We start from the raw sequence: 71,183 nt of genomic DNA, 5'->3' as shown, positions 1-71,183 counted from the left end.
CTGAGCTGGTGAGGGAGGGGGAGCCTCATGAATGTTCCCCAAGGGCCTTGACGGATGACAAGGTGAGGGAGGGTTTGAGGGACATCCCTTTAGACAACCCTGAATTGACACTTTTTTGTGATGGATGTTGTTTCAGGACAGAACGTGCTGTCTGCAGGATTTGCAGTGGTTAGCCAAACAGAAAGAACATTTACAACAGTGATTACAGAAAAATTACATGACAGGCCTTCAGCACAAAGGGCTGAATTGTTGGCTCTTATAGCAGCATTGAGAATAGCCACAGATAAAACAGTTAACATCTACTCAGACTCAGCTTATGCAGTAACAGCTGCAACTATAGAACTAACCGGGTGGGCAAACCCATAAAACACTCACAAGAAGCCTCTGAGTTATTAGAGGCTATCATGCTACCCACAGAATTAGCTATCATAAAATGTACAGCACACACAAAAGGGCAGGACAGTGTCTCAAAAGGGAATGATGCAGCAGACCAGGCAGCAAAACAGGCAGCTGGATACCTTACATTGCAGATGGTAGTCACAGCAACAGATGAGCTAATGGAGTTAGAACCAGCAATAACCACTGAGTACATCAGAGAGGAACAAACGTCAGCCTCTCCTGAGGAACGTAGCAGTTGGGTAAGCAAGGGAGCGACAATGGCTGACACAGGGCTTTGGGTAGGGCCTGATGGACGACAGGTACTACCTGCAGTTCACATATTGACAGAAGCACACTCATTGGCACACAGTAGTGAAAAAGACATGACAAAACGCATGAAGGCATGGTGGCACCCTTTTATGCCTCATTTGAGCAGTAATACAATTGCTAACTGTGAGACATGTGTAAAATTCAATGTGAGACCTACTGCTAGGCCTGAGGCTGGACACTTCCCCACAGACAGGGGTCCAGGGCACACAGTGGTGATTATGTTACTGATATGTTGATACCAGTGAACAAGAAAAGGTACCTGTTGGTGATGGTGGACCAGTTCAGTGGGTGGCCTGAAGCATTTCCATGCAGAAAGGAGGATGCCATGTCTGTGGTGAAGTGCCTGGTCAATCAGTACATTCCAAAACATGGTTTCCCAAAATTAATAAGGTCTGATAATGGCTCACACTTTAAAAACGAACACCTAAAGATGGTAGAAAAACAATTGGGTTTGAAACATGTGTATGGGGCAGTATACCACCCCCAAAGCCAGGGGAAGGTGGAAAGGCTAAACCTAACACTGAAAAACAAATTGGCAAAAATATGTGCATGTACTAACATGAATTGGGTTGAAGCTCCGCCTGTGGCATTAATGTCTGTCAGATGCTCAATCAATAGAACCACAGGGTTTACACCATTTGAACTAACCACTGGCAGACAATTTCCTGGCTTATGGGCTCCCCTCTATACGGAGGGGCAAACTGACACGCCAATTGCTTTTGCTACTAAAGTGAATGCGGTTATTAACATGTTTTGCCCACAGAAAAATTGGCCTGACCCCTCTGGCACAGATCCAGCCCCGAAGGAAATATCTGACCACCAGTGGGTAAGATTGAAACAGCTCAAACGAAAATGGTCATCTCCCAGGTGGTCAGAACCACTGAAAGTGACAGCACGCACCTCCCACGGTGTACAGGTAGCTGGAAAAGGTAAAACATGGTTTCATTTGTCTGCATGCATGTTCTGTGACCCTCCTTCTAGGACCCTAGCAGACACCAGAATTGACCTTTTGGAAGGTCAAAGAGAGGGAGACGTGGAGGAGCAGGAACAGGAGCAGCGTGAAACAGAGGAAGCAGAGGAAGGACAGAGTCAGACCAATGCAACTAACACTGCTCCAAACCAGCTAACCCTGACAGAAACAAAACAAGCCCAAGACTTTTACTCAGGAAAGGGGACTTGTTGGAAATTCCAGAAGACATACCCATTGCCCACTGCATAAGCGCAGATTATGCATTAGGAGCAGAAGTAGCCAGACAGATTAGGGAAAAATACGGAGTCCAGCAGCTAAATGCAACAGTAAGCAGACCAGGTCAGTGCATAAGAACTGAGCATGGTAGGAAACACACCTACCATTTAGTGACCAAATTGTGGTGTAGGGACCTACCCACTTATGAAACATTAGAAAGCTGCCTGAGAAATTTAAAGGAACAGTGTAGCAAAGACAAAATTGAAGTACTAGCCATTCCAAAATTAGGCTGTGGGCTAGACAAACTGGACTTTACAAAGGTTAGAAGCATCCTAGAGAGGGTGTTTGACAAAGAGACCATACAAATAGTGGTAATTGTGCAAGAATGAGAAAAATAAATGTGGCAGTATGTGTATGGGGAGTGGCGGTTATAGCTTGCATAGTAATTGTGGGGTATCACATGGTGGGTATGAAAAGACAAAAAAGGAACAAAATATGGGAGGGAGGGTCTTCTGGGGGTAAGAATGACCCTAGAAAAATTGAAAGGGAAAGATGGGTACTGGGAAGTGGACCAGTGTAAAATTATAGACTGTAGGGGAGGGGATGGAGAAAAGGGGTGGCTGGGATATATAGTTTATGGATGTTACTGGGCAAAAGAGAAACCGCCAACCGAAGCATGGTGTCCCAGTTGGAATGATGTAACTTGGACCTCAAAGAATGTAGGGCAAAGTAAAATGGGAGATGGGGTAGTATTAGGACAATTAAAAAACATGTTAAAAGTACCACTAAAAATAACTAGAGTAGGCCAGACAAAAAGCACAATGAATAGACTGATAATAACCCTAAAAAATTACAGAGGAGGGAATTACGAAGAATACTTCACTCTGGGAGTAGACATCAGAACGACTGACCCCCTGCATTTGATAAGAATAGTGACAAATGATGGAGTCACGCACACTAAGGGCAGCAACATAATTGATTTGACTAAAAGAGAAAGGGTAATAAAAGCATTAGATTATAGTACAATCACTCCTTTAGATCTAATGACCATGCAAACAGGATACCATGAGTCCAACCTCTGGTTAGATTGGGTATATAGTGCAGCTGCCGATTTAGGGTTTGAAAGATGTATAGCCTGTGCTAACTAGGTGGATGGAAGACATGTAAAAAAGATCCTCCACCATACCAGATGCCCTTACTAGCTGCAAAAAGGAGTGAGGAGTGCGAAGAAGACGAAGAGGTGGTAGAAATGTTAGGTGATCTCTAGTAGGAGATCAAGAGAGGGAATTGTGGAAAATATTATTGTGTCTATGTTTTAAATTGTAACAAATCAAATGAACAAACTGTCTTTTAGAAGAATGTGTGTAGGTGTTGTTCTCTCTCTCTCTCTCTCTCTGTCTAACTTCAGCAGAAACTGCAAGGCTAGAAAATATCAGAAAGACACCTGTGAATGTCAGCGCCCTGCACAGTGGAAAAGTACCCAAGGAGGAGCCACTGTGAAGCAAGAATATATAATGAACTGCTTATGCTTTGTAAAAACATTCTGGACTGCCCAGATGTTATATCTTTGGTAGACTGTAATCCTGAGCTCAGAAAAGACAATTCTGATTCTTTATTAAAAGATTTTCTTAACCATATACAAGTCTCCAGTTTATCATTTGACGAACCAACGAACTGGGAGGAAAACTCTGCAGGGGCAGACTTTCCAACACGTGACAGCATTAATGAAAGTTTCTTAAGGGTCAATATCATGTTATCTGCATCTCCTGCGCTCCATCAAGCCACTCTTATAATAGCAGTCATCACTCAAAATAATGCACGACTCTATTATCTGTATAGCATGTGTGTAAGACTCTAATACAATTATGAAGTAATACTTTTATGACAAATAAATATTTTAGTGAGTAAAACTGGCTGTCTATAGTAGGCTGTTACGGACTACACAGCATTTTTATATTATTTTTAAATAATTTTTTTAATGATTATTATTTTAAATTATTGTCCCTGGATCAGTACGATACACTTATAATAAAGTAGCGGTGGTAGCAGACATATTTTGAGTATCAGTTCTGGTTGAAAAGAAGCGATCTAATCCCGTTTACATTAAATAAGCCTGCTCCCGAGCAGGTTTAAGTTTACGGACCTGTTGCTATGACAGCAGCTCCGGGATGAGCTTCGAAGAACCAAACGATCAAAGATCATGCCAAATCGTCAACAATCAAATCCAGCTAACTGAGTTAGCGATGTACGAAGAACGGGCCCCTGATCCACAATTGCATGGTTGCACTCTGTGAGTTTTCAACTTACACCAGTCATTAGTAAAGAGGTTGATTAGATTCTATTAAAAGGAATTTACCTGCTTTTATCATCTGATCGTGGTTGTATCTCTCTATTAGTGCTATCGTATTGCTTGGCAGGAAAGTAACCTATCCTACAGAAAAGCATTACTGCTAGATCCAATTACTTTTCTTCTCTTTTAGAAGAAAACAAACATAACCCCAATTCCTGGATGGCCACAGCTCTTCAGAGTTTCACTCCAACCAGCTCAAAAATCACACCTGCATGGAAGTTTCTAGTAATCCTGAAGACCTTGATTAACTGGATCAGGTGTGTTTGATTAGGGTTTGTTTGATTAGGGTTGGAGCTAAACTGTGCAGAGCTGTGGCTCCTGAGGAATTGAGTTTGAGACCAATATATATGCCCTATACCATCTAAGCTCCTTAAAGAGGTGCTTCCAGAAGTTATAGATCCTCTTCTGACTATTATTAATTCCTCATTGTCATTACGATAAGTCCCCAAAACCTTCAAACTGGCTGTTATTAAGCCTCTCACCAATAAACCACAACTTGACCACAAAGAACTAGTTAATTATAGACCGATCTCGAATCTCCCTTTTCTGTCCAAGATACTATAAAATGTTGTATGCTCACAATTATATTCCGTCTTAGAAAAAAATGGTATCTGTGAGGATTTACAGTCAGGATTTAAGACCGTATCATAGTGCTGAGACTGCTCTCCTTAGAGTTACAAATCACCTGCTCTTATCATCTGATCGTCAATGTCAATGTCAATGTCACCTTTATTTATATAGCGCTTTAAACAAAATACATTGCGTCAAAGCAACTGAACAACATTCATTAGGAAAACAGTGTCAATAATGCAAAAATGAGAGTTAAAGTCAGTTCATCATTGGATTCAGTTATGTCATCTCTGTTCAGTTAAATAGTGTCTGTGCATTTATTTGCAATCAAGTCAACGATATCGCTGTAGATGAAGTGTCCCCAACTAAGCAAGCCAGAGGCGACAGCGGCAAGGAACCGAAACTCCATCGGTGACAGAATGGAGAAAAAAAACCTTGGGAGAAACCAGGCTCAGTTGGGGTCCAGTTCTCCTCTGACCAGACGAAACCAGTAGTTCAATTCCAGGCTGCAGCAAAGTCAGATTGTGCAGAAGAATCATCTGTTTCCTGTGGTCTTGTCCTGGTGCTCCTCTGAGACAAGGTCTTTACAGGGGATCTGTATCTGGGGCTCTAGTTGTCCTGGTCTCCGCTGTCTTTCAGGGATGTAGAGGTCCTTTCTAGGTGCTGATCCACCATCTGGTCTGGATACGTACTGGATCCGGGTGACTGCAGTGACCCTCTGATCTGGACACAGACTGGATCTGGTGGCCACGGTGACCTCGGAACAAGAGAGAAACAGACTAATATTAGCGTAGATGCCATTCTTCTAATGATGTAGCAAGTACATAGGTTGTTATGGGAAGTGTTTCCGGTTCCGGTTTACCTAATTAATGCAGCCTAAAAATCCTTTAACGGATTTGGATAATAAAAGCATATTAGTATGTTATGTGTATGCCAGGTTAAAGAGATGGGTCTTTAATCTAAATCGTGGTTCTATTGGATCTTAGTGCTGAGTTTGACACTATTGACACAACATTCTTTTGCGTAGACTTGAACACTTTGTTGGCATTAATGGAAGTGCATTAGCATGGTTTAAATCGTACTTATATGACCGCCATCAATTCATAGCAGTGAATGAAGAGGTATCATATCGATAACAAGTGTAGTATGGAGTACCTCAAGGCTTAGTATTAGGGCTTTATATGTTACCCTTGGGAGATATCATCAGGAAACATGGTTTTAGCTTTCACTGTTATGCTGATGATACTCAGCTCTATATTTCTTCGCAGCCCGGTGAAACACACTAATTTGAAAAACTAATGGAATGCATAGGCAATATAAAAAACTGGATGACGAGTAATTTCTTACTGCTAAATTCTGAAAAAACAGAGGTGTTAATTATAGGACCTAAAAACTCGTGCTTGTAATAATCTAGAACACTGTCTAAGACTTGATGGCTGCTCTGTCAATTCTTCGTCATCAGTTAGGAACCTAGGTGTGCTATTTGATGGGAATCTTTCCTTAGAAAAGATTCAGAGATTCCGAGACAATCCCGCCCACAATCCAAGATGGCAGCATGTCCTTTGTTTGTTTGTTAGGTCCTTTGATTGTTCGGTATTTTTCTCTGTTTTGATGTTTTTAAAGGATTTTATTAAATTTTATTATCTCTTTGAACACGGCAGTCAGTATTTTATGGATTATTTGAGAAGCATATGTGGATTGTGGATGTTCCTGAAATTGGAAGATTACATCCCCTAGGGCTAACAGGCCTGAGCCTGAGCCTTAGCCTGCTGCAGCCTCTTGCAACTAACCAGCATGGAGTATCTGAGTATCCCAAACTGAGGTCTGTGCTATTCACTTTTCTTAGTGCTAAAAGTTTAGGATAATGGCCCTATTTACTATTCTTATATGCCTATTGGGCATTTGGGATCTTGGAGTGAGCAACTGTTCCTGAACACATTGGGGGAGAGCTTCGGACAGTCACCTTAATTTGAAAAATGTTTGTTACAGAGGCACTTGCTCTATACCATTTATAAAACCAGAGCAACTACCGATTCAATTGGATCGTGACATAAACTTTTTGCCAGCTATGCCCAGAGACCTACCTAAACTTCAATGCATTTTTGCTTTGTATAACTATCTCACTTGTTCACTAAATGAAGGAATTTGCCTGGCTTCTAAGTATCAAAGAATTGAGTCAAAATCAAATGTGAAACAAAGATTGTTGATCGTCTTACTTCTACTTTTTGTCTGGAAATGTGCAACAAAACCCTGGCCCTGAGCTGCAGTGCCCCCAGACTCCCTCTGATTTTAAATCTTTGTCTGGTCTCAAATATGTTCATCTTAATGTGCGTAGTTTACTACCAAAGATGGACATGGTTAGAATTTGGATCAAATCAACAGGTGCAGATGTTGTTATAATTTCTGAAACTTGGTTAAACAAATCTATTAATAATGAAGACATTAACATATTTGGGTACAATGTTTATCATACTGATAGACCAAAAAAGGGTGGTGGTGTAGCTATTTACGTTAAATCAAGATTTAATACCTCTATTGTTTTGTCCCAATCAATTTGCAAACAAATGGAATTTTTGGCCTTGAATGTAGAAATAGCAAAGTCCCTCTCTATTGCTGTTGTTGGGTGTTACAGGCCTCCTTCAGCTTCAAAAGCGGCACTATATTCAATAAAGGATCTTTTGGCTAAATTGATTTACACCGAACTACTTATGTCAGGTGATTTGAACTGGGACTGGCTAAATTCAAGTTTTGATGAATTTAAAAGGTTTTGTGACTCTATCTAATCTTACCCAGTTAGTCCATCTACCCACCAGACCTAATCTTAAGAATCCAGAAAAGTCTACTTTGATTGATTTGATTTTAACAAATGTGCCTCATAAGTTCTCTTCTCTGGGTGTCTTCTGTAATGATTTGAGTAATCACTGTGTAGTTGCTGCCTGTCGAAATACTAAAATTCCAAAATGTAAACCACGCGTTGTTTGTAAGAGGAATCTTAAACATTTTAATGAACAAGCTTTTCATCATGATTTGTCAATGGTGAAATGGGAAAACACAGGGTTACTACCAGATGTAGAGATAGCTCTGACATTTTTTTAAGGAAAGTTTTATGCAAATTGTAAACAAACATGCACCTTTAAGGAAATGCAGAGTGAAGGGGCGAGAAAATCCCTGGTTTTCACAAGAACTGGCAAATACCATACATGAGCGTAACAGAGCATGGGTTAAGGCACGAAAAACAGATTCTTCCATTGATTGGTTTGTTTTCAAACGGCTTAGAAATAAATGCACTTCTCTTATAAAAAAGGCCAAATCTGAATACATTTTGTCTGTTACCACTGATAACCTCAATGATCCACATAAATTCTGGAAAGTAATTAAGTCTCTTTCAGTGAATAAAATATCTCAGGTTCTTTCTACATTTGCTTTTAAAGATTCAGTCCCAGTTTATGATAGAAGTGAAGTCTTGAATTGTTTTAATGAACACTTTATATCATCTGATTCCTTGTTTGATACTGTCTTTCTGATGGAAATTCCTTGATGAATCCTTGCATAGAATCCCCAATGTTTTTAAACCCTTTTAAATTTGCACCTTTTACTGTCCTTGAAGTGCATAAGGCTCTAAAAACATTGGATCACAGAAAACCCCCTGGACCAGACATGATGGAGCCTTTCTTTTTGAAGTTGGCAGCAAATTTTATAGCAGAGCCACTTTCAATTCTTTTTAATCTTTCAATCAAAACCAAAGAAATTCCATCAGTTTGGAAATCAGCTTTTGTCTTACCTTTATTAAAAGGAGGTGATCCAGCAGTTATGTCTAATTATAGGCCAATATCAAATTTATGTGTTTTATCGAAAATTCTGGAATCTCTTGTTTGTGATCAGCTGAAAGCGTTCCTGTATTCAAATGACATCCTCTCTAAATTTCAATCAGGCTTCAGAAAAAAGCACAGTACTATCACCGCTACTATGAAGGAGATAAAAGATATTATTGTGGCACTTGATAAGATACAGTTCTGTGCTTCACTTTTTTTAGATCTGTCAAAAGCTTTTGACACTGTCGACCATGCTGTTTTAAAGAACAGATTAATTTGCTCAGGATTGTCAGAGCATGCAGTTGCATGGTTCTCAAATTATTTGTATAACAGGACTCAATGCATTAAATATGAGGGACTCTGTTCTGATTTTATTGTTGTCCATAAGGGGGTGCCACAGGGCTCAGTTTTGGGGCCCCTCTTATTTATCTTGTATATCAATGATTTGGGTCAAAATGTTTCTGATGCTAATATGCATTTTTATGCTGATGATACATTCATTTACTGCTATGGATCATCCCTTGCTCAGGCAATTGAAACCCTGCAGAAAGCCTTTGTTGCTGTCCAGCATTCATTTCTTCAGTTAAAATTAGTCCTTAATGCTGACAAAACTAAGCTAATGTTGTTTTAAATTTTTACAATGGTGCCTCAGACTGTTCCAGTACTGTCTACTCTTGAAGGGAATATTATAGAGGTGGTTCATGAATATAAATACAACCCGAATTCCGGAAAAGTTGGGACATTTTTTAAATTTTAATAAAATGAAAACTAAAAGACTTTCAAATCACATGAGCCAATATTTTATTCACAATAGAACATAGATAACATAGCAAATGTTTAAACTGAGAAAGTTTACAATTTTATGCACAAAATGAGCTCATTTCAATTTTGATTTCTGCTACAGGTCTCAAAATAGTTGGGACGGGGCATGTTTACCATGGTGTAGCATCTCCTTTTCTTTTCAAAACAGTTTGAAGACGTCTAGGCATTGAGGCTATGAGTTGCTGGAGTTTTGCTGTTGGAATTTGGTCCCATTCTTGCCGTATATAGATTTCCAGCTGCTGAAGAGTTCGTGGTCGTCTTTGACGTATTTTTCGTTTAATGATGCGCCAAATGTTCTCTATAGGTGAAAGATCTGGACTGCAGGCAGGCCAGGTTAGCACCCGGACTCTTCTAAGACGAAGCCATGCTGTTGTTATAGCTGCAGTATATGGTTTTGCATTGTCCTGCTGAAATAAACAAGGCCTTCCCTGAAATAGACGTTGTTTGGAGGGAAGCATATGTTGCTCTAAAACCTTTATATACCTTTCAGCATTCACAGAGCCTTCCAAAACATGCAAGCTGCCCATACCGTATGCACTTATGCACCCCCATACCATCAGAGATGCTGGCTTTTGAACTGAACGCTGATAACATGCTGGAAGGTCTCCCTCCTCTTTAGCCCGGAGGACACGGCGTCCGTGATTTCCAACAAGAATGTCAAATTTGGACTCGCCTGACCATAAAACACTATTCCACTTTGAAATAGTCCATTTTAAATGAGCCTTGGCCCACAGGACACGATGGCGCTTCTGGACCATGTTCACATATGGCTTCCTTTTTGCATGATAGAGCTTTAGTTTGCATCTGCTGATGGCACGGCGGATTGTGTTTACCGACAGTGGTTTCTGAAAGTATTCCTGGGCCCATTTAGTAATGTCATTGACACAATCATGCCGATGAGTGATGCAGTGTCGTCTGAGAGCCCGAAGACCACGGGCATCCAATAAAGGTCTCCGGCCTTGTCCCTTACGCACAGAGATTTCTCCAGTTTCTCTGAATCTTTTGATGATGTTATGCACTGTAGATGATGAGATTTGCAAAGCCTTTGCAATTTGACGTTGAGGAACATTGTTTTTAAAGTTTTCCACAATTTTTTTACGCAGTCTTTCACAGATTGGAGAGCCTCTGCCCATCTTTACTTCTGAGAGACTCTGCTTCTCTAAGACAAAGCTTTTATAGCTAATCATGTTACAGACCTGATATCAATTAACTTAATTAATCACTAGATGTTCTCCCAGCTGAATCTTTTCAAAACTGCTTGCTTTTTTAGCCATTTGTTGCCCCCGTGCCAACTTTTTTGAGACCTGTAGCAGGCATTAAATTTTAAATGAGCTAATTAAGTGGATAAAAGTGTAAAATTTCTCCGTTTAAACATTTGCTACGTTATCGATGTTCTATTGTGAATAAAATATTGGCTCATGTGATTTGAAATTCCTTTAGTTTTCATTTTATTAAAATTAAAAAAAACGTCCCAACTTTTCCGGAATTCGGGTTGTACCTTGGGAGTCTTGATTGATAACTCCCTCACTTTTAAACCACACATAGAACAACTTGTGAAGAAATTAAAACTTAAACTGGGGTTTTTCTTCCGTAATAAAATGTGTTTTTCTTTTGAAGTAAAAAAGCGCCTTGTCACTGCAACTTTTTTATCTGTGCTAGATTATGGCGCTCTTTTTTTATATGAATGCTTCTTCTTCATGTCTTCAAATGGTGAACACGGTTTATCATGCTTCTTTGAGGTTCATTACTAACTGTAAAGCCATGACGCATTACTGTGAATTGTATTCACGAGTGGGATGGCCCTCTATGGCAGGAGAAGGAGGCAGGGACATTGGTACACTTTTATTTTCAAAGCTATGCTTGGATTACTGCCTCCATACATTTGTACTTTAATCACACAGAGAAGTGTTGACTCTTACTTCCTGCGATCAAATGATCAGCTGTTGCTCTCTGTTCCTTTTGCCCGCACTGAGTTGGGAAAGAAAGCCTTTGTCCACTCGGCTCCTTTTGCTTGGAATATGCTGCACATTCACAACACATTCACAAAAGCTTGCTTAACAGGCTATTGCAAAAAAAATAATAATAATAATACAGTATATATAATGTGTGTGTGTCTGTGTGTGTCGAAATTCTTGGATAATTGTTTTAAATAATGCATGCTGATAAATAGCCTGTCAAGCACACACAAGATAAAATGCACTTAAAAAACGCTTGGATTATGGACTGGGTTGAGCGAGCGGTTGGCGCTCAGATCCGCTCACATGCTCTGGTGGGAATGCTCAAAATAAAACGCATTTTTTTCAGTGACAAATGAGAATTGTTTCCAGATGTCTGACTTGCCTTGCTTTGTTTTTGTAAAGTAAACAGCAGCTTTAATTTTCTTATGTTGACTGCATTTCTACACCACCGTTCCCCATGTTCTGTTCTATAAAAATACATTCAAATAAAAAAGCAACATTCTAACAAACACCACTTATTATTTTATTACCTTCTTACAGGAGCACCAAAATAGCACAAAAGTCTAACCCATTCCCCTAACCTTTTTCTAATAGCAAACTAATTTACTCATTGTTTTAAGGCACATTGGAATATTGGAATGTTCGTCAGAAGTGGGGTCACTTCATCTACAGCGATATCGTTGACTTGATTGCAAATAAATGCACAGACACTATTTAACTGAACAGAGATGACATAACTGAATCCAATGATGAACTGCCTTTAACTATCATTTTTGCATTATTGACACTGTTTTCCTAATGAATGTTGTTCAGTTGCTTTGACGCAATGTATTTTGTTTAAAGCGCTATATAAATAAAGGTGACTTGACTTGACTTGAATAATGCAATAGCATTAAATTATATAAAGCCCAATAGTCTTTATATGTTATTGTTTATATGAAGCATGTTATTTAGAATAAATGGGATATAAATTTTACAAATAACTTTGGTAAACTATGTTGCAATGATAAGGCTGTTTAAATCAAGCTATCAAAACAAAGGTTTTGTTATAATATTAGGTAGCCTATTCAGAATCCATTTCAAATGGATTCATTTCAAATGGATTCTGGTTCAGTCTTAACAGTATCAGTATTCTTTAGTCTTATTGTTCTAGTTTGTGACTAATAATTTAAAAACATAAAATAAACAAAAGGTAATTCTAAAAAAAAAAAGGTACCAAACGTAGAAAGCTTGCACAAGCTGAAGTCCAAACTACAAGACCCATAGTGCATTGCGCGGCTGTCGCCGGCCTGTGACGTCACACCAGGAACCTTCAAGAAGGTGTTTAACGCACGTTGCGTCAGTGGTAAAGAAGCATCGCAAAGGTGAAATTAGATAATTAACCAGCGGGTGAGTTTTACTTCTAAGTAAAATGTTTTACAATGCGTAAAGTGTAAATGGCGATTTACGGGATTATTCTGCGTCGCTGGACTCGTATTTAGGCAAAAGAAACTTTCATAGAACTGAACATCCTCTGCTGTATTCACTCTGCTTCACGCGAATGTGAAACATCTTTGCTGTACTGTTTTCCCAGCAGTGTTGAGTGATGTGGGTCTCACGGCTGTGGTGTCAGCGGAGTGTCCCCGCGCTGGGGCTCCGCTCGGCCCTGAGTCCGGCTCCTGGGGGCCTGAAGAACACCAGTCCAGTCCTGATCAGACCGCAGCAGGTACCTTCATAAGAGCCGCTCTGCACCTGCTGGATTGCTTAGAAATAGCACTAGAGCGCCAGTACTGTGTGTTTTGTGTTGTATTTTATGTTTGTTTTCAACCAGGGTTACTCCACCAGGACTAGACTGGGATTCCGCCGGAGCAAGACTTCCAAAGAACAAGTTCAAGAAGCAGCCTTTGAACCTGCTACAAACACAGCCATTAAAAGTGAATCTTGTTAACATGTGCTTTTATAAATACTGTTTTCTCTGTGTGATGCGATCACACCGCTGTGACACGCTGCTGTTCTCTGTACCACGTGTCTGATCGACAGTCATTCAGCAGTGACCATAGCTCCTCTTTTTTTACAGACATGTCCTATTTTTGGAAAACTTAAATATGGTCACCTATATTAGGCTTGTTTGAGATGAGCGAATTCTGCGTGCAGGTTAGAAATACTGTGCTAAAATGCTCAGGCTACAGCATTACCAACAAAATAAAAGCATGAAGGAAATGACTGCCAGACACTTTGTTCTTGATAAAAATGTTGGTCCATCCTTTTTCCAAACCTCTTGTCCAGGATACTCGCTGGACGGATCGGGACAAACGCACATGTTCTGTTTGTCTTTGGATTATGGAGGGAAAATGTTAGTCTTAACTTCTAACTTCTTTGAAAGTGATCAGTCCAAAATGTTTTAGTCCCTGTTCACAGCTGTATCAGCTGCTTGTGATCGGATCACCTGAGATGGATGAGAATGTCTGAACGATATATAACAAATGCATTTTTTTAATCTCTAATGTTTCAAACTCAAAATAAGTGAAAAATATTGATGTTTATGGCCTCTTTTAAACACAGCCTGAGAGCGATGATGTTTGTGATGTTCTTCTCTGCAGTCGACAGCATGGGCCGGATCGTCCTCGCTGGAGGCGCAGCCATCGGACTCGGAGCTCTGTGTTATTACGGTTTAGGGATGTCCAATGAGATGGGAGCCATCGAGAAAGCAGTGTAAGAATCACTTTTACATGCAAACACTTTAAATTAAATAAAGGTTTATTATTATGATCTCATTATGCCAACAGCACAAAATAGTCTCCTGTGATCGATTGTTAAGAATGAACTAGTTGGTTCAGCGGCTGTCCTCTTGATTTCCAGACGGCATACAACTTTTGTTTTGTAATCTCAGTGATAACCGGTTTAATCCGATTGACTACAAAGCAGTCAGTTTCTATTTCTTCAGCAGTTTCTGTTGAGTTAGAATACCAGAGTTCAGGTCAGGGAACTAGAGGAAGGCTGACACGTTTTACTTCTCGTTTTATGATGTAGAGATGAAAAAGAACTGTTTCATGGTACGGTAATGTCATTCATGAGATCCGTTACGATCAGCTCAGCTGTGAGCTGGACTGAATGAACTGAAAGCTTTCATAGCAGATATTCTGTCATCTGAAGTCATTTCAGGAACACATTGTGCTTGATGCAGACTGAAGCTGTGTGTTTGCAGGATCTGGCCGCAGTATGTGAAGGACAGGATTCACTCCACATACCTGTATTTTGCGGGCAGCGTGGGTCTGACGGGGCTCTCGGCCGTCGCGGTCAGCAGGACACCGGCGCTCATGGGACTCATGATGAGGGGATCCTGGCTGGTACACAAATGATCATAGAGCTTTTTATTCATCACCCTTTAAATACACTCTTCATAACAAATCTTAGTGGTAGAACATATTGTGAGGCATCTACATAGTGATTATAGTTATGATTGAGCTTACAGTTTAATATTCACATTGATATTTAATGCTGTGATAACCCTATCAACCACAGGCTATCGGTGCTACGTTTGCTGCTATGATCGGCGCTGGGATGCTGGTGAGATCGATCTCGTATGAACACAGTCCGATGCCGAAACACCTGGCCTGGGCTCTACACGCAGGTAAAGTGCTGCTTTAACTGACCTCTAGAGGGCACTGCAGGCTGTTTCTGGTTCTGCTGGGTATGTTTTCCTTTGGTTGAGCACTGCAGAACATTCCCAAAGACAGATACAGCTCTAACATGAAGTTATGACTCCTGTGTGGACAAACAAGCAGAGCTCTCGTGTTCCCTGTGTGCAGGTGTGATGGGTGCCGTCATTGCTCCGTTAACTCTGCTGGGTGGCCCACTGATGGTTCAAGCAGCTTGGTACACAGCCGGCATTGTGGGTGGTCTGTCGACGGTGGCCATGTGTGCCCCGAGTGAGAAGTTCCTGAGCATGGGCGGCCCGCTGGCCGTGGGCTTCGGCGTGGTGTTCGCCTCGTCTCTGGGTGAGATGCATTTACAGTCCGCCGCAGATTGTGTGGCTGTTTAATCTCACAGACTTTACAGGAGTGTGTTCTGTTCTCTCCGCTCTAAAGGCTCCATGTTTCTGCCCCCCACCTCGGCTTTCGGGGCCGGCCTGTACTCGGTGGCGGTTTATGGAGGTCTGGTCCTGTTCAGCATGTTTCTGCTGTATGACACACAGAAAGTCATCAAGCGTGCCGAGACGCACCCTCTTTACGGAGTTCAGAAATATGACCCCATTAATGCGTAAGTGTTCTCAGTGAGTAAGAGGCAGCAAACATTTGTATTACTTCACATTAATACTTTATTTTAGATTTAAGAGTCAGCTTTGTGTATTTGTAATGTTTGTTTCATTTAATTCAATCGTTCTATCATTAAAAAGTGCACCAGCCGACAAACAATGGGCCTCATTTATGAAACAAACGAAAATAGCACATTAGGTCATTTCAGCACAAAACTTGGAATTTATCAGTACGTGTGTGAGCAGTGGCTAGGATCAAACCTCACGTCCGCTCTCAGCTCCTGTACGCAAGTTTTTGAGTTCCCTGAACTTGTACGCAGCATAGTAAATACTGTGGAGAAATGTAAAATTACAGCATTTTCAGCTTTTTAGTCAATCGTTACCCAGTAAGAGAAGAATGTCTTTTTTGGGGGGGGGGGGGGGGTGTATAGGGCTTTAGCTTCAAATGCGTGAACAGCAGTTTAAATAAGACCATGAGGATTCAATCATCACGTCACATACCTGCAGCACTTCTGTGAAAGAAGAAAAACTAATTCCCTGAAAGGAATAAAATAAATAAGACTACTCAAAATATATAATAGGCCATAATTAACAGATTAACAAAAGGAAGAACAAACATTGTGCAACAAGTATAGGCTACACTCGTTTTTGTGACACTCTTTGTGATATTTAAATGACGATTGTTTTCTGGTGCCAAATTTATCAGCGTGCGATCGTTCATACGATGAGACTGGCAGCATATGAATGTTTCATAAATCACACTTGAACTCTGTCGTAAGTTGATTTGTGTTCACGGATCTTCACTCGTTTCTATGTTAGATTGATAATTGAGGCCCAGTAAGACTGTTAACATCGCTGTGCTCCTGCTCTTCCAGGTGTATGGGCATTTACATGGACACGCTCAACATCTTCATGCGACTGGTGATGATTCTAGCCAACGGCGGCGGAAACAGAAGGAAGTAGCCAGAAGGAGATCAGAAGACATGACACTGACTGGAGAATAAAAAAATAGCTAAATAAAGTTTCACTCGATTATTTTGAACTTATTTGTTTAAAATCAGAAAAACTTTGGATTGCTTTCAGATGAATTTCATCTTAAACAGAAATGTTAATGTGACACATTACGGAGTTCCACAGTTGGTGTAACAAACATTTTTGAATATTTATTTTAGAAATGAGTTATTGCCCAGAAAACGCTTGTGACTCTCGTGCTCTTGCTGTTTGGGGCTCATGGTTCAATAAACTTTTTAATAATATTAGATCTTAATTGTACAGTTTATTGCTGTAGAACAGACATTAAGCACAATTTCTATGACATTTTAACAACATTACACATGAATGTTTTTAGCTTTGGCACTGTAAAAGCTGAAGACACTGAACTTTAGAGCAGAAATGTGTTGAATCCTCCTCGAGAAAGATTTAAATTCAGATGTGCTTTCAAAAATTCCTCACGTTGTTATTCTGTTATCTTGCTGTTTCTCTGTTATCTTTGAGTGTTTAGTTGAACTCGGTGTTGTCTGAAGATTTCACACATTGATTATAGGGTTTTTGATTAGAGTTGATTTTCATGCACGTCCATGATGTTAGCGTTCTGCTGTTCTGATAGTATCGGTCCATCGACAGACATTCCTGTTTTAATTGTGCTCTGAACAGCCGCAGATGACCGTGAGATTAGTGAATAATCCTTGTGTCACCATCTGTATTCTGATGCTGTTTAAATCCTGAGAGCAGGCCGCTGGCAGCGGATGGGAACATCAGCACTGCTGCAGGTGCAACTTTAAAAAGTAATATTGTGTAGTGATTGTAGGTCTCTGACTGTCAAAGCACTTGTACTATATTGATAAGTGATTGTCAGTAGCCTCGGGAGCAGATGACTGTCATCATGTGTGTGGTCATGTGATGATGTAGTGGCTCTGACGGCTGTAAACCAGCAGGAGAATCACACACACACACACGCGCGCGCTTGCCTGCAGATCCTGCTTCCCACTGCTGAGGTCTCAATCACGTTAAAGTCGATGTGAATAGAATTGTTTTTTTCCCCCCAGTTAAAATAAACACTATGTAGAACATATGTTACACTTAATTTTAACAATTATGCCAGAACAGAAAATTAATACAAATATGTATTTACCCATTTAAACTTTTTAATTAATCGTTTTGGGTGAAAGTATGTTGTATTATTATAAAAACAAATGTTGAAAGAATTATACCCATTGTTTGAAATGGTTTGAACACGCTTTGCAGCCGCTGCTGTGATACTGTAATAATACGCGCCCAGTGTGAATTCTCGCGAGAGTCTGCTGCTGCAGTGACGGTGAAGTTGCGCTCACGCTTGCGGTGTGAAAGAGGGGTTACCGTAAGATGGGTAACTTTAGTTTTTCGATTACAGAACAGCTGAAATGACTTGGTTTAGTCAACTCTAAATTTAATGACTCTGAGTTAAGCGCGTGCACAACAACCATAAAAAGCCATTATCAATGGAGCGCCGATGTGACGATTCACCATGGCAACAGCTCCCGCCCAAAAGACGTAAGTAAGTAAGTAAGTAAGCTTTATTTCTATAGCACTTTTCACAGACACTGGAGTCACAAAGTGCTTCACAGAGTTAAAAATATACACATAACATAAATGCACATACAATACAAAATTACACATATACAGTATATGTGCCACAATAACAAAGAAAACATAAAACTAGTTAAAAGCTTGTCTAAAAAGATGTGTCTTTAGGTGCTTTTTAAAAATTTCTACAGAGTCCAAAGCTCTCAAGTCTAATGGAAGAGCGTTCCAGAGCCTTGGAGCCACCACGCAAAAAGCGCGGTCACCTCTCGTTTTTAAACGTGTTCTAGGAACAGTTAAAAGATCTTGACCCGAAGACCTCAAAGAACGGCCTGAAGTGTAGGCATGAAGTATATCCTGGATATACGCCGGAGCTTGATTATGCAAGGCTCTAAAAGTAATGGTTAAAATTTTAAATTGCACTCTAAAACTAACTGGAAGCCAGTGAAGAGCCTTGAGTATAGGTTTAATGTGAGATCTTCTTTTGGTCTTTGTTAAAAGTCTAGCAGCAGCATTCTGAACTACTTGCAATTTGTCCATGGAGGAATTGTTTAAACAAGTGTACAATACATTGCAGTAGTCAAGACGAGATGAAATAAAAGCATGAACAAGCATCTCCATCTCATTATTAGAAACTACAGATCTGATTTTAGCGATATTCCTGAGATGGAAAAAACAGGAACGAACCACAGATTTAACATGACTGTTAAAACACATAGATCTATCAAAAATGACACCTAGGTTTCGCACAGCATTACATTCTGAGGGTGATAGAGCCCCAATGGCCAGTTTAATCTTGGGAAAAATGTTGTCAGGAGCAAAAATCAGCACCTCAGTTTTATCTTGGTTTAGCTGCAAAAAATTGTCTGCCATCCAATTGTTGATGGAGGCTAGGCAGTTATGCAACAAGGACAGTTTGTCTAGTCTATCAGAGTTAAAAGAAAAATATAATTGAATATCATCTGCATAGCAGTGATATGATATTTCTCCAAAGCTACTAATAATCTTCCCAAGAAGTTAGCTCTCTTTCAGAAACGGGCTTGACTTACCCTGCTTTCTTGGGTTTGACAAATCTCCCATTACATTCTGAAACAGAAAACCTAGAGTTTCCCTCATTTCAGGGTTAACATACTCAGAGTTTTCACTTAACCTCCTTTGTGAAACAGGCACCTGAAACCATCTGTGAAAGTTTAGAGATCCTGAAGTTACTCAGTCATTACAATTTCAGAGGTTCTTCATTTGCAACATCCAAGTCTTTAACCCATAATTATGATCACTCTGACAGCAAGTAAAATCATATTACATTTTAATACAGATAAACACATACAACTCTTAATTCTGATTGGATAGATCATATGAGCCTGACACATAAACATTAACCAGGCTAAGATTTCATTTTGCTTGAGAACTGTGAACAGCCACAGCTGATTATGATACATGATGGAACAGTAATTTATGTATTCCTAATATTAATGTTATATTAAGAAGGATGTCTGTGTACTTTTTCTGCCATTTAATATAGCATTTATCTGTTTGAGACCAAGAGTACAGCGATTTCACTCTAAACCTTTACAGGCATATAAACACTGATGTGAAGTGGCTTCATAGTTTAACGCTGTACAGTAAAAGCTGTTCTGCAGTAAAAGTAGAAACAGACTGACATGGATGGAAGAGACAGTTTGCCATGTTTTCAGTGATGGCATATAAACTAAACAGAGAAAACACACACACACACACACACACACACACACAATTCCTCAGTGAACTGTTTGCTCTCTGATTCGTCCTGAACTGCTTCTGTGAGTTGTTTGGCTGAGGAGACTTAAAAAATCTGATCTGTGTATTTTAACATAGCCTTATATTTTTCAAGTTGCATACCACATTTTACAGCATCAAAAAGAAGCTCCATCATTCCAACACTTACTCAAGGACTCACTGTCATTCAAATCAAGTTTTATGCAGAGAAGTCATCCATGCAGAAATCCAGACATACAGGGCATCTCTTTTAATGTTAAATTACTCGAGAAGGAACTCGATTTCTGTTGTGTGTCCACTCCATAATGTGAGAAATGTGTGACGCAAAAACCAGATGTACGTCACATTCACCTCTTAAAATAAGTCAGTGACAGATGTGTTTCATCAGGAGCTGATGCAAATATAGACTTTATAGGAAAATAATGGATGTATTGAAGGTTCTGTCATTCCATTTCATTTAGCTCTGAATATTCATGAGCCTTGATTCTATGTCCAGGTGAAAGCAGGAGTAATGCAGCTTGCTGTGGAATGATAAACTTGCATGAAAATAAAACATGGCACTGTGTTCAAAACTCCTAAATGAACATACTAACATCTCAGACTGACCTGATTCCCTTCATTCCTGTCTGTGGTTGTATGTTTGTGTTTGAGTCATGAGCTGCAGTGAGTCACAGGATTACTGAAGCTGCGCTCAGACGTGTTTAAAGACGTCTTCAGACGAGCAGCAGCTGCAGTGCTCTCCATATGATCCTTCAGTCTCTACACTTTTCTGAAGGATGAAGAGTATGAGGAAAAAACAGTCTTTAATTCTTCTCATCTCCCTGTGCATGTCAATGGGTGAGTGTTTTACTGTTCTGCAGTCTGTGTGTAATCAGCTTCGAACTGTTATTGTCTCAATAATCCTTCAAGTATAATGCGTGTTCGTAGGAGAGCAGAGCTGTGCTTCGGAAATTAGCCTCTTTATGCTTTAAAATACACTTTTAACTTAAATCACTAGAATTTGCAGTAGAACTATTGTTTTATTTTTGGAGCTGTTATCTGTTTTTCTGAGGCTGAATTTCAGCTGATGATTTCTCTGTCATTAATGTCACTGATGCTTTGTGTTTCAAACTCAAACTCACATCACAGCCTACACTTTACTTTCCCCATTGTCTCAGTTTCTGTGTGTGTGAACATCATCATGTTTAATACTCTAAATGTTTGATGTGTATTTCCATCTAATTTTATGCTAAGTTAGAAATATTTGTTTTTTTTTCAGCTCAATCTGACTTTGCACCATATTTCTATGATAATGGAGCTGGAAGCAGCAACGGAAACCTGGCGTTATTCAGCATCTCTGAGGACACATCTGTTGGTTAGCATCCACTTCTATAATTACATGCTGTCAGATAACAGAACATTGCACACTGTATATAAGCGTATAATGTGTCATATTAAACTGATCACAGAACACACATATAATGAATACATATGTGTTGTTTTTATGTGTTGTTTAAGCTAATTATTGTAATATGAGTGACAGGGAATTGTTTGCGGTGGCTTCATTGTTTGATCCTCTCAGCAGTGACGAGCACAGTTTAATGCTGGGATGTGTTTACCTGTTTGTGGTGGAGATAACACTGCTTTTACAACATTTAAAAAATATGACAATATTTGCTACTAAGATACTTAATAGTAGTAAATAATGTCTTTAAGATCATAAACACACACAGCTCACCTAAGATCAGGTGTAATTCTGACTCATTCTTCCTCAGGAACTCATGTTTATACACTGAACGGCTCTGACCCTGAAGGCGAGCCGGTGACCTACGGCATGACCTTTGATAAGGGCTCCAGAGATTATTTCAGTGTCGAGCCCAAATCAGGAAATGTGACTCTCATCGAAACACTAGACAGAGAGGTGAGAGTATATATCACTAGGGTTAAATCCTGACACAATATAAGGACATAATTCTGGAAAATACCAGTTGAAGTCAAAAGTTTTATTAATAATCACATCTGTCTGGATTGTTAAGGTTCAGGATGAGATCGTTGCATTCATGTCCATCACAGATGGGAGAAATAAGGTGACAAAACATGATTACATTAAGCTCTGATTACAGGATTATTTCTTAAAGCTGAAGTGTGTCATTGTTTGTGGTGTGTTTACAGTCACTGTAAGTCAGTCATTAGTATTTTGACTTCCTGAAGAGTGAAACGCTGTGTGTTCGACCTCAGATGTGTACTGAGATGACATCACTGTGACGTTTGCCATCAGAGCACCGCGAGAGCGATTTAAGAGACAGCTGTTTGACGATCCTTCAGACTCCCAGACAATAAACACTCTCAGTTTAGCTAATACTCATACACCCAAGACTTTATAACAGTAAATCATCTTAATGTTATGTCATGTTTATTCAAATAAAACTGACAAAAATATAGACCCCACTGCAATGGTTATTAAATGTTGATTTGTTTTTAGGATGATTACTGTAGGATAGATATATTGATATTTTAGGATTTTGATTAATACTTACTGGTGCCAAAACAATACACTTTGCCTTTAAGAAATGGTAATACTAGCCTTTGACAGCTGATTTCATAAATGATGATTGTTGCTTAATATTTGAGTAGTCTTCTGTTTAGGATGTGTGTTGTGTTGAATGTGTTTTAATGTCCATTTATGGTGTATGTGCAGTTTGTTAGGTCAGCTTTACTTTATCTCTTGCTTCTTCAGGTGGTAGAAAATGTTCGAGTGTTCATCACAGATGCTAATGATGAAAAGCCTGAGTTTTTGAATCTGCCATTCGTAGTGGACGTCCCCGAGGTAAGAATGAGAAGCAGCTTGGAAATGAGCAGATAAGTGTCATCATGAATTGTTGTTGAAGTGTGTGTGGTGTGTGCTGAAGGACGCAGCTTCAGGCAGCAGCATCTACAGAGTCCAGGCCATCGACAGAGACCTCGGGTCCGGAGGAAGTGTCACATACTACCTGCAGGTCAGACAAAACCACTTCCTGTGGAGTCACACTTTTAATCATTTAGTCTCTTTCTCAAGGAAACAAGTTTAAGATATTTGAATCTCATGCCAGCATTAAATCTGTGCTTGAGGACAGTCAATGCTGCACACATATCACTGTAGCTGGTGAACAGATCGTGACACCAAAGTACCATCAGAAAATGTGCTGGTGCTGGATTAAATTTCAATTACATTTGGGCAGGTTGAGGGCTTAGCCTGGCTTACCTCTGCTCTCGGCCACATGTCGTGTTCGTTAGCGCTCAGTTTCCCACATCAAAGTGAGCGGAGCATCGGCCCTCGAATGCAGCTTTCTCTAAAGGAAAAACAGAATTCTAGAATTATACTTTTTTAATAACATTTCTAATCATTTCTGATATAATTACTATGCATACCATTTTCAGAGCTCACACTGATTGAAAATGAATATTTGTGACCGGGGAAGTCATGGCCTAATGTCAATGTCAATGTCACCTTTATTTATATAGCGCTTTAAACAAAATACATTGCGTCAAAGCAACTGAACAACATTCATTAGGAAAACAGTGTCAATAATGCAAAAATGATAGTTAAAGGCAGTTCATCATTGAATTCAGTAATGTCATCTCTGTTCAGTTAAATAGTGTCTGTGCATTTATTTGCAATCAAGTCAACGATATCGCTGTAGATGAAGTGTCCCCAACTAAGCAAGCCAGAGGCGACAGCGGCAAGGAACCGAAACTCCATCGGTAAAAAAAACCTTGGGAGAAACCAGGCTCAGTTGGGGGGCCAGTTCTCCTCTGACCAGACGAAACCAGTAGTTCAATTCCAGGCTGCAGCAAAGTCAGATTGTGCAGAAGAATCATCTGTTTCCTGTGGTCTTGTCCTGGTGCTCCTCTGAGACAAGGTCTTTACAGGGGATCTGTATCTGGGGCTCTAGTTGTCCTGGTCTCCGCTGTCTTTCAGGGATGTAGAGGTCCTTTCTAGGTGCTGATCCACCATCTGGTCTGGATACGTACTGGATCCGGGTGACTGCAGTGACCCTCTGATCTGGACACAGACTGGATCTGGTGGCTACGGTGACCTCGGAACAAGAGAGAAACAGACTAATATTAGCGTAGATGCCATTCTTCTAATGATGTAGCAAGTACATAGGTTGTTATGGGAAGTGTTTCCGGTTCCGGTTTACCTAATTAATGCAGCCTAAAAATCCTTTAACGGATTTGGATAATAAAAAGCATATTAGTATGTTATGTGTAAGCCAGGTTAAAGAGATGGGTCTTTAATCTAGATTTAAACTGCAAGAGTGTGTCTGCCTCCCGAACAATGTTAGGTAGGTTATTCCAGAGTTTGGGCGCCAAATAGGAAAAGGATCTGCCGCCTGCAGTTGATTTTGATATTCTAGGTATTATCAAATTGCCTGAGTTTTGAGAACGTAGCGGACGTAGAGGATTATAATGTAAAAGGAGCTCATTCAAATACTGAGGTGCTAAACCATTCAGGGCTTTATAAGTAATAAGCAATATTTTAAAATCTATGCGATGCTTGATAGGGAGCCAGTGCAGTGTTGACAGGACCGGGCTAATATGGTCATACTTCCTGGGTCTAGTAAGAACTCTTGCTGCTGCATTTTGGACTAGCTGTAGTTTGTTTACTAAGCGTGCAGAACAACCACCCAATAAAGCATTACAATAATCTAACCTTGAGGTCATAAATGCATGGATTAACATTTCTGCATTTGACATTGAGAGCATAGGCCGTAATTTAGATAAATTTTTGAGATGGAAAAATGCAGTTTTACAAATGCTAGAAACGTGGCTTTCTAAGGAAAGATTGCGATCAAGTAGCACACCTAGGTTCCTAACTGATGACGAAGAATTGACAGAGCAACCATCAAGTCTTAGACAGTGTTCTAGGTTATTACAAGCAGAGTTTTTAGGTCCTATAATTAACACCTCTGTTTTTTCAGAATTTAGCAGTAAGAAATTACTCGTCATCCAGTTTTTTATATCGACTATGCAATCCATTAGTTTTTCAAATTGGTGTGTTTCACCGGGCTGCGAAGAAATATAGAGCTGAGTATCATCAGCATAACAGTGAAAGCTAACACCATGTTTCCTGATGATATCTCCCAAGGGTAACATATAAAGCGTGAAGAGTAGCGGCCCTAGTACTGAGCCTTGAGGTACTCCATACTGCACTTGTGATCGATAGGATACATCTTCATTCACTGCTACGAACTGATGGCGGTCATATAAGTACGATTTAAACCATGCTAATGCACTTCCACTGATGCCAACAAAGTATTCAAGTCTATGCAAAAGAATGTTGTGGTCAATTGTGTCAAACGCAGCACTAAGATCCAATAAAACTAATAGAGAGATACACCCACGATCAGATGATAAGAGCAGATCATTTGTAACTCTAAGAAGAGCAGTCTCAGTACTATGATACGGTCTAAATCCTGACTGGAAATCCTCACATATACCATTTTTCTCTAAGAAGGAATATAATTGTGTGGATACCACCTTTTCTAGTATCTTGGACAGAAAAGGGAGATTCGAGATTGGTCTATAATTAACTAGTTCTTTGGGGTCAAGTTGTGGTTTTTTGATGAGAGGCTTAATAACAGCCAGTTTGAAGGTTTTGGGGACATGTCCTAATGACAATGAGGAATTAATAATAGTCAGAAGAGGATCTATGACTTCTGGAAGCACCTCTTTCAGGAGCTTAGATGGTATAGGGTCTAACATACATGTTGTTGGTTTAGATGATTTAACAAGTTTATACAATTCTTCCTCTCCTATGGTAGAGAATGAGTGGAACTGTTCCTCAGGGGGTCTATAGTGCACTGTCTGATGTGATACTGTAGCTGACGGCTGAATGGTTGCAATTTTATCTCTAATAGTATCGATTTTAGAAGTAAAGTAGTTCATAAAGTCATTACTGCTGTGGTTTTGGGAAATGTCAACACTTGTTGAGGCTTTATTTTCGTTAATTTAGCCACTGTATTGAATAAATACCTGGGGTTATGTTTGTTTTCTTCTAAAAGAGAAGAAAAGTAATCGGATCTAGCAGTTTTTAATGCTTTTCTGTAGGATATGTTACTTTCCCGCCAAGCAATACGAAATACCTCTAGTTTTGAATATTTGAATAGTTTGAATAGTTTTGAATATAGAAATACCTCTAATAGCTAACGGAAGCCGCAGCATAAATTATGCCCACTCCATGTGTGTGTGTGTGCGTGTGTGTGTGTGTGTGTGTGTGTGTGTGTGCGCGCGCGTGTGTGTGTGTGTGTGTGTGTGTGCGCGTGTGTGTGTGCGCGTGTGTGTGTGTGCGTGTGTGTGTGCGCGTGTGTGTGTGTGTGTGCGTGTGCGCGTGTGTGTGCGTGTGTGTGTGTGTGTGTGTGTGTGTGCGTGTGTGTGTGTAAGTGTGTGTGTATGTGCGTGCGTGCATGTGTGTGTGTGTGTGTGAGTGGGTGCGTGTGCGCGCACATTGGAAGGGTTAAATGCAGAGGATGAATTCGTAGTATGGGTCACATACTTGGTTGTATGTCACTTCACTTTCACCCTGGAGCACAAAACCAGTCATAAGGGTAAATTTTTCCAAAATAGAGATTTCTACATCATCTGAAAGCTGAATAAATGAGCATTCCATTGATGTTAGAAGACCATATTTGTCCGAGATACAACAGCAAAAAAAAAAATTAAGTTCTTAGCAATTACAAAATATATTTTTTGTATTGGCCAAATATTGTCTTCTAACATCAATGGAATGCTCATTTATTCACTCTGGAACATTTCCCTCAGCATTCAAGCAGGCTCGGGTAAGCCCACTGCTCAAGAAACCATCTCTAAATCCAGCGCTTTCTTGAAAACTACAGACCGGTATCCCTTCTTCCATTCATTGCAAAGACACTTGAGCGAGCTGTGTTCAACCAGCTTTCTATGTTCCTTGTACAGAACAACCTCCTGGACAGCAACCAATCTGGCTTCAAAAGTGGCCACTCAACTGAGACTGCTCTGCTCTCAGTAACTGAAGCCCTTCGACTAGCAAGAGCAACTTCAAAATCCTCAGTTCTCATCTTACTGGACCTGTCTGCTGCTTTTGACACCGTTAATCACCAGATTCTCCTGTCCACCCTCAGAAAGATGGGCATCTCTGGAACTGCACTCCTGTGGGTTAAGTCCTACCTCTCTGACCGATCCTTCAGCGTGTCTTGAAGGGGTGATGTTTCAAAGTCACACCACCTTGCTACTGGGGTTCCCCAAGGCTCAGTACTTGGACCACTTCTCTTCTCCATCTACATGACATCATTAGGATCTGTCATTCAGAAGCATGGCTTTTCTTATCACTTTTACGCTGATGACACCCAACTCTACTTCTCATTCCAACCAGATGACCCGACGGTAGCTGCTCGCATTTCAGCCTGTCTGAGTGACATTTCTAGCTGGATGAATGACCATCACCTTCAGCTTAACCTTACGAAGACAGAACTCCTGGTGATTCCAGCTAACCCATTGCTTCATCACAACTTCTCTATACAGCTGAGTTCGTCAACCATAACTCCTTCGAGGACAGCCAGAAATCTAGGAGTTGTGATGGATCATCAGTTAAGCTTCACAGACCACATTGCTACAACGACCCGGTCCTGCAGGTTTGCCTTATACAACATTAGGAAGATTAGACCCTTCCTGTCAGAGCAAGCAACCCAACTTCTTGTCCAAGCTCCTGTTCTCTCCAGACTGGACTATTGTAATGCTCTCCTGGCTCTTCCTGCATGTACTGTCAAGCCTCTGCAATTGATCCAGAATGCAGCAGCGAGGGTTGTCTTCAATGAGCCAAAAAAAGCTCACGTTACTCCTCTCCTCATCAGGTTACACTGGCTACCAGTAGCTGCTCACATTAAATTCAAGGTACTGATGCTTGCCTACAAGACGACCACTGGCACGGCACCAACAGACCTAAACTCACTGGTTAAATCTTATGTGCCCTCCAGAAGTTTGCGCTCTGCAAGTGAACGACGCCTTGTGGTGCCATCCCAAAGAAGTTCAAAATCACTCTCACAGACCTTTTCCTGGACTGTGTCCAGCTGGTGGAATGACCTCCCAATCTCAATTCATACAGCTCAGTCTTTACTCATTTTCAAGAAACATCTAAAGACTCATCTTTTTCGTCTGCACTTAACCAACTAACACTAGCACTTTTCCTTTTCTTGTCTTTTAATTTAAAAAAAAAAAAAAAAAACCTGGCTATGTGTTCTACACTAGACTAACTGAGACTTGTCATGGCACTTGTATACTGTTGTTGTTCTCCTGTTGACCTGACTGCTTCTATTGTTCTCATTTGTAAGTCGCTTTGGATAAAAGCGTCTGCTAAATGATTAAATGTAAATGTAAATGTAAATCTTGAAAAAAATAATCAAGAATTTTGACCCATACAATGTATTTTTGACAATTGCTACAAATATACTCCACCGACTTAAGACTGCTTTTGTGCTCCAGGGTCACATTTGTACTATAATCAATTTACCAAACCACAGGACCATTTAAAATGTACTATTTAATGTACTATTTTGTGTTTACACATAAATGTGTTTTACACCATGTGTTCATGCACGAATGCAGTTCATCGAAATTGCACTGAGAAACCATGTATACTACACACTACATACTTCATCCAGTAAGCAGTCATGTTCATATTGTTTCAGATCTTCAGGGTTTGCCATTTGCCACCTGAAACATTTATGTGTCATCTTTTGGAACAGATTGCTTCCTGAAGTGTTTGTCATCATGGCTAAGAGTTTGATTCTAAGTTTGAGAGATGCATTATTTGTTTCAGGAGAAATATCTTCATCAGTTGTCATTTCGTTTGCAGTCGACACCCAGCACTAAGTTTACCATCGACGGTCACAGTGGAGTCCTGCGCATCAGAGCCGGAGAATCGCTGGACTACGAGCTCTCCAGGACTCATTTTGTCACTGTGGTAGCAAAGGTGAGCAACGGACTCAACCGTGTGAAATCCTTCTGTTCAGAGATAAACAGGGTCGTTTGCTTTGATCTTTTGTAAAAGCATTTATCTTGTAAAAATAAAGTTCAAAGATGAGAATAATTTTCTCCTGATTTCTCAGTAAGTACCAGATCCTCAGAGCTGTGTCTCTGTTTCAGGATGGTGGGGGTAAATATCATGGAAAATATCAGGTTATGACCTCCACAGCCATCATAACCATCAATGTCCTTGATACCCAGGATTCTCCTCCAGTGTTTGTTGGTACTCCATATTTTGGATTTGTCTATGAAGTCTCTGTACCAGTAAGTTTGACATTTTTTCATATCTAAAATCCTAAAAAAAAAAATGTAAAACTTTAATTGTGTTTGTGTTCAATTATTTTGTCAATAAATACACAGAGATTCTCATTTAGGGGGGTCACATTAAACAAAAAACAACTTATTCTATTAATTGTAACTTTTTATTTCTAGTTCCAAAATACAAATGCTCTGTCTTTTGTCTGTTTTGTGTGCAGGGTTCAGAGATATTCACTGTTTTTGCCAAAGATGGGGACCAGAACAACCCCAACGCCATTCATTACTCCATTCTGAGTGGTCAGCTGCGTCATTTTAACTTCTGATCTCTAGAGCTAAACATTCATAGTTTCATAATTCCATTAGTAATATCTCCTGTCTTCTCTTCTGTTCACAAAGGCAGTGACGGCTTCTTCAGCATTAACAGCACGAGCGGCTGTATCAGCTTGACATCATTTCCTGTACAGCTGAAGAACGAGTTATATGAGATAAAAGTCAAGGTTGTCAATATTTATGATATGACTATCACTAAAGCTTGAGTAAGTTCTTCTAATTAGCATCATGCATGACATAGTAAGACTTCTTTTATTGTAAATCAAGGCTGCAGAGGTTGGACCCGACAGGTTTTCTGACTACAGTGTGACCACAGTCACTATTCGTGTGGTGGACCTCAACAACCACCCGCCCACTTTCTACGGTGAGAACGGCCAGCAGAACCACTTCGAGCTGACCATGTACGAGCATCCACCAGAAGGAGAGATACTCCGTGGCCTGAAGATCACGGTCAACGACTCGGACCAGGTGCTCAGTGAACACTGTAACACACACCCGGGGTTAGCTACCAACACCAATAGTGAGAGAGCTGTTCTTCATTTAGATGAAATGAATGACATTAATCTACATCTTGCTGTAATGTTAAAAGCTATAAATACTAAAAGTGTGAGAATTAAACTGCAAGTCAACAGAAGAACAAGGCAGCAGTGCTGTATTTCATGTGAATCGCACACTTTTAGTCTGTTTCATTCAGTTGTAATGAGTTATTGACCAGCTCATAGACTGATGCTTTCGGTCCACATTTCACAAAAACCACAAAGATGGTGATGCACGAACTGTGGGATTGACACACATTATGGCACAGTGATTAAGATTAAGATTGTTGACATCTGCCATACAAATTATTTGCTGCTTTTGCCTGTTTTCTAGACTAATACAGTAACTAAATACTTTTATTAGAAATTGCACTTTGTTAATTTTTTAAGGAGATTCTTCTTTTTCTGTGAATGTTTTTACTGTTTTTTCCCCATTAATACTCCATACTCTATATACTCTCCTGCTCTCATTCAGGGAGCAAATGCTAAATTCAGACTGCTGTTGGTAGGACCCTCTCGAGTTCTCCGTGTGGTTCCTCAGACGGTTCTCAATGAAGCCCAAGTCACCATCATTGTGGAAAACTCGTCGGCCATCGACTACGAAAAACACCAGTTCTTAACATTCAAGGTCTGATCCTGATCGCACTGAGAGAAGGTTATCTTTTAGCTGAATATGTTATTCTGAGCAGTATGTGTGCTGTTTTTCAGCTGTTAGCGGTGGAGATCGACACTCCCGAGCGCTTCAGTGCCACTGCGGATATCGTTATCAATCTTTTGGACACAAATGACAACATTCCAAAGTTCTCCTCTGAGTTTTACATCGCCAGGATCCCTGAGAATTCCCCAGGAGGCTCCAACGTCATCTCAGTGACTGTGAGCAGCTTGAAATGATGTTTAACAGTAAAGAATGAGCACGTAATCTTACAGCACAGGAATATTTGCAGCTCCGGGTCTAATGTTAAACGTTTCGTGTATTTGGTTTGTTCTGTGTCCGTGTTTGAGCACTGATGTGTATCTGGTGTTTTTCCAGGCGACTGACTCGGATTCAGGGCTTTGGGGAGAAGTGAAATATTCCATCTACGGCTCTGGTGCTGATCTGTGAGTTCAGACCTCAGTATTGAACATTACTGGCTTTTAATGATTCTTCCACAGCTCTTACGCAATGCCAAATTCAGAGAGATGTTTTGCCTTTACATAAAATATAGTTCAGTCATCTGTTTGTATTAAGTTTCAATTATTAATAGACAACACTCTTCAAAAAACAGCTCAATATTTTTGCAAGTAAATGGTTCAAACAGAATGGGACCCAAACTCAATGTCTGTGATTTTAACTGGATGCTGTGTGATATTCTCATATTAGTTCTGTCAGTCATCTGCTTGAGTAAAGGGTTATAGGTCAACCTCAGGAAAAGTGGCCCAGATGAGCTCACACTTGTCCATATCTGGATGCTTCGCTTGTTTTTATAAAACCGGTAAAGGACTAAAGGACAAGCACAAAACAGCTTACAGACTCCAGTGAGGGAGCTGGCTAATCTTGTAATTGGATTGAAGAAGTAAAAATAGCGTCTCCACACTCGCGAGTGACTCAGGGCCCAATTAGCGAGCGATTTGACAGCTGAAGGTAGAACATATTCGGGTAATGCAAAACCTGTAAATTTATGCCTTGATTCTTCCTCAATGCAGGAGGCAAATTATAATGGTGTGAAAAATAACAGCTTTCTGGCTGACTGTTAATTTTCACATGCAGAGAGTCACACTGACAAGAATAAAGCAGACTTGATGACAAGCTCTTATAATGGTTTTAATACCAGGCACACACCCACGTTTATTTTGTTCTTAAAATGACCAGTGAACAGAGCGACTGTAAACCATCATTAAGATACTGAAACCAGTGTAGGATTTGTTCATCTCAATTTTTGGACACTTCTCAAACTAGAAGCACAAGTTAAATAGCATCTGTGATGTTAACTACATCATTGTTCTGAATAAAATCTTTTGACTTTTGGCTGTTTCAGGTTTCTCATTCACCCCACGTCCGGCATCATTTACACACAGCCCTGGGCCTCTTTAGACGCTGAAGTGAAGTCCAAATATAATTTCTATGTAAAAGCTGAAGACACTGAGGGCAAATACAGCCTCACAGAGGTTTTTGTCACGGTGCTGGATCAAAATGACCACCCACCAGAGTTCAACCAGAACTTCCTGGAGAAGACCATGATCATTGGGGCGCCAGTGAAAATAGAGGTTTGTGTTCTCCAACAAAACTGTTATTTTGTGGACAGCCATCTGTCTTACGTCCCAGTAGATGAGACTAATATTTAAAGACCAATTCTGGCATTGAGCCTGATGGCATGAACTCCCATGATACTGCAACCAGCTTAAAGTTCTGCATCTGTGAGCAATCTGACTAAACAATAATCTCACTGATTGTGTGATTGTGAATATAATTATCTTATTTGAACCTGATTCTGGTTTGTTTTCAGGCTGTGGATGAGGACGCAGAGGAACCCAATAACCTGATTGAATATTCCATCATGAAAGCAGATCCAGACAACATCTTCGACATTAACACATCCACAGGAGAGATTAAGCTCAAACCGTTCATTAAGTCTATGGAGATTGTGCAGAACATCACCAAAAATAAAGACTGCCGGTGGTCAGTGGTGGTCCAGGCTCGTGATCGAGGCTCTCCATCCTTCAGTACAACAGCGGTCGTGAAAATCGACATCACGGAGGCGGTGAGACATTTATACGTCAGGGTCACTTTGTGCGCTGCACGATCAAAGCAGTTTTTAATGATAATTGTTTTGGTTGTGTAGAATACCATAGTACTAAAATGGTAAATGTCCAAAATAAATTGAATTAATTCCATGGTATAATAATATGGAGCTTTTCAAAGTAACATAGTACATCCACAGTACCTTTTCATCCATGTAGTCATAATTTAATAGTACACATCATTGTAATGTGTATATATAATAATATACACTCACTGGCCACTTTATTAGGTACACCCTGCTAATACAGGATTGAATATTTTGCCTTCAGAACTGCCTTAATTCTTCATGGCATTGATTCAACAAGGTGTTGGAAACATTCCTCAGAGATTTTGGTCCATATTGACATGATATCATCATGCAGATCCTGCAGATTTGTCAGCTGCACATCCATAATGTGAATCTCCTGTTCCACCACATCCCAAAGCTGTTATATTGGATTGAGATCGGGTAATTGTGGAGGCCATTTGAGTAAAGTGAACTCATTGTCATGTTCAAGAAACCAGTCTGAGGTGATCTGAGCTTTGTGACATGGTGCATTGTCCTGCTGGAAGCAGAAGATGGGCACACTGTAGTCATAAAGGGATGGGTCAGCAACAATACTCAGGTAGGCTGTGGTATTGTGGCATTTAAACAACACTCAATTGCTACTAAGTGGCCTAAAGTGTGCCAAGAAAATATCCCCCACACCATTACACCACCAGCAGCCTGAACCGCTGAGACAAGGCAGGATGGATCCATGCTTTCATGATCTTTATGTGCAATGCTGACCCAACAATCTGAATGTTGCAGCAGAAATCCAGACTCATCAGACCAGAGAACATTTTTCCAATCTTCTATTGTCCAATTTAGGTGATCCTTTGTATTGTAGCCTCTGTGTCCTGTTCTTATCTGACAGGAGCTTTATTCTGCATACCTTGGTTGTAAAGAGTGGTTATTTGAGTTACTGTTGCCTTTCTATCATCTCTAATCAGTCTGCACATTCTCTGTAAACCCTAGAAATTGTTGTGCGTGAAAATCCCAGTAGATAAGCAGTTTTTGAAATATTTAGACCAGCGCATCTGGCACCAACAACCATTCCACGTTCAAACTCACTTAAAACCATTAAAGTTCATTATGTGACAATTATTTACAACAATTTTTGTGTGTGTGTGTTTTCAGAATCGGCTCAAAGGGCCCATGACTGCCTTTCTAATGCAGAGCCGAGACAATCCCATGAAAGCTCTTGGCCTGGCCGTCAGCATCATTACCGTGATTGTTTTGGTGACAGTTATGATCTCCACCATCGTGTACTTTCGCAACACAAAGTCCAACAGGATCACGCCAGCGCGTCGCATCATCCGGAGGAGGCCCAAAGAGCAGCACAGCTGGACCTTTAGGCCACGGTTTGGACGAAGTGACCAGAGCTTTGGAAAATTCTTCATTGATGATGACGCGAGTGACATCCACAACACAAAGCACAGCAGCCCCAGAGCCAAGCCTCCGGCCCCCAGCGCTCCGGTGCTCCCACCTCCGCCTCCGGTTCACTCCCGGTCAAGCGAGCGGCTGCGGTCAGTACCCACGGTGTCCGGCTCCCTGGCCTCCAGAAACACCAGCCGCAGCTCCAGCTGGAGGGCCAGCAAAAGCACAGACGGCTCCCAAAAATCTGGCCAAAACAAAGATGGCAGTGGCATCAGCTCCGCTCTAGTGTCTGAGCTTAAAATGAGAATAGAACAGAAAATCAATGAGGCAAATCAAGGCTACTATTACTGACAATCTGACCAGTGTGAGTAACAGATACCGATGCATGTTTATGGACCGTTGGACGTTTGATGTTACAAACAGCTCGCTGAGAAGAATGTTTCTTTTTTTTGGTGAAAGTGTTTTTAAAGTGGCTGTCTGTTTCACCTGAAGTGTTTTTCTGTTTTTCAACATGCCGTACAGTCAAAAATACCATAAAAATGCTAAGTAACTTGCCACTACTGGTCTATGCACATACAGTATGTGTTTGTAAACAGAAGAAAGCTAATTGGTTGCTGTTTATATCAGTAATGTTCACCTCAAGCTCTTCAGTCTTACTGTGCTTCTTAGATTAGTTTACGCATGAGTTCTAGATCTGCAAAAGTGATGCAATCTCCACTGTAATCTCATAATTAGCACCATACTGCCATTTTTGGGTTTCATTCAATTTAGTCTGAACAATCTAGTCATTAATACGTCAAAATTAAGAAGAACTTAAAACAACCCTTTCTGTTTTCAGTAGATCATTTATGTGACTATTGCATGTACTTTATGTCCTTCTCAGATTCTGTTTCTTCTTTGAACAGATTTTGCCTTGAGGAGCTTCTGTAAAAATCTACAGACTTTATGGACTCTCATTTGTAGTTATTGCTGTCAAACCTTTTTTATTATTGATTTGTATTGTTTTGTATTACATTTTCCTGTACATTTTCTGAGAAGGAGGGCAGATGAACATCCATGTGCTATTTGCTGTAGGCATATCCAAATGTCAAATGTGTTTATCATGTATCATCATATCAAGTCTGTGCTATAAATGAAATTAGAAATACAACATTTTTAAAGTTTTATTTAAAAAAAATAAAAGAGACTGGTGTCATTGTCCTACTGTCCAATTTTTATTGTTACATGAACTCATTTTTATTGAAGGCAACTTGTGTAAAACAAGCAATTTATAACAAAAAAGTAAGAATATTTGATGTGCAGCAATACTGAAGTACAAGAGAAAATCAGAGATTCCTACTGAACATTTTTATTTTCATTTTTAAATAACAATATAACTTGTAATTGTGTTTGGAAAAAAACAACAACCAAAGAACGTTTCTAAAACTTTAGTATATCTTGAGAAGTGTTTTGTTTAGAATCTCGTTTAGAACTCAGAGATTGTAAGATTGTGTAGAGTATAAAAAAAGATCCTATTTACATAACCTTTAATGTCTGACATTTCGCAAGTACATAAAAGAAAACTTCCACTGAAAATGGAAGAAAACAAAAGTGCAATCATCATTTGCTTCTATTCAGTCCACAAAGTGTCACAATCTGTGCCTGTGTATTAATATGTGGTCTAGTATAATAACTGGGCAGAGACATTTTCTTTCTGTGCTTTATCCTCTGATCTCCTCATCATCAGGCCTTCAGCCCTTCATCACCAGCTGCCTACAGACTGTCACACGTCTCCTGTCTCTCACGTCGCTCTCTCTGTGTGATGTACAGCTGTGTGCAGTGTGTTCTGGTGTTGATCGAGCAAACACACATCACAGAAGGCACAGCCAGCACCATGGCACACACAATCACAATAATGTCTGGCTCTCCGCTCCAGCTGCTTCACATCGCTGCCCATCATAAACACAGCACATTGGCCATCCTGCAGGTTCTTCACGTCACACACACTTCATATTTTGTAAGCAGGAGCAGGTCACTGACAGAGAAGCGGCTGGTTCCTGGACTCACATAAATGTTTTTTTTGGATGCATCATAATGGCCAAAATAAACCGTGAACCAGGTTTCTGCAAGTTTCTCTGTAGGTACAAACCACTCGATTGTGATGCAATAGAGGGTCTGCTTGGCTATCTGTACATCAATAAACACGTTTTCATCTACTGATGCCAGCGGTCAGGTGGGTGAGAGTCGGAGAGTGGAGATTTGGGATAGAAGGACATCAAACTGAATGCTGACAGACGAGTTACCCATGAAATTGTTGGCAGAGCAGGTGTAAACGCCTTGATCGTTGTGATCGATGTGAAGAGCAGGAATAATCAGCACAGAGATGATGGTGTCGCCATTCACTTAAGTCTGGAAAACTGAAGGTGATTAGATTAAAGGGATCATATGATGCGATTTAAATTTTTCTTTTATCTTTGGAGTGTTACAAGCTCTTGGTGCATGAAGAAGATCTGTAAAGCTGCAGAGACTAAAGTCTCAAATCCAAAGATATATTCTTTATCAAAGTTAAGACTCATCCACACCGCCCACCGTCTCTATGTTGGAAGATTTGCATAATGCCGCCCAAATGTTCACGCAAAAAAAGAAGGCCTACCTTTTATTCTCATTGTAGAATGGTTTTTGCAGCCACGGCCATGTTGAATGCATGTAGGTGCAACTATCAAGTCCGGTCACCCCTAAGTTTTAATATAGATCTAAGAACAATTAGAAGCAGCTGATCAGAGGACCTAAGGGATCTAGTTGGTGTGTGTCATTGTAGAAGGTCTGTGAGGTAAGGCAGTGTCAAACCATTTAATGTTTTAAAACCAAACAATAAAAGCTTAGATTCTATTTGGAAACATACTGGCAACCACTGTAGAAAAAACTAAGATTGGAGTGATGTGTTCTCATTTTCGAGTGCCTGTTAACATCCTAGCTGCTGCATTTTGAACTGCTTGCAGACGCGACAACGCTTTCTGGCTGACTCCTATGTACAGAGAATTACAATATTCAAGCCTTGAAAAAATAAAGACATGGGTGACTTTCTCAAGATCTTTAAAAGAGAGAAATATCTTAACTTTAGCCAGAAGTCTCAAGTGAAAAAGCTGGATTTAACGACAGTTATTTATTTGCTTATCGAATTTAAAAGCTTTGTCAAATAAAACACACAGATTTTTCACCACCATCTTATTATACGAGACCAGAGGGCCAAGATTAACAGTCTCAATCGGCCCAAAATAGGACCCCAAAAATGGACCCCAAAGGGAGCATATATAAAGAGAAAAGTAGCGGGGCAAGAATAGACCCTTGTGGGACACCACAGGTGAGAGGAGCTGAGGTCGATAAAAACTCCCCAACATTAACTGCAAAACATCTATTTGATATATACAACTTAAACCACTGAAGAGCCATTTCTTGGATTCCTACATATTTCTCAAGATAAGAATCAAGATAGTGTGATCAACAGCATTTTGCAGAAGTTTTTTTGCAGAACAACAATTGCAGAAGCCCCAGTCAACAGTTAATAAAATATCATTATAGACTTTTAAGAGTGCCGATTCTGTACTGTGTTTTGCCCTGACTGGAAAACCCCAAGTAATTCATTTTTCTCTAAGAAGGTTTTCGAAATCAGTCTAAAATTTGAGCAAACTGGTCAAGACGGCCACAGTCTTCTAAAGACAACTTGAGGAGCAGTTTATCCATGGTCCTAGTTATGTTAAGCTCATTATATTTAATCTGTCCTGACGCAGGTGGTGACGGAGTAAATGATGCTTCAACAAACCGCTTTTGTGATCAAATTAAATGGCTTATTTGCCATTTAGTAATGAATAACTAAAAACAGTTAAAAACAGAAAAACAAGATAAAACAAGTGTGAAGAAATATGAATTATCTCTATTATGTAAATATCTTCAGTACAGAACTAAATTTGGGATCTCAGACATAAAATGCAAAATATGAAATAATTTGCTGTGTTGCTCCAGACCTCTTTTACAGGAGACACGATCCTCTCCGCATGACAGGTTCAGTGGGGTAAATCCTTTTATCCTTAAAGCTCAAACTTACACAGGAGTTTCTAAATGTTGCTTTGAACATTCAGAAAATTAGGAATAGCACAGCTAATGTGTTTTCAGATGCATCACTTTATAAACAAAGAGGAACCATTCAGAAAACAATCATTTTATTCAATCATATTTTTAAACATATATTTAATATATTTGAGTACAGACATTAACATATTCCTGATATTGCAAATTATAAGCAGTTTTAAGGTTAAAGTGGAAAACAGAACAGTTGCCCCAGTACACTGTGACAAGATAACAGTATAAAGAAAAACAAGTAAAAAGGAAAAATTAAATCTTATTGCAAAATCCTGACAGTCCAAACAGAAAATCTTAACGCTTCACCTTCTGTATAAGATATATGAGTATTATGTGTTGCTCACAGACATTTCATTGCAGAATATAAACGATGAATGAATCAATGATAAACATATCATTGGAAAAGTGCATGACAAAAAAATAAATAAAAATTTCACACTTGAGTGATAATTTTCCCTTTTTGAACACTGAACTTTCTCTAAGGTGGTTATACCCTGCCGTTGGTCCATCAGCAGAAGTACTCGTTGGGTTGGCCCTCGGTTCTGGCCGTAGCCTCGGAGTCCACACTAGAGCGGGCCGAAAGCAGCCGGTTGGACTCGTCTGGGTTGAGTCTGGTGAGATATTCCCCCTCCAGCCCTTTGGTTTTGGTGCCTGGAGACAGAGTCTCAAACGTCACGTATGAGTCTTGAATGTCTTTGGACTTCCTGCCCATCAGTTTCTGCAGCCTCCTCTTTAGTGCCCCGCAGCAGACGATGAGTGTCAGAGGAACCGCGATCACGCAGGCGACCGTGATCACCACCACGTTAATGAGCTTCTGTGTGCCGCTGGCACTGGCCGCCTCGTCTGTGGAGAAAATCACACACTGCTCTTTCTTGGGGACGAGGCCCTTCACGCACACACAGGCTATGTACTTGGTTTTGGGCACAAGGCCTTCGATCGTGACGCGATTCTTGCCCGGGCCAACATTAATGCGACGCATGTCCCGCTCCCCAAAAACGGCGTAGAGAACGCTGAAGGATGTGGTGTTGGAGGCGGTGGGTGCGCGCCAGTTCAGTGAGACCGTGTGGTCAGTGTCACCAATCACTTTGACCGACCGAACCACTCTGCGCTCCGGACCCTGCTGCAGAGATGAAGCATTAGCCTCCAGGTTACTCAGGACATCTTTCTGAAGCTCCACCGCCCCGCTGTCCGTTCCTGTGGATGCTGTAGGTGCCGCTGTGGCCTTCGCTTTGGAAACATCATCAGAAATGCTGTAGCTTTCGATCTGGATGGATGCTGTGGCTTTGGGTCCATTGAGCGGCTCAATGATGGGCACAGCGGCTGATGTGGCCGGCGGCACGTATCTGGCGATGAGTTTCTCTTGATACGCCGCTCGGCCAAACCCACCATTCTTTTTTCCATGACTTCTCTTGGCAACCGCTTCATCGATTTGCCACGTATCGGAAATGACAAGTGAGATAATGGCATCGGCACTCCCGACAAAGTTAGTGGCTCTGCAAACATATTTCCCTGAATCCCTGTATGAAACAGCAGGGACGCTGAGAATGGACCAGATGATGCCCTCTTTAGAGATTTCCTGTTGAACTACAAGATCAAACAAAAAACACTCACTTTAATATAAGTTCTGCAGTTGCATGTTGCATCTAAGTGTGCAGTACAGTAATACATAACAGTAATTACAGCTAATTGTGCCTGCATACTCTCTTAATACACAAGCTACAGATTCAATTTCTTCAGCAGATGTGTTAACTACACCTGAACGATGTGTTTATCTAACAAAAGCAGTAAACCAAGGGAGACATGAGATGAGATGCAAACATCACACGTACCGGTGCCGTTCATGGGCTTGCGGTCGGCACGGGTCCAGGACAGCTCCGGGATGGGAACACCGATGGTCCCGCAGCGCAGCAAGACATTGTTTCCGATGGAGCTTCGGACCCTCGCGACGGCCGTGTGCACGCGGGGAACCTGACACTTGCGGAGCTCAGCATCAGAGAAGAGGACCCCCGACAGGCTCTCAGGTTCGGCGCAGCGCAGACGTGTATCGATGAACGCCAAGGAGGAAGAAGGAAACTTCTGGAACTGCACCAAATCAAAGAGACGACAGTCGCACTGCCAGGGATTGTCGTGGAGACCTGTGCAAATAACTGACACTTTCATCAACGTTTCTTCATTTGTCAATGACTAAGATTTTACAATTGAACTGAATTGGCTTAAGAGCAGAAACTAACTCACCTAATATCATTTTGGAATTCTCTGCATCCTGAGGAGGTTTCGGAGAGAACCACGAAGTAAGAACCTCGGCTGGAACGGTGGTCAGACTGTTGCTGGACAGATCCAGGTAGGTCAAGTTTTTGATGTAAATGGTTGCTTCAGCTGGGATGCTGCTGATTTTGTTGTTGTGCAAATCAAGGAGCCGAAGGTTTGGCATGTCCATCAAACATTCCCAAGGAAAGGAAGTGAGAATATTCCCATCCAGCCGTAATTCATCCAAGGCGTTAAGTCCTCGGAAACTGTCCACGCTGAGGGAGGAGAGTGAGTTGAAGGATATCCAGAGGTACTCCAGGCTGCTGAGGTAATGAAAGGTTTCGCTGGAGACGAGGCTGATGGAGGTTTTCTCGATGCGGAGTTTGGAGGTGTCCGAGGGAAAGTTGTTTGGGATCACAGTGAGATCGGGGTCGTTACACAGCACACTCCTATAAAAACACATCACACAGGTCAAGCGCAGCCTCCTTTTGTTGAGATATTTGATTAATGCCAGTCAATTACAGTGATCTGCATTGCTATAAAATAGTGCTATAACATATTCCTCTTTGACTAGATTTTATTCCTGACTTTACTTTTTTTGTGTATTATTATCATTACCTTCACACTGTCCATTTGTGTGTGTGTGTGTGTGTTTGTGTGTGTGTGTGTGTGTGTGTGTGTGTGTGTGTGTGTGTGTGTGTGTGTGTGTGTGTGTGTGTCTGTGTGTGTGTGTGTGTGTGTGATGAATACTAGAGGCCTGAAGCACCTCAACTAACAAGCAGAGAAGATTAAAAATCACACACACACGTTAATCCAACAACTAAATAAAGAGCAGAGACAATCTGGCGTGTCAATATTCTGCAGACAGTGGTCCATATGAGACTTTTCTACAGTAAGGCTTCAGATAAGAGTTCATGTGAAATCTCACCTCGACTTGGATCCATCGCTCAGTTTGTGGTAGAAGCAGCTGCATTGAGCAGGACAGGAGCTGCAAAGCAACGGAAGGCAGCACAGCACCAGCGCAAAAGCCCAAAAACCCAAAACACACATCTTCTATGCTACTGTTTCTGTTCTAGCTACTGTTCGGATGGGTTTGAGTCTGTTAATCACGCAGCACACGCAGCATCTCTGTGTCTCTCTCAAACACTTTCTGCTCGCTCTGCTCCAAATCCCCAGATAAAAGGGATAGAGCAGATTAGAGGAAGGAGTTGGGGTATTTTCATTTACACGATTATTCCTTCCTGGAAGCCCATAGGCTGTGTTCTTGTCTTTTGTATATATACAGAACAGACATTTCTATTTTGATTGGAGGGTTTATTTTAGACCTGGGATTGGACAACAGTTTGTGAATTCACAGCATCTTATTGGTGAATGGCTTTGTTTTATTTTATTTTCACCAGACAGATAGAGTGGGGAGGAAACATTCTATTGTTTTGTGATGTTGATTTGTGGAGATTATTTAAATAGAAAACTTTATAATAGACATAGAAATGGAAACCAAAATACTGTATAGGTTATTTATACATGCAAAAGATTAGTATTGTTAGTTTGACCTTTGACTCCATACCAATACATCAAACTGCACTTGATTCAATAATAAGCACACACAGGAATTATCATGTTTAGCATAAAACTCAGTGTTTATTATGAGTTAAATTGATGATAATATGAAAGATGCATATTTCAGATTTTCTCAGACATAATACTTTTTTTCAATCAACTTTACTCACAGATCTGTTCATAGTGGTTACCTAATATTACAATCTTTAATGTCTTTTTGGTCTATAAAGCCTATATGATTAAAGTAAAAAACATATCAAAAGCGGGGTGTATATGCATTTAAAACACTTGGAGGCAGTATAGAGCTAAAGTTTTCAAGTTCCTGTTCCAGTGTATATTTGTTCGAAATATATCTTGTATAGTACATATACAAATATTTCTGTATTATAACACTTATATATTATATTTGTTCCACTATTCAATGTGAAATTTTTTCCAGTGTCAAGACAAAAGGAAATGTGGATCAGATTTCATAATGTATATTCATACCAATCATCATATTCAGTCTATGAATAAACTAAACGAGTTCTCTGGCGCATTTAGAACTGTATATTTTAATTTATTAATTTAATAGGCACTTTTATCAAAGCAACTGGGGAAGCAACAACACGCGATTCTTCCTGCGAGGAAAAGACCAATGCTGCTGTGAAATGTGTGTTTTTAGAGAGTGTGAGATTACAGTGAACACATTTCACTGAAGTGTGCAACAGCTATTTCCCAACAGTATTAACATCTGAAACCTGAGAAAGGAGTGTGATCGTGTCCTGATCTTAATCTGATTCTTAGTTTAGAATGAGAACACAGTTCACCAGGGGAGTAAAGTTCGTTGTACGGTGGGGAGCGGACAATAAACATACAATTCCTTAAGAGCAATTTTTGAAGGGGACACAAATAATACAGCTAAAATCGATAAGGATAAGTATACACGGTGGAAACCCTTACTACAACCAGTGTAACAGGGAGAACGAGCCACATTAGACAGCTCGTGTCCGTTGTAGACATTATCCGTCAGGAAGGTAACATTATTGCTAACATAGCGGACTCACCCACATGGAAAGAACCTATATGTGGATATATGCGCATATATGATAATATATATCCTGTATATATGCCACATATAGGCAAAATTGAGGTGCATATATGTGCATATACAGGAAATATAGGTGTCCTGTATTGCTTCTTCATATCCACATATAAGCCCTATACATACAAGATATGTCTTCTATATAGCTAATGGCAGGATCTGGTCATTTTGTAGCTCATATTCCATTTTTGACTCTCATACATGATGCCTAGCTCATATTTTCTATTATCAAGGCAAAAACTAAGAATTAACGAAAAAAGTATGCAAGAACTTATGTATGTGCGAACATGTGAAATTGGTATCACATGTAATTGGCATGTTATGGAATTTAACTATGGCAGTATATTAACATGATATACAGAGCCGGACAGTAACGGAGTACATTTACTTGAGTACAGTACTTAAGTACAATTTTGAGGAGCTGTACTTTACTCGAGTATCATTTTTGGGGAGTACTCATGACTTTACTCAACTACATTTGAGAGGCAAATATTGTACTCTTTACTCCGCTACATTTCCATCCATAACCGTAAGAACCCGTTACTTCTTCCACCGGCTAAATTTGCATTCCAGGAGCTAAATATCAGGTTAGCGGGAAGACCGCATACTTGGCAACACTGATGGATGTAAAAGAGGAAAGCGAGCTTTTCGACCAAAGCACTGTGAAGCAAGGGAGGGGGGACTCGAAATGTTTCTAAACTTAAAACGCATTTTTGCCACGTTAAAAAAAAAGTTATTTAAAGTATAAAACATTGTAATTTACAATACACAGTGTGGTTTTTAATCTAATTTTTAGGGGGGGCAACCCTCAGATGGTGGGAGGGTCCTGTCTCCTCCGACCCCCCGGGATTTCCGCCTATTGATTTCACAAAGTTTTGTGGTATTAAAACATTCTTGCGGAGATTTGAGAGGCTATAAACCTCACACGCGCTTTCACAGGGACATAAACACACATAAAGCCTCTGTAGCGCAGCGGACCTCAGTGAGAAACATCTGACAATGGCTTCGTACACGTTACCGGAGGGATTCAGTGACTTTGACATGTTCGCCTTCGGCTCCGCGCTGCTGGTGGGCGGTGAGTGATCCTGATCAATCAATCAATCAATCAATCAATCAGTCAGTCAATGCATTCATTCATCAGTGCTGTACTGTTCTTCATCTATAAATGAATGTATTGACAAACATAACTGCGTAATTCAGTCCAGGGTCGCCTACAGATCAATATGTCTGGCTATCGATAAATGAGCGCTGCTCTTATTGATCTGTAAACCCCTGATCTTCTGCTTGTTGGTTGCTGGTTCATCAAACCCGTGCATGAATTTAAACAAATTTCACATAACTTTTTTTGAAAAGGAAGCTTGGTAAATAAACAAACTTAGTTTCTGAATAAGTTAAACTAATAGTAATAATAATAATATAAAAGAAAAAAAAGATAAAAGAGATAGTACCGTAGTACAATGATGGTAAGTGATGGCATCATATCAGAATTGCACTGATTGGTGCTTCCTTGTTAGTGTGGATTGGTAATTCTTCTAACAGCATGCATGATATGTTATTTTGTTATGATTGCTCTTGTATGCCATGCACAGTGTTATGAATTCTGTTCAGTCTGAATATCTGAGTATTTTCTTCTAGGTCTTCTTGGTTTCTTTCTTAACTTCATCTCGATCATGGCGTTCCTCAGAATCCGGGAGATGCAGACGCCCAATAACTTCTTCATCTTTAACCTGGCTGTGGCCGATCTGAGCCTCAACATTAATGGTTTAGTGGCTGCTTACGCCAGTTACCTGAGGTGAGACTGCCCTCAACTACAGCATCAATCCACAACACAATCTTCACGAATTTAACACTTGCTTCTGAAATTTAGAAAATTAAAATTTCAGAAATTGTTGAAAGGTATGACACAAATAAATAAAAAATAATTATATGTATGGTGTCTGTTTGCTAATTGGTGTTATTGCAGACAAGGAATTTGACTTGAAACAAAACTATCCACAGAAATATATCCGCTAGACACAGAACAACACATGGTCTTAATATAAAAAAGAGAAATATCAAATGTATGTATGTGTAAATATTCAACCCCTGTGTGTCTGTGTTTCTCTGAACTCTGGAAGATACTGGCCGTTTGGGTCGGAGGGCTGTCAGATTCATGCTTTTCAGGGAATGGTGTCGATTCTCGCTGCCATCAGTTTTCTGGCTGCCATTGCTTGGGACAGATATCATCAGTACTGTACTAGTGAGTATAAACAGAGAATCCATCTGCCATCCAAAAAATTTTACTTTATTATCCTTCATAGTTGACACACAAGACCTGTATAGTACTCATGTTTCTGTAAGGCTTGCTTTGGGTTTCATTATCAATTTTAATACAGCCTTTGCTGGGTACATACCAAAGATTTTTTACATCTTATAAGATTTTCAAAATGTGTTAGACCACAAACATGAGGATAAAAAATCCTAGAATTAACCGTTTTGCTCCTATAGTGTGTATAACACGTGAACAGATTTTCAACTAGAGTCTCGACTGTGAACACAGGAAACCTCGCAAAATCTCGCGAGACTTCAGAATAAGCATGGCGGACGAAAGCAGGAAGAAATTGCAATGATAGTGTTTGGAATGATTTTCACAAAAAAATTAACTGAAAAAAAGGGTTTGGGTGAAGTCGTGGAGACGTTACAGAGTGAGCTAGAGGTGAGCAATGGTCACAAAATCACACAGCTATGTTTTTCATAATTGTTGTTCTCAGGTCTCTCTTGGGCCTCGTCCACACGGAGACGCGCTTTGCATAAATTTTGTATCGTATAGGCGTTATGTCCACATGGATCCGGCGTTTTGGAAGAGTGAAACCGATATTTTATGAAAATAAATCATTAAATTGCATAAATCACACACAATATTTATGTGCATAGTCCATGTCTTCTCTGTTTTTAGTGTATCTCTGTGGCAGAATTACAGCGCCACATGCTGGTCTTTCATGTATACTGCATAGTTTTGTGTGGATGCGGATATTTCTTGAGACGAGAAAAAAAATAGATCGGATAGGGAAAGCTCTGGCTTCATGTGGATGTAGCCTTGGAAAAGAGATCTTATTCTGCAATTAATTATTAGCTTATTGAAATCAACAAGCTGATCCTCCATCTCTGCTGTCCACATCAATTTCACTCTGTGCTGCATCATGACTGCTTCGTGAAGGCGTTTGTCCTCGGGGTTCCCCCACACATCAGGATTTCTGATCATAAATATTAAACATGTTGAATATTTAGGATTCGCGATCGGGGCGACTACGGCGTTCTTCCGATCAGGTTCGGACACTTAACACACCTCACACATAAAACATAATCTGTAGAACCATCAAGATAATCGGGACATAGCTTGGATTGTCGGAAGGGGGGAAATCAGCTCAAAATCAGCCCAATTATCTTTTGGTGTGTACCCAGCACCTCCTGCTCTGTCTCAGCTGACAGGCTACACACTGAGTTAGTTGCATTTGTTTCCAGAGCAGAAGATGTTCTGGAGCACATCTGTGACCATCAGCACCATCATCTGGATCCTGGCCGTGTTCTGGGCGGCTCTACCGCTGCCGGCCATTGGCTGGGGCGTCTTTGACTTTGAGCCGATGAAAACATGCTGTACGCTCGACTACACACAAGGAGACCGGTACATCCATCTCACAAATGAGAATCAAAGATACAAACAGACTTTGCTCTAGTTTCTTTGTTTTGTAACTCACACAACTCAAATCAAAACACGACAATGCTACTTTAAAAAACTGCTGCACATTACTAATCAGAAATAACAATAAGAAAGATATTGACAAACAATATTGTCTGTTTGCCCTGCTTGGAAATGACTACTGCTCATTTTGAATATTGGGGCTAATGTGAATTGCATACACGAGTAATGTGGTGTCTTCTTCTTTGCTGTCTTCTTCAGGAGTTACATCACCTACATGCTGTCCATCACTGTACTGTATTTAGCATTCCCGGTTATGGTTTTGCAGTCCTCCTACCATTCCATCTATGCATATTTCAAAAAGACGCACCACTTTAAGGTACTCACACACTTCTTATTCAGCATATGATCCAATTAGATACACAATGTAACAAATGTTCGTAGATCAGGAGGAAGGAGGTGAGAAGCAGTGAACAGTTAAACATAATTTAACAACAAAAACTTAAAATAGCGCGATAGCCCCTCACAGACGACTGTCTCGCACAAACAGAACCAAACAACATAAATAGTCCGGGCCTGGTCCTCTCTTGTCCTTCACTGTCGTCACTCCTCGTTTCATTCTTGCGGAGCTCCTCCATGGGACTCGAGATGCTCGCTCATCATCATTCGATCCACCAGCTCTCGGCTCCGCCCCCACTGCTCTTGGCTCCACCCACACTGCTCTCTGCTCCACCCACACTGATATCAGCTCCGCCCCGTTTCTCACGCACAACAATTCTTCATTTGTAGGAACTTTTGCTGCCTTGTGATTTCACTTTGCACTTTTCTTAAAGTAAACTTTCTTTGTAATAAACTTTAAAAATTCATCATTTTAAATTCATTTGGTATTTGTGTACAATTTATCATTTTAAGAAATTGCTCTTCCTTATGATGTTGTCATTTTCAGTTATCAGTTTTTATGACCAAAGTATAATCAGTAACCAAAGATGCATTTTGTGCAGTAAATTCAACTAAACCAAATTTAGTTTATGCTTCATGCTCTGTGGGCTGTAATGTTTTACTCTGTACGGATGGATGAGCCACAGGAAACCTTCTGATGCTCAGCACTCTGTGTGCTTTAAGATCCAGTTATAGCATTAAAAGTAATACAAGAGTCAGATTTCTGGTCTAGTGAAGATAAAAGCATGACTAGAGCAGACCGTGAATGGCATGTGTGTGTGTGTGTGTGTGTGTTTTGTGTCAGCGCTTCTCCTCTCTGTCCTACAGTTTAACACAGGTTTACCTCTGAAAGCACTGCTGTTCTGCTGGGGTCCGTATGTTCTGATGTGCACATACGCCTGCTTCGAGAACGTTAACCTCATTTCACCAAAGCTCAGAATGGTAAGGTAACAATCAAACACTGGTGATCTTCAAAATCTTTCATCAGCTTGATAAATCATTGTGTGTAATTCAGACATCTCAGTGTTGATGATGGTCGTCTGGTCCTCTAGGTCCTCCCAGTGCTGGCCAAGACGTCTCCGATCTTCCACGCAGTCCTGTACGCGTTCGGGAACGAGTTCTACCGTGCAGGAGTCTGGCAGTTCCTCACCGGAGAGAAATCTGGAAACAAAAAGAAATAGTGAATGAGCTTTAGCCATGTATTGTTGTATTCAGATGACTCTGCAAGAGTTTACATGTGATATGACTGTAATTTTCTGTATATGTCAAATCAGTGCCTAAAACATTTGTCAAGAGTTTCATTTAATAGTTCACTGAAGACTGACACATGAAGCCTTATTTCAGTTTTCTGGTGTGTGAGTTATGACATAAACAGTTAATTCAGGACACAATCATCTCACCATTTCATTGTTCTTGCCTTATAATCGCTGTTGACCAATGCATCAGAATCCAGAATTTCTTTTTTTTTTTTTTTGTATTCATGTGTAAATCAGTGAAGTGAGAGAATTTATATATATATATATATACTATTTTCCAACTTAAAACACATGAATATAGACCATAATCCTAATAAAAAATAAAAAATAATTGTAAATAAAATGAGGGAGTCTGCAAAATAAGAATAAGCAGACTTATCCTAGGCCACTAAAAGGGAAAAGGAAAATTAAATACTCAAAAATGAAATGGATCACCACACTAAACACATAGTGGTAATACAATACAAGTTCACAGTCGTATGCACTCACTTGGGGTACATGAATAGGAAAACTCTTCAACAGGATAATTGACAAATCAATTCCTTGATTACTGATATAAGGCTTCCAGACATTATAAAACTGACCTGGCTGACCATTAACTAAACATATTAAATATTCCAGTGAGATTAGTTCCATTAAAATCTTGTGCCATCCAGATATAGTTGGAGTCTTATCACTTATCCATCTCATTAATGTTTTTCCTGGCTGCAAATGTGAGAAGGTTGTGAAGTCTCTTTTCATTTGAAAAAATCAAAGCTGAAAAAAAGATAATTAATAATAAATAATAATAATAAATGGTATCAAAAAATGATAGAGGATCCATAACCAACTCCTTATCAAATATATTACTAATTTCAGATCCAATTTTGGCCCAGTATATTTATAGCTGATTAAAAGACCGAAGACAATGAGTGAGAGTGCCAACTTGTGTTTTGCACTTGAGGCATAGAGGTGAAAGGATATTGTTAAATGCATATCTATGATATGGTGAAATATGCATTCTGTGTAGAATTTTAAATTGCATCGCCTTGGCACGGTTACATGCTGAAATGGATTTGTCACATTTCCAAATATTACCCCATTCTTTCTCACTTATATAGAAAGTTCCCTCTCCCAAGCAAGTCTATTATTCAAAACTACTTGTCTCTCAAATGTACTCTAAGAACCTTATATAACAAACTTACTGAAGTACGAGGATTTTTCCAACCAAAAATGGAGACCAGTGTATGAACCATTAATAACAAAAGGGCCTTTCATTTTTAATCCACAGAATAAACTGTGAGGCACAAGACAGTCCTTTCATGAGTTCTTTAGGGGCTCAGAGGGGGACTGATGAAGGTGGATGAACTCCTTACACTAGAATCTCTAGAAGAGTCTGCTGGCATCATGAATTTACTTGCATGGTTCTCTTCACTGGTTTAGATGGTTTCCTTCACAAACAGTCATCTTTCTCCGTAAATGCACTGATTCCTCTGTGTGTGTGTGTGTTAGGAGTCCAAGTGGTTAATTCTCAGCACATAGAGACTCTTTCACCTAGATATCACACTATAGAGACTGTGTCTGTTCCCCGAACTAGAAAAAACAAAAAACGTCCAAACCAAGTTAAGATTAACAATTTAATTGAGGTTCAACAAATAAAAAACAGAAGCAATATGGATAAACAAATGATAAAGCTTGGCTTATTGAATATCAGATCCCTTTCTACGAAAACACTTTTTGTAAATAATATGATCACTGATCATAATATAGATGTACTCTGTTTGACAGAAACCTGGCTAAAACCTGATGATTACATTATTTTAAATGAGTCCACCCCCCAAGATTACTGTTATAAACATGAGCCACGTCTAAAAGGCAAAGGTGGAGGTGTTGCTTCAATTTATAACAACGTTTTCAGGATCTCTCAGAGGATAGGCTACAAGTATAACTCGTTTGAAGTAATGGTACTTCATATAACATTATCCAGAGAAACAAATGTTAATGATAAATCCCCTGTTATGTTTGTACTGGCTACTGTATACAGGCCACCAGGGCACCATACAGACTTTATTAAAGAGTTTGGTGATTTTACATCCGAGTTAGTTCTGGCTGCAGATAAAGTTTTAATAGTTGGTGATTTTAATATCCATGTTGATAATGAAAACGATGCATTGGGATCAGCATTTATAGACATTCTGAACTCTATTGGTGTTAGACAACACGTTTCAGGACCTACTCATTGTCGAAATCATACTCTAGATTTAATACTGTCACATGGAATTGATGTTGATGGTGTTGAAATTATTCAGCCAAGTGATGATATCTCAGATCATTATTTAGTTCTTTGCAAAATTCATATAGCCAAAATTGTAAATTCTACTTCTTGTTACAAGTATGGAAGAACCATCACTTCTACCACAAAAGAGTTGTTATCTTCCTGATGTATCCAAATTCCTTAGCATATCCAAAACCTCAGAACAACTTGATGATGTAACAGAAACTATGGACTCTCTCTTTTCTAGCACTTTAAATACAGTTGCTCCTTTACGCTTAAGGAAGGTTAAGGAAAACAGTTTGACACCATGGTATAATGAGCATACTCGCACCCTGAAGAGAGCAGCCCGAAAAATGGAGCGCAGCTGGAGGAAAACAAAACTAGAGGTATTTCGTATTGCTTGGCGGGAAAGTAACATATCCTACAGAAAAGCATTAAAAACTACTAGATCCGATTACTTTTCTTATCTTTTAGAAGAAAACAAACATAACCCCAGGTATTTATTCAATACAGTGGCTAAATTAACGAAAAATAAAGCCTCAACAAGTGTTGACATTTCCCAACACCACAGCAGTAATGAGTTTATGAACTACTTTACTTCTAAAATCGATACTATTAGAGATAAAATTGCAACCATTCAGCCGTCAGCTACAGTATCACATCAGACAGTGCACTATAGACCCCCTGAGGAACAGTTCCACTCATTCTCTACTATAGGAGAGGAAGAATTGTATAAACTTGTTAAATCATCTAAACCAACAACATGTATGTTAGACCCTATACCATCTAAGCTCCTGAAAGAGGTGCTTCCAGAAGTCATAGATCCTCTTCTGACTATTATTAATTCCTCATTGTCATTAGGACATGTCCCCAAAACCTTCAAACTGGCTGTTATTAAGCCTCTCATCAAAAAACCACAACTTGACCCCAAAGAACTAGTTAATTATAGACCAATCTCGAATCTCCCTTTTCTGTCCAAGATACTAGAAAAGGTGGTATCCACACAATTATATTCCTTCTTAGAGAAAAATGGTATATGTGAGGATTTCCAGTCAGGATTTAGACCGTATCATAGTACTGAGACTGCTCTCCTTAGAGTTACAAATGATCTGCTCTTATCATCTGATCGTGATTGTATCTCTCTATTAGTTTTATTGGATCTTAGTGCTGCGTTTGACACAATTGACCACAACATTCTTTTGCATAGACTTGAATACTTTGTTGGCATCAGTGGAAGTGCATTAGCATGGTTTAAATCGTACTTATATGACCGCCATCAGTTCGTAGCAGTGAATGAAGATGTATCCTATCGATCACAAGTGCAGTATGGAGTACCTCAAGGCTCAGTACTAGGGCCGCTACTCTTCACGCTTTATATGTTACCCTTGGGAGATATCATCAGGAAACATGGTGTTAGCTTTCACTGTTATGCTGATGATACTCAGCTCTATATTTCTTCGCGGCCCGGTGAAACACACCAATTTGAAAAACTAATGGATTGCATAGTCGATATAAAAAACTGGATGACGAGTAATTTCTTACTGCTAAATTCTGAAAAAACAGAGGTGTTAATTATAGGACCTAAAATCTCTGCTTGTAATAACCTAGAACACTGTCTAAGACTTGATGGTTGCTCTGTCAATTCTTCATCATCAGTTAGGAACCTAGGTGTGCTATTTGATCGCAATCTTTCCTTAGAAAGCCACGTTTCTAGCATTTGTAAAACTGCATTTTTCCATCTCTCAAATATATCTAAATTATGGCCTATGCTCTCAATGTCAAATGCAGAAATGTTAATCCATGCATTTATGACCTCAAGGTTAGATTATTGTAATGTTTTATTGGGTGGTTGTTCTGCACGCTTAGTAAACAAACTACAGCTAGTCCAAAATGCAGCAGCAAGAGTTCTTACTAGAACCAGGAAGTATGACCATATTAGCCCAGTCCTGTCAACACTGCACTGGCTCCCTATCAAGCATCGCATAGATTTTAAAATATTGCTTATTACTTATAAAGCCCTGAATGGTTTAGCACCTCAGTATTTGAATGAGCTCCTTTTACATTATAATCCTCTACGTCCGCTACGTTCTCAAAACTCAGGCAATTTGATAATACCTAGAATATCAAAATCAACTGCGGGCGGCAGATCCTTTTCCTATTTGGCGCCCAAACTCTGGAATAACCTACCTAACATTGTTCGGGAGGCAGACACACTCTTGCAGTTTAAATCTAAATTAAAGACCCATCTTTTTAACCTGGCATACACATAACATACTAATATGCTTTTATTATCCAAATCCGTTAAAGGATTTTTAGGCTGCATTAATTAGGTAAACCGGAACCGGGAACACTTCCCATAACACCCTATGATACTTGCTACATCATTAGAAGAATGGCATCTACGCTAATATTAGTCTGTTTCTCTCTTGTTCCGAGGTCACCGTAGCCACCAGATCCAGTCTGTGTCCAGATCAGAGGGTCACTGCAGTCACCCGGATCCAGTACGTATCCAGACCAGATGGTGGATCAGCACCTAGAAAGGACCTCTACATCCCTGAAAGACAGCGGAGACCAGGACAACTAGAGCCCCAGATACAGATCCCCTGTAAAGACCTTGTCTCAGAGGAGCACCAGGACAAGACCACAGGAAACAGATGATTCTTCTGCACAATCTGACTTTGCTGCAGCCTGGAATTGAAATACTGGTTTCGTCTGGTCAGAGGAGAACTGGCCCCCCAACTGAGCCTGGTTTCTCCCAAGGTTTTTTTCTCCATTCTGTCACCGATGGAGTTTCGGTTTCTTGCCGCTGTCGCCTCTGGCTTGCTTAGTTGGGGTCACTTCATCTACAGCGATATCGTTGACTTGATTGCAAATAAATGCACAGACACTATTTAACTGAACAGAGATGACATCACTGAATCCAATGATGAACTGCCTTTAACTATCATTTTTGCATTATTGACACTGTTTTCCTAATGAATGTTGTTCAGTTGCTTTGACGCAATGTATTTTGTTTAAAGCGCTATATAAATAAAGGTGACTTGACTTTGACTCATTTATGCAGATACTTTTATTCAAATCCATGTTCACTCATTGCAGGTTCAGTCTGTTGTTTAAAGAACACTGATGTTCACAGATCTTCTCAGTCAGCAGCTCAGATCTTGAACCATTGGCTAACCCAACTTGCACATTCCGGATTAGAAATTCTCCAGGGTTTTGTAATCTTCAGTAATTCCTCTGCACAAGGAGCTGCTCTTATATCAGTAGATTTGTGTTTCTGACGTATGTTGAAGAGAAAAGAGGATCAGAAGTGCATTACTGCAGCCAGTCACAGGGCGACTCTTGGACCCAGCGACCCGCAGCCGTCGTGAGCATAGACGAAATCTGACATTACAGTTCCTCAGAAACACACTAGAGCAGAGCTGATGAGCAAAGTCTGTTCATTCATGCATTGCTTTCATTCACTATGAGTTTTTCTTTTTTTAACGTGAGTGAATTGTATTCATTGACGTCTTTCAGTTTGCAGTCCTCCACAGTTTCTGGAATCAGGTGAATTAAACATGAGCTAAAACATACAAAAACTGAACATGACAAAATAAATATTGGATCTGTATATTATATAAATATTATTAAAATATTATTAATGCTGTTTAGAAAAGTAGATGAAGCAGATACAGCTAATGTGGGATAAAGTAAAAATTCATGGCAATGATTTGTCAATTTTTCCAGATATTTGCTTTTTAAAATCTTCAAAATATATTTTAATGGGTTTCAAAGGGTTTTAACAATTGCAGGTCAACACCTGCACAGATTAAATAACACTTTGAACACTATTTATAGAAAGGTAGAAGACACACACACAATCTTCACACTTACATATGCTTGCATTTGTGGTTTACAGGGACTCTTCATAGGTGTAATGGTTTTATACTGTACATTAACTGTATATTCTATGGCCCTACACCAACCCTACACCTAACCCTCACAGGAAACTTTGTGCATTTTTACTTTCTCAAAAAAAACTAATTCTGTATGATTTATAAGCTTGTTTCCAGTTTAGGTCCCCACAGTAACACAAGTCCCCATGAGTCTGTGTCTATTCAGGTTTAAGTCACCACCAGGATATAAAAACAGGTAAACACTTTCTCTCACACACACACACACTCCTCCACATCACTAGTGGGTCAGTGCAGTTACAGCAGGTTTCTATCTATGGTCTCTAAGGTACTGTTGACCACATAAGCAGGATTAACTTCTTGACTCTTCTCAGAAACAGCCTCCTAAATAGACATGAAGTGTGTAAACACTCCAGAGGAACTTTGACATGCTCTTGAAGCTCTATAAGATTTTCCCTGAAGTTTTTCAAAGCAAATCTGACAAACACTTCCTATCTCAAAGCAGATTTACGTCTAAGATTTATTAATGTGACTCTCCTGTATTGCACATAAAATGATCTGGTCAATTTCTTATGATTAAATTATGTTCAAATAAGATCTATATCAGTGGAGGGAAAATGCTGTAAAGTTGTGTAAGATGCGAGAATAATGAAAGAATGCAGTTAATGAAACATATAAGCAACATCTGTGCATGTGGTCTCTGTAAAAGAGTCCAGTTGGTTTTATTTTGGTAAATGTTACATAATACATATATATACACAATACATTGCATAATACTGTACATGCTTTAGCACAACAAAAAGGTTTTAGTTATTGGAAATGAAAGTTTTGGTTTGATCTAAAATAAGAGACTTTATTTGTTTAAATAACAATTCTGGATCCGGGTGACTGCAGTGACCCTCTGATCTGGACACAGACTGGATCTGGAGGCTACGGTGACCTCGGAATAAGAGAGAAACAGACAAATATTAGCGTAGATTCCATTCTTCTAATGATGTAGCAAGTACATCGGGTGTTATGGGAAGTGTTTCCGGTTCCGGTTTACCTAATTAACCTAATAAACATTTTAAAATGTATGCATTTTTCAATAGGTGGACAGTGCAGTGTTGACAGGACCGGGCTAATATGGTCATACTTCCTGGTTCTAGTAAGAACTCTTGCTGCTGCATTTTGGACTAGCTGTAGTTTGTTTACTAAGCGTGCAGAACAACCACCCAATAAAGCATTACAATAATCTAACCTTGAGGTCATAAATGCATGGATTAACATTTCTGCATTTGACATTGAGAGCATAGGCCGTAATTTAGATATATTTTTGAGATGGAAAAATGCAGTTTTACAAATGCTAAAATCGTGGCTTTCTAAGGAAAGATTGCGATCAAATAGCACACCTAGGTTCCTAACTGATGACGAAGAATTGACAGAGCAACCATCAAGTCTTAGACAGTGTTCTAGGTTATTACAAGCAGAGTTTTTAGGTCCTATAATTAACACCTCTGTTTTTTCAGAATTTAGCAGTAAGAAATTACTCGTCATCCAGTTTTTTATATCGACTATGCAATCCATTAGTTTTTCAAATTGGTGTGTTTCACCGGGCCGCGAAGAAATATAGAGTTGAGTATCATCAGCATAACAGTGAAAGCTAACACCATGTTTCCTGATGATATCTCCCAAGGGTAACATATAAAGCGTGAAGAGTAGCGGCCCTAGTACTGAGCCTTGAGGTACTCCATACTGCACTTGTGATCGATAGGATACATCTTCATTCACTGCTACGAATTGATGGCGGTCATATAAGTACGATTTAAACCATGCTAATGCACTTCCACTGATGCCAACAAAGTATTCAAGTCTATGCAAAAGAATGTTGTGGTCAATTGTGTCAAACGCAGCACTAAGATCCAATAAAACTAATAGTGAGATACACCCACGATCAGATGATAAGAGCAGATCATTTGTAACTCTAAGAAGAGCAGTCTCAGTACTATGATACGGTCTAAATCCTGACTGGAAATCCTCACATATACCATTTTTCTCTAAGAAGGAATATAATTGTGTGGATACCACCTTTTCTAGTATCTTGGACAGAAAAGGGAGATTCGAGATTGGTCTATAATTAACTAGTTCTTTGGGGTCAAGCTGTGGTTTTTTGATGAGAGGCTTAATAACAGCCAGTTTGAAGGTTTTGGGGACATATCCTAATGACAATGAGGAATTAATAATAGTCAGAAGAGGATCTATGACTTCTGGAAGCACCTCTTTCAGGAGCTTAGATGGTATAGGGTCTAACATACATGTTGTTGGTTTAGATGATTTAACAAGTTTATACAATTCTTCCTCTCCTATAGTAGAGAATGAGTGGAACTGTTCCTCAGGGGGTCTATAGTGCACTGTCTGATGTGATACTGTAGCTGACGGCTGAATGGTTGCAATTTTATCTCTAATAGTATCGATTTTAGAAGTAAAGTAGTTCATAAACTCATTACTGCTGTGGTGTTGGGAAATGTCAACACTTGTTGAGGCTTTATTTTTCGTTAATTTAGCCACTGTATTGAATAAATACCTGGGGTTATGTTTGTTTTCTTCTAAAAGAGAAGAAAAGTAATCGGATCTAGCAGTTTTTAATGCTTTTCTGTAGGATATGTTACTTTCCCGCCAAGCAATACGAAATACCTCTAGTTTTGTTTTCCTCCAGCTGCGCTCCATTTTTCGGGCTGCTCTCTTTAGGGTGCGAGTATGCTCATTATACCATGGTGTCAAACTGTTTTCCTTAACCTTCCTTAAGCGTAAAGGAGCAACTTTATTTAAAGTGCTAGAAAAGAGAGAGTCCATAGTTTCTGTTACATCATCAAGTTGTTCTGAGGTTTTGGATATGCTAAGGAATTTGGATACATCAGGAAGATAACTTAAAAAGCAGTCTTTTGTGTTAGAAGTGATGGTTCTTCCATACTTGTAACAAGAAGTAGAATTTACAATTTTGGCTATATGAATTTTGCAAAGAACTAAATAATGATCTGAGATATCATCACTTGGCTGAATAATTTCAACACCATCAACATCAATTCCATGTGACAGTATTAAATCTAGAGTATGATTTCGACAATGAGTAGGTCCTGAAACGTGTTGTCTAACACCAATAGAGTTCAGAATGTCTATAAATGCTGATCCCAATGCATCGTTTTCATTATCAACATGGATATTAAAATCACCAACTATTAAAACTTTATCTGCAGCCAGAACTAACTCGGATGTAAAGTCACCAAACTCTTTAATAAAGTCTGTATGATGCCCTTGTGGCCTGTATACAGTAGCCAGTACAAACATAACAGGGGATTTATCATTAACGTTTGTTTCCATGGATAATGTTATATGAAGCACCATTACTTCAAACGAGTTATACTTGAAGCCTGCCCTCTGAGAAATCCTGAAAACGTTGTTATAAATTGAAGCAACACCTCCACCTTTGCCTTTTAGACGTGGCTCATGTTTATAACAGTAATCTTGGGGGGTGGACTCATTTAAAATAATGTAATCATCAGGTTTTAGCCAGGTTTCTGTCAAACAGAGTACATCTATATTATGATCAGTGATCATATTATTTACAAAAAGTGTTTTCGTAGAAAGGGATCTGATATTCAATAAGCCAAGCTTTATCATTTGTTTATCCATATTGCTTCTGTTTTTTATTTGTTGCACAAATAGCACACCTAGGTTCCTAACTGATGACGAAGAATTGACAGAGCAACCATCAAGTCTTAGACAGTGTTCTAGGTTATTACAAGCGAAGTTTTTAGGTTCTATAATTAACACCTCTGTTTTTTCAGAATTTAGCAGTAAGAAATTACTCTTTGGGGAAGTCGTGGCCTAATGGTTAGAGAGTCGGACTCCCAATCGAAAGGTTGTGAGTTCGAGTCCCGGACCGGCAGGAATTGTGGGTGGGGGGAGTGCATGTACAGTTCTCTCTCCACCTTCAATACCACGACTTAGGTGCCCTTGAGCAAGGCATTGAACCCCCAACTGCTCCCCGGGCGCCGCAGCATAAATGGCTGCCCACTGCTCCTGGTGTGTGCTCACAGTGTGTGTGTGTGTTCACTGCTCTGTGTGTGTGCATTTCGGATGGGTTAAATGCAGAGCACAAATTCTGAGTATGGGTCACCATACTTGGCTGAATGTCACGTCACTAAAAATTTCATCCAGTTTTTATATCGACTATGCAATCCATTAGTTTTTCAAATTGGTGTGTTTCACCGGGCCGCAAAGAAATATAGAGCTGAGTATCATCAGCATAACAGTGAAAGCTAACACCATGTTTCCTGATGATATCTCCCAAGGGTAACATATAAAGCGTGAAGAGTAGCGGCCCTAAGACTGAGCCTTGAGGTACTCCGATAATTGTGAATAATAATGAATAATTATCATCACCAATATAAAGTATAACAACCTACACCTAGGTACAGGTTAACACCTGATGGCATTTCTTCTGGGCTTTTGAGTTACAACAAATGTGTTTTAGAAAAACACGGTTATAACAGCCAGAGAAAAGACTAAGACAGAAATCAAGGGTCAAGAGCCCAACTAAAGCAAACACTGATCTCTAACATGGTTACTTCAAATGAAACAATAAATCAACATCTAAACCTTAGTTCATTCTCAATAAGATCTTCTGTAGACGTCTGACAGAAATAAAGTCAGTCTGGTTATTAATAAGTGGAGCTGGTGATGCTGTTTGTGGGGTTGTTTAATCAGATCTTGAGAGATTTCATGTATTTTATTTCAGTTGATTTCATCTAAGGCTGTGTCTGAAGTCAGTTGTAGTAGTTCTTGTGTTTCTCTTTTCTTCAGTGATTCTGTTTGTTAACAGCAGCTGTTCATCACTAATTCTCAATCAGCACTCAGTTAATCACTTAATTACTTGAATGCAAAGTTTCAAAACTTACATGGTTTAAATCAAGGCAATCTGTTTACTCAAACGGTTTGAGTTAAGTTAACTTGTCGGGTTTTACAGTGTGGTTCTAACATATTTATAATAGTGAGTTTAATTTGCAGCTTTAGCTATGGAGTTTACACAATACTAGATAATGATCTGAGACATCATCACTCTGCTGAAGAATTTTAAAGCCATTAATATCAATTTCATGTGACAGTATTAAATCTAGGGTAAGATTTCGTGAGTAGGTTAGGGTTAGGGTTAGAGACATGTTTTCTAACCCCAATGGAATTCAGAATGGTTAGAAATGCTGACGCAATGCATATTTTTCATTATCAACATGGATATTAAAATAACCAACAATTAAAACTTTATCTGCAACCAGAACTAACACAAATATAAATAAAATTTGCTGATATAAAATCAGCAAACTCTTTAATAAAGTCTGTATGCTCCCTGGTGGCCTGTATACAGCAACCAGTACAAACATCACAGGGGATTTATCATTAACACCTATTACTCTAGATAATATTATATGAAGCACCATTATTTCAAACAAATTGTAATTGAAACCAGACTTCTGAGAAATACTGAAAATATTACTATAAATTGTAATATCACCTTCACCTTTACCTTTTGAATGCGGCTCATGTTTATAACCGTAATCTCGTGGAGTAAACTCATTTAAAATAATGTCTTTTTGAACCGTTGCCAGAGGCGGCCTTACCTATGTTTCACCCGTTTCAATTGAAACGGGCCCCGCCCTCCAAGGGGGCCCCCAACAGAACAGGAAAATCCCATTCATTTTCTCCCTAGGATATTGATTTTCAGACATAATGTCTAAAGTGGTCTCCAACACGTCGCTCGCGAGAGTAGCTCGTGACCTGATTGGAGGTAGCTCGAGGGCCGTTCAATATCGCGTCTTTTGCACGCTCAAGTTCATTATTTCAAATAATTGAAGCGACGCGCTAATTTTTTTCCAGGCGCAACAAGTCAACATGAAGGATGGGGGTGCACCCAAACTACGGGGGTTTTTTCTAAATAAATCTTCTAGCAGAGCTACAGCAAAGCGTTTTTCGGTGGTGGAAATCCATTAGCTATTAAAACTTCTCTGTCGTTGTGGAGAGCGCATGGTGCATAGCAACGACAGACGCCACGGGAACCGAATTCTACTATTAATAATAAAAGATAAGCTAATAATGTGCATTGTAAATGTCAGTATTTTGTCTTTTTTTGAATCATTCTTTCTATAAAAATGATTTAAAGGCTGAAATATGCGAGGTTTATCTTTTTATAAAAACTTTTTTGTCAAAACTTTATTTGAACGTGTACATGTTAGATAACATGTTGCAAGACACTCCTTTCAAATTTGGCCATCATTTTTAATGTTACTATTTTAATGTTCATGTAAACAAAAAGTGCATATTGATGGTAAGTTTATTTGTTATTTGGTTTTCTACATAAAACTTGGTGAATTGATTTTATTGTGTAGTATTAGTACTTTTTGAACAGGATTATGTGATAACCATGCTCATTTTGGTCACTATAATCATGAAATTACATTTTCATACCATTTTATCTCTAGTTATGATGCACTATAAAATCAACAATAATTATGTGTTTTTACAGTATAATATTTTTTTTTTTTTTTTTTTTTTTTTTTTTTTTATTAAACAAACACAAAACAAAGTAACAAATCGCCCGACATACAACAAATATAAACACAAAAGTATACATAACATAAGGCATTCTACAGTGAACAGAAATGTGCAACAGGACCAGAAGAGTAATAGATCATCTGAAGGCACTATATCATACCAAACCTCAGAATATCAGAAATAGAGGCATTTATGCTGTCCAAATAAGGTGTCCAAGTGCGAGTAAAAGTATCAGTCGTAGAGTGAATAAAAGATGTTAGGAGTTCCAGAGGAATAGTCTCTCTAATAACTGAATGCCATCCCTTTATAGAGGGGGGTTTATCGCTGATCCACGACAAAAGTAAATTCTTCCTGGCAGCAAAAGTTAACAGGTCAAAAAGACGTCTTTTATGCTTATTAGAAATAAGCTTACATGGGAAACCCAGGAGAAGAGACAAAGGGTCAGGATCCAAGGCCAAACCTAAGATATTATTCAATTGAGCTATGATTCTGGACCAGTAGGTCTGGATAACATGACAATCCCATATACAGTGAATATAATCTCCTATGTTAGATTTACATTTGGGGCAGAGTGTTGAGTGAGCGGAGTTGAACTTGTGTCTTAGAAGAGGCGTAATGTGTATTCTGTGGAGAATCCTAAGCTGAATGGCTCTTACTCTATTGCAAACTGAAAGCCTATTGGCTAGAGACCAAACCATCTCCCAATCATTCTCCGAGATAACCACCCCAAGATCTCTTTCCCATGTTAATCTGAGGTGCGAGGTATTAACTGTAGAATAGGAGCATAGGGCTTTATAGAAGAAGGAGATCAACTTTTTTGTAGGAGGGTTTAAAAGCATCCTCTCAATTACTGAAAGTGAATATTTGGAAGTGAGTGTAGTATTTTTGAATATGTAATCTCTAATTTGCAAGAATCTAAAAAAATGTTGCCTAGGTAAATTATATTTTGAGGCTAAAATATCGAAAGACAATAGTGATCCCTCCTCAAATAAATCACAAATCCTACGTATACCATTAGCCAGCCAAAGGTTAAAACCAAGGTCCATAGTACTTGGCAGAAACTCTGGATTGTTCAGGATTGGCAACAGAGGAGAGGTTGTGTCGATCTTGTCTTCTAATCTTTGAATAGCACGCCATGCCTTAAGAGTATTACATACTAAAGGGTTATCACACATAGCTCTCCTCAGCTTAGAATCACGGATAAATAGTAAGTTTTGCAAAGGGCATTTAGACTGTGAAGATTCAAGATCAAGCCAACCTGATTTAGGATCTTCATTAAGCCACTCAACAATGAATCGAAGCTGGCAAGCCAACTGATACAGTTTAAAATTTGGGAGATCCAAACCACCCTTTGCACCAGGGAGCTGAAGCTTTGATAATTTCAACCTGGGTTTTCTTTTGCTCCAGATAAATGAACTTAACCACCCATTAAGCTCTTTTATAACCTTATTAGACAGTAAAATAGGAATCATCTGCATAGGGTATAGTAGCCGAGGTAGGACATTCATCTTTATCATGGCAACCCGTCCCAGCCAAGACAGAGGGAGAGTCATCCACCTGGTCAAATCATCTCTGATTTTTTCGAGCACTGGTGTAAAATTAGCTTTGTATAATTTCCTAAAAGTAGGGGTTATATTAATACCTAAATAAATAAAACCTTCCTCGGAATATTTAAAAGGAAAAGAGGAAGGTTGATTTTGGGATTTCTTATTCCCTATAAATAGGGCAACTGATTTAGAAAAATTTATCTTGTACCCGGAAAATTGTCCAAATTCCTGAATGAGGTCAACAACCGCTGGTACAGAGGTCTTGGGATCCGAAAGAAAGAGTAACACGTCATCTGCATATAAGGAGATTTTGTGCCGCCTACCCCCCAGAGACACCCCCAACACAGCTGCACTCTCTCTTATCCTCCGAGCAAATGGCTCCATTGCTATCGCAAAGAGCAATGGAGAGAGGGGACAGCCCTGTCTTGTACCCCGGGATAAGGAAAAATTAACAGATCTATGACCATTGGTAATAACCGCGGAAAGGGGATCTTTATAGAGTATTCTCACCCACTTAATGAAATATTCACCAATGCCAAATTTTTCCAGTGTGTAAAACAGATACGGCCACTCCACAGAATCGAAAGCTTTTTCCGCATCTAGGGATAAAATACAAGAGCTAGAGCTGAGGTTATGGGAAAGCTCAATAATGTTTAAAAGCCTCCTGACATTATGGGTGGAGCTTCTGCCTTTAATAAACCCTGTCTGGTCTTCATGAATGATATATGGCAGAACCTTTTCCAATCTTAACGCTAAAATCTTAGATAACAATTTTAAATCTGAATTAAGTAAAGCAATTGGCCTATAGGAGCCACAATTTTCTGGGTCCTTGCCTTTTTTTAAAATGAGAGAAATATTTGCTTCGCGGAGTGAGGGGGGTAACCTGTCAGTCAAGAATGAATGATTGAGCATAGCTAAAAGAGGGTCTAGAAGCACATACTCAAATTCTTTATAGAGTTCGCATGCAAGGCCATCAGGCCCAGGAGATTTACCAGACTTCAAGCTATGGAGTGCGACTATAGCTTCCTCCCTTGAAATAGGTGCATTGAGAAGTTCCCTCTGTTCTTCTGAAACGACAGGGAGGGTTAGGCAGTCAAAGAAAGATATCATGTAGTCATGTTTTTGGGAAGAATGATGAGACTGATAAAGAACAGAGTAGAACTGTTTAAAAATATTGTTAATAATAATAGGATCAAAATAACGCACTCCCATGGGGTCTACTATAGAAGTAATAAATTGTGAGTCAGAATTGGACTTTGTTAAATATGCTAGATATTTACTAGGTTTATTACCCCATTCATATAATTTTTGCTTTGAATAACATATATTTAAATGAGACTGATAAGTTAGCAATGAATAAAAAGAGGTTCGCACAGCACTTATTTTTTCTAACAAAGTTGGGGAGGGATCGTTCAAGTAGCTACTAGTGGCAGTATTTAATTCTGACTCCAGGTGTTTCTCTTTCTCTAACTGCTTTCTTTTTTTGGTTGCAAAGTATGAAATGGCAAGGCCTCTGATGTATGCTTTAGTCGTCTCCCAGAGAAGTGAGGGATTGTTTGTAGATTCTGAGTTAATAGATAAAAATATCTTCAACTCTGAATTAAAGTATGAGAGAAATGTATCATCTTTGAGTAATAAATTATTAAATCTCCAACGTCTAACAGGTCTAAGAAACCCCCTCACACAAATATCTAGCACCACTATAGCGTGATCCGATATAACAATATCTCCTATGTTGCAGCGTGTAATTGTATGCATTATAGTCTTAGGCGCAAAAAAGTAGTCGATCCGAGAGTGACACTTATGTGGGTGAGAAAAAAAAGTGAATTTATTTTGATGCGGGTTGAGAGTGCGCCAAACATCCAAGTATTCTAAGTCATCACACAGTGCAGCAAGAGCTTTGGACTGTTTGGTGTAGAGAGAGTCCCTGGGGGGAAAGCGGTCTAATAATGAATTCAATAAACAATTAAAGTCTCCTCCAATAATACACAATCCAGATGCGCGTTCTTTAAATTCAAGAAAAGTTTTTGTAAGAAATTCTGAGGAGTAATTTGGGGGACAATATATGTTTAAAAGTGAAATTTCCTCTGCGTTCAAAGTCCCCTTAATAATGATGTATCTTCCATGTTTGTCCTTAATACTCTCTGTGACATTAAAAGGTATACTTTTACTAATTAAAATTGCTACTCCTCTACTACTTTTTGTAAAGGATGAGAAGTGAATTTGACCAACCCATTTATAATGTGTTAGATTCAAATGTTCGCTATCACTCAAATGGGTTTCTTGTAATAAAGCTACATCTATATTTTCCTTATGAAGTCGTGTGAGCACTTTACGAATTTTAATTCGCCCGTGTAAACCCCTTACGTTCCATGTACAAAGTCTTAAGTTACCAGCCATTACTTAAAGAATAGAACAGATGGTGCTCTCCCCCTTTCAAACATTTCCATATTGTCATTAGGTCCAGTAAACAGATATGCGTGTGTCAGGGCATTACAGTAAACAATAACATAAATCAGAACAAGCCAAACTGGCAACATGAAAGGAAAAAAGAAAAGCAAAAAAAGAAAGCACGGTACGGAAATAAAAAAATAGGAAAAAAGGGGCTGTTTCCCCACGTCAAGGGGAACATTCTTCATCCCAAAAACAGTCAGTTACTTCTCCAGTAGCAACGGTACAAAAAAGTACACTCAAAATACAAAAAAAAAAGTTATCGAGATAACCCCCGTCACTCAAAAAAAAAAGAGAGAAATAGAAAATAAAGTACGCAAACTAAAACTCACGTCGCTATTAGAACTCAAGAAGCTAGGTCCGCCAGGCACTCGTCTGGTCGAAATCCCAACACGGATCAGGTGCTCGTGCTGGAATTTGTATCACTCTTATCCAGGTACTGCGAGACAGCAGCCGCCGTCTCGAATACTTTAAGGGTACTTCCTATGTTGACTCGTAGCTTGGCTGGATACAGCATCGCATAGCGAGCACCCATATCTCGGAGTCGCTGCTTGACCGCGTTGAAATCCTTGCGCTTCCGTATCACTGAAGCCGAAAAATCCTGGTAGCATGATATTTTTCTGTCCTCATACTGCAAATCCCCATCCGCTGAACGTTTCCTGCAGGCATCGAGAACCCTCTGCTTGTCACCATAGTTGTGGAACCGGACAATCAGTGGCCGTGGCCTATCCTTAGCACCCGGTTTTGGAGCCAGCGTACGATGCGCCCTTTCAATCTTGATGCGACCACTCTTAGTATGCAGGCCAAGAAATTCGGGGATCCACGATTCAAGAAAGGTAACTGCATTGGTACCCTCTACCTCTTCGCGAAGGCCCAGGATTCGGATATTTCTGCGCCGGCCTCTATTTTCCAGGTCGTCGATATGTTCGGTAAGCATGGCAACTTGTTTTTCAAGAGTGAAAACGCGAGATTGCGCGTCCTCCGAAAATGCCTCAACCGCCATGATTCTCCGCTCCGCCTCATCCAATCGACCATTAACACTTTCCAGCTGCTGGGTATGATTATGCACTGTTTCTGCCAACGGGCCAAGTTTTTCATCTATTGCATTAGAGATCTTCTCAGTCATAATTTGAAGTGCTTTTGCAAGCGCCGGGCTAAGGTCAGTCTCGCTGCCCGCATCTGCCTGACTCTGTTCGGGCTCGTCGGCCGATCCCTCAACGGCCGAGTCTTTTTTCGCCGTTTTCTTAGCAGGTCTTGGCATTTTCGGCAAAGATTGCGGCCAGAAAGTCTCTAGCGACATACTACAGAAGATTTATAATTGAAATCCAGAGTTTGCGTACCTTATTAATAGAAAATAAATAAGCGTGACAGGAGCAACCTTAAACTGCTGCTACTTCCAAGCCGCCATCTTGCGCCCAGTATAATATTTTGATATATATAGCCTATGTCAATTAAGGGGGACATATATAGGCCTACAATAACTCTTTTAGGTCTAAAACAGTTAGCATAGTTGTTTATATGAGAGTTATGAGACATTATTTAAGAGATTTAATTATTGCATGAGTAGCTCTCGGCCACTTTCATTTTTAAAAAGTAGCTCTCAAATGATCTTCTAAAATGAGTGAGCCACAAATCCGTGAGTACATTTTACAAACCCGTGGGAACGGATTGCGAAAGCGTGGGCACGGTTTATGAATTCGTGGGTACAGATTTCAGAAACTGCAGGCACTGTTTACAAATCTGAGAGCGCGGGTTAGAAACTCGTGGGTACGGTGTATTAATCCGTGGGCACGATTTGTTAAACCGAGGGAACAGTTTGAGAATTCGTGAGTACGGTTTAGGGCGCACGGATTGCCAAAACCGTCGTCACGGATTTTTTTAAAAATTATTTTTACTTACACAGGTGACTTCCCGGGCTCCGTAATACGGCAAGTTGAGGGGATGTTTGAGCTGTATTTTTTTTTTAAGTTAGCCCAGACAGCTGAAAATATAGCTACTGCGCAAATCAAATAAGCAGTGATGTTGCCCTGCGTGAAAGGGTGAGGCTTATTCCAACGTAAAACGCTGTATTGTATATAGTTTGTATAAAGCTGTCTTTTAATGAAGCTGAAAGTGCGAGTAATAAAATAATATGATGCAAACCAACAGGAATCCTTGCTTTTTCTGCTCTATTATGTTTACATTTTATGTGGGCAGGGCCCCATATTAGTTATTGAAACGGCCCCCAGATGCTTAAGGCCGCCCCTGACCGTTGCATAGAGTCTTTTTATTTACACATGTACAGAGAATTATCAGATGTGTTTCAAGGTATATGGGGACAAAGATCAGATTATTGAATCATTAACTTTCTGTGAGTCCCTGCTGTAAAAACATTCTGAGAGAAAATACAATGTAACCCAATGACATACAAAACAACAACAATCTGCTGCTGTGTGTTTCCGTGAGTCACTATATGAGTCATTACACTGTCCATATAACATATATATTCCATCATGGTTATACGCCAATACATGCAATGCATATGTTTCTGATTATTCTTCCATTCCCAATGAAAGTTTTGGAGAATGTTCATTTATTTGTACATTCACAACTAGATAGTTAATATGTATATCACTCTTGTGGCATTTTCCAGCTTCTTTTCATCGTCCAATTTAATTCAGAGTTCATTCTGAGTTGGTTTGTTGAGCCAAACCTGTTTAATTTTATTAATCTCAGATACAACATGTGAACCCCATTAAATATTATTATCCTAAAGAAAAACATTTATAGAAGATATAAATCCAATCTGGTGAGCAATACACATTGAGCTAATCATTTATTGCAGAGAATATTAATCTGAACAGAAAGACACATGATCCACATTCACCTGAACACACCGCTTAAACAAAGAACTCATAGTATTAATATTTTACTGCTCTGTTGAATACATAAAGAGAGTGTAATGTATGTCGTAATATATTATGTCTTCGTTTGTCTCTGAGATAAACCAAATTTGTGAATCAGACTTCATTCATCTGCGTATTTCATGGCAGAAACCGCCATCTAGCGTCCCAACTGGGCAATGCACCGGAAGTGGTGCTGAACTATTCTATATATTTAGGTAGATCAGCTTCTTTAAACTGCCATCAGGCAGCATGCCATAAAAAAAGAGAAAGAGCTCATTTAACTCTAAATCAACATTCAAATATCAGTTCTGAACCTTATATCAGAATCAGAATGAGTTTTATTGCCAGGTATGTTTACACATACGAGGAATTTGTTTCGTGATAGAAGCTCCGCAGTACAACAGAATGACAGCGACAGAACAAAAAACACATAATAAAAGAATAAAATACAAAAAAATACAAATAAGTAGGTAAGGAATGACAATATACAAATTGACAATTGTATGGCAGGTATATTACAAAAAGCAGTTATGTATGTATGTTAGATAAATACTTGTAGATCAGTATATGGTAACTCAAAACCGTTATGAAGAACTCTCAGTGTAGACCAAATAAAGAGAGTATCATCAGCTCCTGATGAGCACAAGCGGCGCGAGCAGAATGTCCAGCAGAGGTCAGTGTCGCGCCGCTGGTGAGCGCGCAACGCTTCGCGTCAGACCCGCGCGTGCTGCAGTGACGCTCGGAGTTAAATTTGTGTCGCGTATTTAATTTTCTATTTCCAGACGTATACTAAACAGAAAACAGTAGATAAAGGAACGGTGGCTTGCCTTAATATTTTCCCAAATGCTTTTAAAATGGCGATAAGCGTTAGGCCTACTGTATTGTCGTTATTTGTAAAATCTAATATTTAAATAATAATTTAGGTTTTTTTCCTTTAAATAATAATCCGGTCCTTAATCCGCCAACTCTGTGAATTATTTAACCTTCACTGAATTACATTGGCATAAAAGTAGCAAACTCTATAGAAATTATCAAAATATTCTATTGACACTGCATTTACTATGTGTTTTCAAATTAAAACGTCCAACACAACAAGAAAACGTCTCCAAACACACTAAGAGCGCGAGTAGAGCTGGTCTGGGGTCAGTTACAGTTCGTCCGACCACTAGTATTTTTTGTCATGTGATCATGACTCTGACTGGTCAGTGGACGTCCGTTTTTAGAATTAGCAGACGGACGCAGCTGGCTGATGACCACAGGGGACGCGCCAAAGACCAAAGGAGGGAAATCAGAGAAAACTGATATTGGCACACCTCTTAATTTGTGCCCACAGCAAGTCTGCAGCTTCTGATGGAGAGAAAAACGGATGTGAATGACCCACAGGTGACAGACAATGTGCGTACATGTGAAAGAGCAAATTCATGCGTGCGTAACAGGGATGTAAAGGCAAACAAAAATCTCAGCAGAAGCGGAAATGCAGACAGTAAAGCTCAGGACTGTACTCGTGTAGAGAAAGGACTAGCACGTCACCTATCAGAGGCGAGAAAGCAGCGCCTGACCAAAGCGAACCGAGCGCGCGCGCAGGACACCAGGAAAGTTCGTGCGTAAAAGCCAGACGCGTCGCTGCACAGGAAAGGAATGAAATTACATTCTGAAGGACTGCTCTCCTGAGGTAAACGGTCATGGAAACTGACGGCTCTGCAGGGTTGGTGAAATCAGCCGCCCTAAAGTTGTCCGAAATGGGCGAAAGAACTAAACAGCTGGGCAGCGCGATGCAAGACCCCAGGCGGAAGAGAAGGCTCGTTCTGGTGATCGTCTGCGTCGCGCTTCTGCTTGACAACATGCTCTACATGGTGATAGTTCCGATCATTCCCGATTACCTCGCAGATTTAGAGACCGAGCAGGCGGCGCGCGCCCATGCCAACTCTTCGCTGGGCAGAGCAAACAGGGACAACCTGGACATACAGATAGGGGTGTTATTCGCATCCAAGGCCATTGTGCAACTCATGGTCAACCCCTTATCGGGAACTTTCATTGACCGCGTTGGATACGACATCCCGCTGCTGATCGGACTTCTGGTCATGTTTGTTTCGACCTGTATATTCGCGTTTGCTGACAACTACGGGACCCTGTTCGCGGCGCGCAGCCTGCAGGGTCTGGGCTCAGCGTTTGCCGACACGTCTGGGATCGCGATGATCGCGGATAAATACACGGAAGAAGCGGAGAGGAGCCGCGCGCTTGGCATCGCGCTCGCGTTCATCTCGTTCGGGAGCCTCGTGGCGCCTCCGTTCGGCGGTATCCTGTATGAATTCGCAGGTAAACGGGTCCCGTTCATAGTTCTGGCCTCTGTGTGCTTGGCAGACGGCATTTTGCTCTTGACTGTGATCAAACCTTTTTCTAACAGGACGCGCGAGAACATGCCGGTCGGGACGCCCATTTACCGGCTCATGATGGACCCGTACATCGCCGTGGTGGCGGGCGCTCTGACCGTCTGTAACATCCCGCTGGCGTTCCTCGAGCCCACTATTTCTAACTGGATGGAGAACACGATGAACGCCACAAAGTGGGAGATGGGTCTCACCTGGCTGCCTGCCTTCTTCCCGCACGTGCTGGGGGTTTACGTCACTGTCCGCTTAGCCGCCAAGTACCCGGAGCTGCAGTGGTTCTACGGCGCGCTCGGGATGGTCATAATAGGGGCCAGCTCCTGCACTGTGCCTGCTTGCAAAACCTTCGGCCAGCTGATGCTTCCCTTGTGCGGAGTCTGCTTCGGCATCGCTCTGGTGGACACGGCGCTGCTGCCCACTCTGGCCTTCCTGGTGGACGTGCGTCATGTGTCCGTCTATGGAAGCGTCTACGCCATCGCAGACATCTCGTACTCTCTCGCCTACGCTATGGGACCCATAGTAGCAGGTCA

General features: G+C 40.0%; 5 protein-coding genes and 1 pseudogene across 9 annotated transcripts in view; 4 read left to right on the top strand and 2 right to left on the bottom strand.

Moving 5' to 3' along the window:
- Positions 1 to 12,664: 12,664 nt before the first annotated feature.
- LOC132121764 (growth hormone-inducible transmembrane protein-like) lies at positions 12,665 to 16,899 on the top strand. 4 transcript variants are annotated; one of them, XM_059531523.1, is made up of 9 exons: positions 12,665 to 12,770; positions 12,980 to 13,111; positions 13,217 to 13,319; positions 13,986 to 14,097; positions 14,591 to 14,732; positions 14,908 to 15,016; positions 15,195 to 15,383; positions 15,474 to 15,645; positions 16,516 to 16,899. In XM_059531523.1, the coding sequence occupies exons 2-9, from the start codon at positions 12,992 to 12,994 to the stop codon at positions 16,601 to 16,603; spliced, it is 1,035 nt and encodes a 344-aa protein (XP_059387506.1). In that variant the 5' UTR covers positions 12,665 to 12,770; positions 12,980 to 12,991; the 3' UTR covers positions 16,604 to 16,899. The 4 variants fall into 4 exon arrangements, with proteins under 4 accessions (XP_059387506.1, XP_059387502.1, XP_059387505.1 ...); XM_059531519.1 differs by having other exon boundaries at positions 12,672 to 12,795; positions 12,983 to 13,111; XM_059531522.1 differs by having other exon boundaries at positions 12,680 to 12,795.
- Positions 16,900 to 20,602: 3,703 nt separating this feature from the next.
- On the top strand, positions 20,603 to 35,474 carry LOC132121761 (cadherin-related family member 1-like). Of its 2 annotated transcripts, none has more exons than XM_059531514.1 (17): positions 20,603 to 20,791; positions 21,213 to 21,308; positions 21,709 to 21,854; positions 21,970 to 22,020; positions 22,671 to 22,760; positions 22,843 to 22,929; positions 28,767 to 28,919; positions 29,093 to 29,236; positions 29,449 to 29,527; positions 29,627 to 29,727; positions 29,828 to 30,028; positions 30,572 to 30,724; positions 30,805 to 30,969; positions 31,127 to 31,194; positions 32,112 to 32,340; positions 32,580 to 32,834; positions 34,035 to 35,474. In XM_059531514.1, exons 1-17 carry the CDS (start codon positions 20,731 to 20,733, stop codon positions 34,623 to 34,625), a joined length of 2,670 nt encoding a protein of 889 aa, XP_059387497.1. In that variant the 5' UTR covers positions 20,603 to 20,730; the 3' UTR covers positions 34,626 to 35,474. The 2 variants fall into 2 exon arrangements, with proteins under 2 accessions (XP_059387497.1, XP_059387498.1); XM_059531515.1 differs by having other exon boundaries at positions 20,604 to 20,791; positions 28,803 to 28,919.
- Positions 35,475 to 36,026: 552 nt separating this feature from the next.
- Positions 36,027 to 36,919, bottom strand: LOC132121180 (leucine-rich repeat, immunoglobulin-like domain and transmembrane domain-containing protein 2; annotated as a pseudogene).
- Positions 36,920 to 38,465: 1,546 nt separating this feature from the next.
- Positions 38,466 to 42,548, bottom strand: LOC132121760 (leucine-rich repeat, immunoglobulin-like domain and transmembrane domain-containing protein 1). Its single transcript, XM_059531513.1, has 4 exons — positions 41,566 to 42,548; positions 40,626 to 41,086; positions 40,220 to 40,525; positions 38,466 to 39,974 (listed from the first exon to the last, which is right to left on the bottom strand). The coding sequence occupies exons 1-4, from the start codon at positions 41,685 to 41,687 to the stop codon at positions 38,899 to 38,901; spliced, it is 1,965 nt and encodes a 654-aa protein (XP_059387496.1). The 5' UTR covers positions 41,688 to 42,548; the 3' UTR covers positions 38,466 to 38,898.
- A 1,526-nt stretch (positions 42,549 to 44,074) lies between these two features.
- LOC132121759 (RPE-retinal G protein-coupled receptor-like) lies at positions 44,075 to 48,786 on the top strand. The gene is made up of 7 exons (XM_059531512.1): positions 44,075 to 44,356; positions 44,917 to 45,073; positions 45,399 to 45,520; positions 46,783 to 46,942; positions 47,219 to 47,336; positions 48,224 to 48,337; positions 48,448 to 48,786. Exons 1-7 carry the CDS (start codon positions 44,281 to 44,283, stop codon positions 48,574 to 48,576), a joined length of 876 nt encoding a protein of 291 aa, XP_059387495.1. The 5' UTR covers positions 44,075 to 44,280; the 3' UTR covers positions 48,577 to 48,786.
- A 20,732-nt stretch (positions 48,787 to 69,518) lies between these two features.
- LOC132121144 (probable vesicular acetylcholine transporter-B) overlaps positions 69,519 to 71,183 on the top strand; it is a 2,285-nt gene continuing 620 nt past the window's right edge. Inside the window, exon 1 of the mRNA XM_059530319.1 lies at positions 69,519 to 71,183. This exon is cut by the window's right edge and continues 620 nt beyond it. Coding sequence (XP_059386302.1) covers positions 69,952 to 71,183 — 1,232 coding nt within the window. The 5' untranslated portion in view covers positions 69,519 to 69,951.

Source organism: Carassius carassius, chromosome 39 (assembly GCF_963082965.1).
Source record: "Carassius carassius chromosome 39, fCarCar2.1, whole genome shotgun sequence".
NCBI lineage: Eukaryota > Metazoa > Chordata > Actinopteri > Cypriniformes > Cyprinidae > Carassius > Carassius carassius.
The sequence above is the reverse complement of the archived record's forward strand: the minus strand, read 5'-3'. Positions and strand labels throughout refer to the sequence as shown.

Coding starts and splice junctions, on each gene's coding strand:
- LOC132121764 (XM_059531523.1), top strand. CDS start 12,992: ATGTGGGTCTCACGGCTGTGGTGTCAGCGGAGTGTCCCCGCGCTGGGG. Junction 14,098..14,590: donor GGAGCCATCGAGAAAGCAGT/GTAAGAATCACT, acceptor GTGTGTTTGCAG/GATCTGGCCGCAGTATGTGA. Junction 15,017..15,194: donor GGCCTGGGCTCTACACGCAG/GTAAAGTGCTGC, acceptor CCCTGTGTGCAG/GTGTGATGGGTGCCGTCATT.
- LOC132121761 (XM_059531514.1), top strand. CDS start 20,731: ATGAAGAGTATGAGGAAAAAACAGTCTTTAATTCTTCTCATCTCCCTG. Junction 21,309..21,708: donor CTCTGAGGACACATCTGTTG/GTTAGCATCCAC, acceptor ATTCTTCCTCAG/GAACTCATGTTTATACACTG. Junction 30,029..30,571: donor CGGTCAACGACTCGGACCAG/GTGCTCAGTGAA, acceptor GCTCTCATTCAG/GGAGCAAATGCTAAATTCAG.
- LOC132121760 (XM_059531513.1), bottom strand. CDS start 41,687: ATGTGTGTTTTGGGTTTTTGGGCTTTTGCGCTGGTGCTGTGCTGCCTT. Junction 41,087..41,565: donor AGCGATGGATCCAAGTCGAG/GTGAGATTTCAC, acceptor GTGTTTTTATAG/GAGTGTGCTGTGTAACGACC. Junction 39,975..40,219: donor CAAGCCCATGAACGGCACCG/GTACGTGTGATG, acceptor TTGATCTTGTAG/TTCAACAGGAAATCTCTAAA.
- LOC132121759 (XM_059531512.1), top strand. CDS start 44,281: ATGGCTTCGTACACGTTACCGGAGGGATTCAGTGACTTTGACATGTTC. Junction 45,521..46,782: donor ATATCATCAGTACTGTACTA/GTGAGTATAAAC, acceptor ATTTGTTTCCAG/AGCAGAAGATGTTCTGGAGC. Junction 47,337..48,223: donor AAAAGACGCACCACTTTAAG/GTACTCACACAC, acceptor TCTGTCCTACAG/TTTAACACAGGTTTACCTCT.